Below are 67,236 nucleotides of genomic sequence, written 5' to 3' on the forward strand. Positions count from 1 at the left end.
ACCTTCAAGTGAGGAGGATCCCGGAGAGATACATATTGAAGGGATATACTCGTGATGCAAAAGAAGAAGTTACATGGGATAGACACGACGGTGTGTGAATCGGTGTGCAAGCAAGCAAAGAGCAGTGCAGGATGTCGAAGCTGCTGCCTAAGTTGATGAGGCTTGGAAGAGCTGGAAGTAAGTCAGACCATGCCTTTGAGGAAGCAAACAGGCAGCTGGACAAAATTACTCCAGGCATTGAATAGTTCCCGAGAAGTGCAGACGATGAATCATCAGGTCCTGCCCCACCAGCTAGTGGATCGGTTGAGCAATCTGGTAGTGCTGGCACTAATTCACCACCATCTTCAACTCCAATGCATGCTGGGATGTTGCTAATTGAGCCGCCAATGTCACGCACAAAGGGCCGGGGGCCTGGGAAACAAAAAAAATGATGTTCAGGCTCCGCTTAATGGCACCTCACTGAGCACATACACAAGGGTGAACTATGGTGATAGACAATGCAGCATATGTGGAGTACGAGGTACACATTACAGCACAACATGCCCGATGAACCCTGATCGAAGCAAATCAGTAGAGATGCGTGTAGCTAGGAAAAATACCAAAAAGAATGATGGGCCCCCAAGGAAAAGAGGCCAACCAAAGATCGTAAAGGATCTCCATGATGAAAGTGATCTGAGTCAGGATGAACTGAGTGAAGATGAGCTGCTCGTGGCACGGGCTCGCAGCGCTGCAACTGATTGGCGTGTGGGACAAGTAGGCGCAGAAAACAGTGGCCGTCGGTGGAGAGCTAAGCGTGTAAAATATCAGGAGCAACGTGATTGCGTTGGACAAAAAACACAAAAGTAGTGATTTATTCAGTCTATGTGCATGTTATCTTGGACTGTAAAAAAAACATGTTGCAACTATGATCAATAAAAACATTGTTATGTTTCTTAATTACAACTGTCACACACTGCTAGATAGTTTGTGGTGTGCAGTATTGTTATGTGCAGTATGAGATGAGCAGCTGTGATCAAATAAAAAATGGTGCCTTAAAAATGTGTTTTAACCAAAATGCAAATAATGTGTACACCGGATTGCAACAATGCATGTATACCGGTTGCAACATTGATGACAAACCAATATAAAAATGGACGCAAACATTATAGCTACTTTGATTATATATAAAGTGCACTTATAGCTACTCATAGAATTGCGAAGCATGTGTGTACACCGATTGCAAAAAAATGTGTATAAAATACAGATTGCAACATCAGTTCGGGGTGATTACAACATCTGTTCGGGGTGATTGCAAAATATGTATGGATGCCGGTTGCAAAAAAATCAGTGATGACGACCATATCACAGATATTGCGAAGAAAAGATGAATAATATGAGCATAAATGGGAAAGTGGATGAATATCTTGTTAGATATATTTACATATCACGATTTGCGACACTGCTGTGTAACAGTTGCACAGTGGGGGGTGCGCACAGTTGCTACTACATAACAAATAGATACTCAGGTCCAGTTGCATGAAAAAAGAAAAAAAGGATAGAGAGTATCTACAGCGAGAGGTTTTTTTTACAGTTGATACTACGTCATGGCACGCAACACAATTCTGGAGAAAAGCAAAGAAAGTGAGGAGTCATCAATGGGATTCGCTCCAGTCAATCTTCCTCCCGCCAAGCCTGTAGATATCCAGTTCATCTGGCAGGACGGCTTGGTTCAGGGGGTGGAAAATGTTGTAGTGCGTCAGCTCAACCCTGTATATCATCCCCTTGAACTGCAAATACAAAAAAATACAAAAATAAAATGAGAAACACACACATGGCTAGGGGCCGAAAAAAAAAGACAGAAAGAAAGGGCTCACCGGATTGATGTCAATGTTGAGGCACTCGCCGTCCCAATATTCAATGTATTTCCAAAGGAAGAACATGCAATCGCAGGGGCCAGCTTGCTTGGACAGATCGATCATCGGCCTGCTCCAGCGCTCAAAACAAGGGAATTTGTTATTGGTGACCCTCTGGAATGCAGCATTTATGATTGGCATCTTGTTGTAGACCGAACGGTGGCGAGTTTCAGGAGAGGTGTTGCCCCAAACGTAGTCAATTGAGTCCAGAATATCAATACGATTGTGTATGAGATTGATGCAGTACACAAAGTAGTGTTTTCCTGAGCATGCATGCATGAATATCTGTATGGAAAAAAAGAGACTAAGCCCCTAATTGTAAATAACTTACAGAACAGTTGCAAAAGCATAGTGAAAAAGCAACAGCAAAAAAAGTGGTGGCTCACAAATCACATGCAATGTGGGGGGCTGATGTGAATGCGAAAAATAGTTGACCAATTGCAAAGTAAGCTGGCAGCAGTTGCAAGTGAATAATTGGACAATTGCAAAGTAAACTGACAGCAGTTGCAAGTAATAGTTAACCAATTGCAAAGTAAACTGACAGCAGTTGCAAGTGGATAGTTAAACAAAATGCAAAAGTAAACTAACCAGCTTTGCCTTCAATATGTCCTCATAATGCTCAATTTCTGGTTCCAGGCACTGCCACAACGTCTTGAAATCGTCGGTCTCGGTTACTCCATCGTCCATGTAGATGCTCTGAACGGACATTGCCTGACCCTAGGATATATAATTTGAATCACAATGGGCAGAGAGAGAGAAAAAGACCAGTGAGATAAAAAAAGAGGTTAAAACAGCAGGTGAAAAAATATTGTATAATCAGGGGGCTGGGTGGGGGACTCACAAAGAACCCGGTTGTCAAAAACGCCCTGTATCCTACCGAGTCTTCCTTGTGGACAATGTCGTCGTAGCGAAGGCAATGCACAGTAAAGTCAAGTATGGAAGAGTCTCCATCTTTGTCATCAGCAAAATTGATCAGTAGATCATTCCCATCAAAAGAGCAAAAAATGCTGAAGTCAATCAAAACTTTCCTGAAAAACACAAAGCAAAAAAATGTATTAGCAACTGTATGTGCAGGATTGTACTGCTGCTTGCAGGCAAAAAAAGAAAAAAAATGCCAGTTGATTTGTGTTTATGCTTACTCTTTCAACGCTGGATCAGCAGCAATCTTGTTCCGCAATGCAAGTGCATTTGTCAATGGAACATTCGGGCGACACCCTGGCAGATTGAAGGGCTATATGTACTTCTTTGGCCTCTTCTTCAACCTCTGGCCAATGTGCTTATAGATCATCCTCTGGAACTGGTTGAAATCCTGTGAACTTTGTTTCATTTCCTCTTGAGACAGCCGAACAGGTGGGGTCTGGGAGTTAATTTCGTCAATTGGATCCTCTGGGAACCCTAGAGCACCTGCGGCACTGGGGCCTGCCTCTGCATCAACTACACTGATCTTCAACCTTTAAATTTCTTCATCAGCGTGCTAGTGCAACAAGATCAACTTTTTCTCGTGTTCATCGCGCAAAGCTTGGTTATCTTTTGCTAGCTGGGCCTTCGCCCTCTTATTCTTTATAGCCTATTTTGCTCTTTGCTATTTCATCTTCCTGGTTTCCTCCATCTTGTTCTTTTCAGCCTCAGCCTCAGCGATCTTTTTTTGCTGCGTCATCACCTTCCTTGTTTTGAGTTTCGCTAGTGAAGCACACGCTTCTTCTGCTGTATGCTATTGGACTAGTGTGAATGTTTCCTGCAGACTGAATGCCATATATTGAAAAAAAGGAAGAATTAGCTGCATCAAAAATTACAAAAATAAAACTTGTCAGTTGCAGACAACAACAAAAAAGAATAGTGTGTGATGGGGGGGCAAAACTAACTTACGTCTGAAGTGCCGCCACTTGCAGATCTCTGGGCTTTGGATGCATCCTGGGGGGCGCGTTCATCTGCCATCTTGTTATGGGATGACTCCTCCTCATTCTCATTTGTTTTCTCCTATAGACACACAAATTGCAACACTGTAATTCACAAAATTGCAAACACGTCCGCTGTGAATTGCTACAAATGTGAAAAAGAGGCCCAAATTGTGTTACTTCAGATGTGGCCCCAAGTACAGAACTCTGGGAGTTGATTGCATGCTAGGGGGCACTTGAGTCTGCACCCTTGTTCTGGAGTGCCTCCTTTTCAGTGTCATCTCTTTTCTCCTGTACACGTATAGATAAATTGCAAACACTATAAGTCATGAATTGCAAAAAAAAATCCATCATGTGTGAATTGCTGGAAAAGGGTGTGTGAAAAAACACAATGCTACGCTGTAAAAAAACATGGAAACATGCACATTTCATCCTATTTTGAAAGGAAAAAATGTCCAATGTGAAAAAAATAAAAAGCATAATATTTACGGCATGGTCCCTCTTCTCGTCGTTACCGTCTTTGTGGATGCGTGTATCGCTGAGACCATCTCCATCTGGCACTTGGGTTCCGTCACTGGATTCCTGATTTTGATTTTGAAAACACAAATTGCAGCTCATTATGTATAGGAATTGCAAATGTGTGGTAGATAGATTGCAAAAGAAAGCTGTCAGAGTATTACATTTGATTTTGGACTATCATCAAGGAAGTGAGTCCTCAATTGTGGGGGGTTCTGGGGGTGCGTTGAAGAAAACAAGTCACACAAAATGGTGCGTGGGAAGAAAAAAAGAAATAATTATTGCATTAATGCGTACCAGGGCATCCGGGGAGATAAGCAGTGAGTTGTAAAACATGCCACATGTATTATCCACATCATGTATAATGTCTCTGTCTTCGGCATCATCATTTCCGTGGCTGGGCACTGGAGAGCTGTGATAAGAATCCTCTGGCGGTGATTCCGGAACTTCATCTTCTGGATCTACATGTTCCAGCGGGATGTCGTCCAGGGGGCAATCACGTCCATCGCTGGTTTCTGGATCATCATCGTCTGCTGCGCTGTCATCATCTGATTGTGCCCCCGCTGCTTCTGGCTCTTCGCTCCTTGGTCTAGCCCGCCTCCTAGCCTTATTGAAAGAAGCCTTATCGGCATGGGCATCAACAAGTAGCCTCTGCATGGAGGTGAAGGACTCGTGGTGGGCTTTTGCCATAAGCTCATTTGCTCTTGATGTATACTCGACAGCCTTCTGCATGAAATCCTGGGCCTGCCTGGTGCTGTCATCAAATGCCTTCAAGATGCTAAGCGCATCTGACTTCCTGCTTCTTCCAACTACATCAACAATGCTTTGGCCGAAAGAACTGCTGAAACTAGGGTACCGATACATGGGTGGAGGCTCCGCGTTGGTAGAGGCATGACCGCCAGGGGCATCAAATGTGCCAGCCCCCCTGCTGGGAGCAACTGGTGCTGGCCGGGAAGAAGCTGCCAATGGCGCAACAGGAGGGACACCGTAGCATGTGTCAGGCAAGCTCCTCAGCTGCCAAAAATTTTTTTTAAAAAAATAATATAAAAATTAACCAACTGGTAAATAGATGGGTAATAAATTGCAATGATGTATGTACACAAATAACAACTTTGCCTTTAATGCAGTTACAAAAGAAAAGCTGAAAAAAGAACAAAAAAAAGAAGAGGGATGTGTGCCAAGAGGGTGTGAGTCCTTACCATAAGTATACCAAACTCAACAGTCTCACTGGAAACATCTTGCCTGCGATCCATGTTTGCTATAGAATCAATGGTACTCGTGTCGAGAAAGGCACATCGAGGCAGCGAGAACGGGTTTGTATTTAATCCATGCTGCAGGTTGTCAACATATAGCATCTGCAAAAAAAAAAGAAACAAAAAAGTTAGAAAAAAGTATTGGCTATCATTGAAGAAAAGCATGAGAAAAAAATGTGTGCCAGTTGCGAACTAAAAATGTGACAACGGTTGCAACATGATAGCTGCTCTGGTTGCAAACACATGCATTATGGGAGGTTAAAATGAAGCACAAAATATGATAGCAATCTCTGGTTGCAACATGATAGCTACTCTGTTTGCAACATGATAGCTACTCTAATTTCAAACACAGACATTATGAAAGGCTAAATGGGCGCAAAACATTATAGCTACTCAAGTTGTAACATCATATCTACTGTGGTTGCAACATGATAGATACTCTGGCTGCAAGCACAGACAATATAGAAAAAAGATTAAAGTGGGCACGACATGATAGCTACTCTGGTTGCAACATGATAGCTACTCTATTTGCAACATGATAGCTACTCTATTTGCAACATGATAGCTACTCTAATTACAAACACAGACATTATAGAAGGCTAAATGGGCACAAAACATTATAGCTACTCTAGTTGCAACATCATATCTACTGTGGTTGCAACATGATAGATACTCTGATTGCAACGTGATAAATAAATGGACACAGTTACACAAAAAACAGAAAAAAAAGAGAAGAAAAAGTATAGGAGAAACACTAACCATTAGGAAGATTCCACAGCCACTTATTGGTGCCATAATACCTTTCTCCGGGAAATCCTTTCTATACAAACGAGCAGCTTTCCAAAGATGATCAACTACTGCTTTGCACCAGTTCCTATATCCAATGTTCTCCAAATCTTCGGTGTACTTTACATCCTCCAACCTGATGTAGGCGTCAGTGTTGGAGAATAGCAGCGACTAGAATGCGCTCATAAAGAACGCTCTAAGCCCCAAACTTCCTCTGAGCATCTTTTTGTTCAAACCCTCCAAAATGTCTCCAGCACTGAACCCCCGCCTTGGGTTATACACATTACCACAAATTTGCAATCCCAACTCCCTCCGAATAATACGAGCTTCATTTTCCGTCATATGGGGTGGGTCACTTCCAGCATTGGGGATCTAGAACACACACCATGCACTATGCTCGGTGATTGCTACCTCTTTACCACCACCAATCTCTAATTTCATTGTTCTGGGTTCAGCTTCCGCATAAGCCAGCTAAGCAAATGCCTATCAAGTTAGTGAGGCTTGAACTGCAGCAGGCCCCCGAAATTCTTTGCCACAACTTGACCTTTCAGAGTATCGCCGAGAGCTGCGGCAATTTCTTTGAATTTCATGGGGGGAGCATCGAATGGAAACAGGCCACCTCTTCGGCACGTCTTGCCCACCAACAACACCGCGAGGGGCTGCAGCGTCAGCGGGGGCGTGACGGCGAGCCTGTTTGCGATGCCTCTTCCTATTGCTGCCCTCTGCTACAATGCCAGCCTGGACAGGAGAGGATGGCACATAATCTGAGTCGTGTCCATCACTCTCATCACTGCCTCCGTTGGGTGGAGCAGGACTGTTCAGCCTTAATACTTTCCTCCTGTTCTTGAACTTCATCCTATCGTTGCTCTTATCTGTACCACGATCTTCACCATGATTGCCGCTGCACTGATGGTCTGAATCTGCGTCCATTTGTAAACACTGCAACAGAAAAACACAAAAAAAAGCCATGAGAAACCTTTGTATAGACAAAATTGCAACCAGTGCTTAGGTATAAAATGCAGCACATCATTAGCTGAAAATGCAGCACATGTTGATTTCTAAATTCTGATGACACAAAAACCAATCAAAGATATTATTCTTGCGCAAAAAAAAGATATCCCAAAAATAAACAAACACAAACATGTTTGCTGTTCTCTAGACTGGTTAACTAGGCCAAAAATGCAAGTCAAACTGGAAATACTCTACACTTTTTAATACTCTGCTCACAGTGTTGCAACCATTTAATCTCCTATAGACATATAACCAGACATAGGACAGCACAAACTAACCAAGACGAAAAAAAAGCACAAACATTCATAGGCCAGACAAAATTGCAACCAGTACTTAGCTTTAATTGCAACACATAGTTGACTAAAAAAAGGGATGCAAAACTAGCTGATAACACAAAAGCCTTCAGAGAAACGAATTGCAACCATTGCTAACTGCAAAATGCAACACATCATGGACTAAAATTGCAAAAAGGTTTAAAAACACTAGCTGATAATTATTATTGCATGGACGGCATTCCCACCCTCAATGTATCATACTGCATTGTAAAAAAATCTGAAAAAAGTGCATCAAGAGGCAAACCCATCTGCCTAGTTGCAGAGTTGTAACCCCCCCCCCCCCCCCCCCGCCTGCGCCCCGTTGGCTAAATTGCATCGTTAGCTAACAAATTACAAAGGTTGGCGAAGAGCAATTGCAAAAATGTACGACCCCCATCGCATAATCCATCAATAAACCGCAACAAAAAAACTCCCCATGCGCGCGGCATCACTGGGGCCCATCCCCCCTCCCCTCCCTCCCCCTATATGCACCAGTGAAATCCTAGGATGTAGCGTGAAGATGAAATTATGCGAGATTTGTGTGATTTTTTGGTGTGGCGTAGGGAGGCGGGGATGGAATCGGCGATGCTGCACGCGCGGCGGAAATCCCTCGATGGGAGGGGGGATGCGGCGGAAGCGAAAGGAACTGCTGATTCGAATCGAAATAGGAAAAAGTGAAAACGTGGGGATTGTTTAATTGGGTGCGGTTAGAGAGGGAGCGGGGGGGGGGGGGGGTTCTGGTGCGGTTGTGTCAGAGCGCGAGCGGCGCGCGGGGGGTGGTTCCGCGGGGTGGGGTGTGCAGCGGGCGGTTTATCCGGCTCGAGCCAGACAGCACGGTTGGTCTGGGTGCATTCTTTGTGTAGGATGCACCCAAGTGTAATATAGATATACAGTGTATATATATATATATATATATATATAACCTAGGTTTGTTTGCAATCCGACATCCAAATGCCACGGGGGCAACATAACGGCATCATACAAGTGTTAATCATTACAACATAGCAGATTCAACATCCAATGATCATTAGCATTACATGATACTGTTTTAAGTTGGTGTTTGGATCTAGGGACAACTTTTAGTCCAGGCCGCATGGAATATTTGTGCCAATTGCGAGGAATAAACATGAGCTAACTATAAAATTAATTGTGTATGTGGTCACGAGATGAATCCATTAAATCTAATTAATTTATCATTAGCATATATTCATTGTAGCACAATCTGGCCGAATTATGCACTAATTACTGTAGCACAATGTGAACAAATCATGGTTAAAGTTAAACTGAAAGCGCAACATAATCTGTAGTTAAAGTCTAATGGGTGTGATATGTGGTCTAGTTTTTCAGTCTGGGAAAGTTTGATGCCAGTGATAGCGTGTCGTATGCACGCGTGCGGCCTTTCTGTTTTTAGTTTTTACGGACCCGCGTAAATTTCGTACTAGACGAGGTGCCCAGTGTCCACGCCGGCGCTGAGCAGTGACAGTGAGCACGGCTGTGCACGGGGCACACCTAAAGAGCACGTGATGTGAGGCCAGCGTTTATCGGCCGCGGCCGGGTCGCTCGCCCCCCATCACACGAGGGGATGGAGTGTCCACTGACCAGCCTCTGCTCCGTTGCTGCGTGTCAGCACAGCTAGCTTTTGGGGGGTGGGGGGCAGCACGACGGCCGGCCATGGCCGCCGTGGCAAACACGGCGCTGGTTGCAGCGAGGGCCAACCGCGGCAGCCACCGCAAGGGCGAACAGAGCGTCAGTTGGCACAGGATTTGCCGGTGCGCGGAATGCGTGGGCGGCAGGGAGGCCGCCGCCGCGGCACGGCGTGATCGTGAGGACCCAGGCCGGGGCGCGGCCATCGTCGTCGTCGTCACTGGACGCCGTGACCTACAGCGCGAGCATCTCCACCAACACGCCCCTCCACGAACCCCTCGGGGTAAGCAAGCTAAGCCACCTGCCTACCCACCGCTTGCAATCTGCTTGCCATGGATGTGGATTATTGGGGGCGAAGAGCTGAAGCTACTCCTCATCGTGTGGCGCGTGCGTGCAGGCCTCCTTCGACGAGTACCTCTAGGACCGCGCGCGCGTGTTGCGCGCCATGTTCCCCGACGAGAGCAGGAGCGAGCGGCTCGGCGATGTGTGTAACAGTAACACCGACCACCCCACCCCTTCCCCCGCTCCGTCAATTTTCCTCGTCAGTCCGCTCGCCGAATCGATTGATTTTGAGCGAAAATTCTGTAGGGGGAGTGGCGGATCCAGATGCTGCCGCTGCAGTTCCTCCTCCTCACCGTGCGCCCCCGTCGTCGTCATGCAGCTGCGGCACCGTGCCGGCGGGCTCGAGCTCCGAATCGTCCGTAAAGCTTGACCCAGCTTAAGCTTACCAGTTCTTGGTGTATCTAACCTACCGGCATTCCAGCAACTGCGAGTGGTGATCCAAAAGCGCTTGTTTGTTTTGCAGACCGAGTGGGAGCTGAGGGGGCTGGACAGCGGCTACGCGCCCTTGAGCTTCGACCTCGGTGTGAGCGGGTCGCTGTACGCGGACCGGAGCCGCGGCCGCGCCGCCGCCGGGTGCCGGATGAAGGGCCACCTCGAGATCACCATCACCGTCGTCCTGCCGCCGCCCCTGCGCCTCGTGCCGGAGAGCGTCCTGCGTGGCGTCGCCGAATCGGTAAGATGATGATTGGATAGGCGTGTGTCGTCTGCACATTCTACTGGTCAGGATTCAAAGCTACGGCTTCTGAAAACGTAGGTTCTGTCGAGGCTGGCGGAGAAGATGAAGCGCGACGTGGACGTCGGCCTCATCGCCAACTTCCGGAGGTTCCGCCGGGAGAAGGCGGCAGCGTCCGGGGCCTGGCCAACGCTAGACGCGACGGCACCAGCTAGAGACGAAGCCTCTGAAAGCTAGAGAATCGCTGACGATATGTGTGTGCACCGTCCCTTGTACATGGAGAGCCATCTGTGCGCAGCATCAATACATGATTGATTCATTTACATCCGGGTTTCTTTCTACCATGAACGAATCTGAGATCAAAATACTCCTACATGGAAACTTTTTTTTTTTTGAAGTTAAAAAATATACATGTAAACATGAAGGGGTCCAGTCCATAGACGATCCATCTGTGCAGCATCTTATCTTATGTAATGTAACCTCCCAACACATCCAACGCGATCCTGACATGTACACCCACACAAGATCTACCGACGAACAAAACATGTAACTGTAAAAACGCTCTAGCAGGCAGCGGCCCTCGCTGCCCCCATGTACATGTGCTGCTCTGCTCTGCTGCTGGTCAAAGGAAGAAGAAGAGCGGCAGCGCCAGCAGCAGGGCACAGAGCGCCCACCGCGCGCGGGACAGGAGGCTCTCCGCGCCATCGAAAGGGACCAGGCCGCTCGAGGGGCTCCCGAAGGACGATCCGTTGCCGAAGCCACCCGTGCCCGGCGTGAACGGGGACAGCCCGCTGGGGGCGCTTGCCGCCGGAGTGCCGCCGGCCGTGGAGCTGCGTGCCAAGAGAAACGTTGCGTGTTAGCTGACGAGCATTTCTGAACTTTGACAGTGAACGGCATGATCCATTCTGTGCTCTGAACTTGCTCACCTTCCTGTGAAGACGCACTGCCCCGAACCTGAAATGGGAATTCAAACATCAGAGCTCGTGAACATTGCTCACCAAGTCACCAGACAAGAATTTGAGTTACTGAATATTGTCAGGTTTTGTACAATTTAACATTTATCTTTTCAGAAATTTCTACAGGCGGCATATCTCCAAGTTTCATGAAACTGAATCTTGGCACTCCCTCAGACTGAATCCCTCAGACTGAAAATAGAGCATGGCTGCTTACTGGGATCCGTGGTGGTGGTGGTGGCGGTGCCGTTGAAGTCGCAGGCGGTGCTGGTTTTGGCGCTACGCTGGTAGTAGTCGTTGTAGGCGTAGGACGCCAGCGCCTGCAGGTTGTTCTGCTTGTAGCACGGCCCGCCTGGCTGGATGGCCGTGCAGTCGGCGTGCCCCGGCCCGCACGCCCAGTTCAGCCCCGCCTGCAGCGCCGCCGGGTCCGCGCCCTGCATCGCCACGCAGAACATGCCGCTCCCCGTGGCCAGGGATCGCCTCTTGCCTTGCTCTGAATCGACGGCGGTTTCAGCATGGCTGCCTGCACGTTGCGGGAGCAGAGGACGTTGGAACACGTACTATAACATCATCAGAGACAATATTGTGTTCTACTCCGCAAACCCACATGCACTTGACATGCACAAGTAAAAAAGCAAAAAAAAAGGTATAAAAGGTACCGGAGCCACACACACAGAGCATCAGTGTTTTTCACTGATATAAGCCTACATCAAAGTGATGGCAAGCGATTCCAGAGTTTCATACATGTAGATATTTTTTCAGCTTAAAACCATTCACAACCACAGCTGGGACCTTGGGAATCTCAATAACGAGAAAAGGAAAGTGAGAAAGAAACAGGAAGGGACTCATGGAGCGAAAGCTACGTCACACGTACCTGACGCGTTCGCGAGAAGGAAGACCAGAAGAAGCAGGCACCCGTGCAATCTTTTGTCCCACATTTTACTATTCCAGTGTCCAACCGACAGTATTATCCACGACCACCTGCTACGATGACAATGTGGGTGCAGTCATCAGATAGGCTAATCGAGGCGAAGAGAAGACATCGGTTGAGATGAGTATTGTGGAGAAAGCTACGGGCTACGGCAAGTAATTCAGCAAACAAATTGCTCAAGGAACCATAACAAACAGAGTTTGAGCATGGTCAGGTTGGAAAAAAAATATTATTCGCACAAAATACTACTTTTTTGCAGTGATATGCAGGAGAGATGTGTATTCAATAATTTGCTCCTCTTAAAACGTGATTTTGTATTTTTGGATTGCAGTGCACAATGTGACAATTGGGGGGAGCACACTGCGTTTCATTGTTGGTTTTGTTTGCGATCATGAAATTCTACTTTAATCCTCAAGAAAAAAAATCTACTACACCCCTGCAACCTTATGGATCGAACTGCATAATATACCCACCACGATGGCATGAACGCATGACGCAACAGAAGCTGAACAAAAGACGACTCTTCACTCTTGGTGCTGAAGCGCGAGGGTCACGGTCAGACGCGAATTTTCTATTCCTACTCCTGAGTCCTGGCTCACAATCAAATGACACTATTTTGTCTGGGATGAACTCATACCACTAGTTTTTCTTTCTGTGCCGCTTAATCTTGACAACGGTTGGTAAAGCTGAAACATCTAGCTACATGGAAAGCATATCCTTCGCTGCAAAGTCCCCATTCTATGTTTTTTAGGGGGAATTCTCTGCGAATCCTGAACTAGTAATTTCATCGATGAAGAGAAACACGAATCATGCATCTAATAATACTCAGCAAGTTCGATCAAATGGCGACGATCCAACAATACTAGTTTTGCAACCTTGTAGCATGAAAAATAAAGGTGAATTTGTTGCAGAGATAACAGAGGTGATGGAAGAGCTCCAAATTTTGCCAGTCGCAGACTGAATACGACCAAGAGTGGAAGAGGGGGGCACGGGAAGATCGTGTTCAGTGAAGCTTGCGAATTTCTCTGAAGAATTCAGCAGAAGAAAACTAAGGGCTTGACGAGAAATAACGGGGGCGATACCAAGAGCAGAGATTCCTAATCGAAGATTGATAGACGGTCGAAGAGGGGACACTGACCGGATTCAACAGGAGCAAAGAAAATCCATGAAGCCGGCAGGAGCATCAGAATTACCAACACGATTATACGAAGGAGAAGAGGGAATTCAGAGGGATCGTACCTTTGAACCGGAGCTACCAGACGATGCCAAGAGCGAGCTACCAGACGATGCCAAGAGCCAGGAGAAACAGAACAGAGCTGCGCCGATTGCTTCTTGTAGATGGAAGCCCGGAACCTTCTAACCTAACCTCCAGAGCGTGCAGGACTTGAGAAGAGTCCAGGAAGAAAAGCTGAATATGTGACCTCCCCTCCCTTTTATTGGCACTAAAAGCTTCTATATCTGACGACGATTAATAAGGCATTTATACGTTTTCTTTCGGCCACAAATTAGGCAGTTATAGTTGCTAAACTGACAGAATCAGAGTTAAATAGTGCCGGTGGGGGAAGACAGCAAGGAAGGCAGGGCACCAGATGAAGGGATTTCTGGTGTGGGGGTGAGTGGGTTGAGCAGGCAGAAGGGGGAAGCGAGGAAGAGAAGTAGAGAACGCAAGACCTGTGACCACTGAACACTGATCACATCTCGTTTGGTTGTTGTGACCAGTGACCACAGAGAGGCTTAGTGGATTATGTGCATGCTAATTAAACCTTTTTTTATGATACGCTAAATAGCTAATGATCAATCAACATGGTCTTGTATGCACTTGCGCTTTTCCATTTATTTTTATTTCTTTTCACACAAGGAGGAATCAACTCTCTGCTCGGGAACAGGAAGAAATGAAATTTAAGAGTTTAATTTGATAAGGAATCATAAACATCGGTCCACAAAAGAAGATTAGTAGTATACATGTTCTGAAGTTTCCCAACGGTTCTGTCCACTCCAGATAATCGTGCACACGCTTGCATAGCGAGTGAGTGATCAAGCGCATTCGCCTTTTCTTCTTCTACCTTTTTTCATTCATGTTGCTTGCATATTCAACTTTTGAAATTCAAGAAAGGAGAACTAGATTCAACAGAATGTTCAACCTTTTCGTTTTACAATATTCTCCATGCCTCTTGTACCTTATCTTTTGCTGTACATGCTTATAGGGTATCCATGTGGAGGGAAGATAATGGCGTAGGTGGTTGGTGCTACCACATCAGACACGGAAATGGAGTCACCATCAAGTGCGGCTCCATGTAGTCAATCGTGGAAAACACTATGGCCACACCGGCCAGTCTAGGGTTTCCATCACCATCACTATGGATAGCTAAATGGATTCTTATTCTGCCAGGGTTTATACATCTAACAAATGACTTAAAGTTGCGAGCCTGGTGCGCTCCTTCTTCATTCTTCTGAACAAAACAGAGAGACATGCCAAAAAGAAGTTGATGCTGTATTTCATATACCAAAGCACAATCTTGAGGATAGAATGTGAGCACAAATTCTAGCTATGCTGAGACCTGAGAGGAACATGTCAGTAGCTAGGTGGTCCTGAGTTAAAGAGTCTTTGGACTAGCTCAAATGCTTCTCTTTCTTCAACTGATGTTTTCAAACATGTGTACCTGGATAATTCTTGCTGATTCCCAATCTAGAGACGGGAGGCTAGGGGTGTCAATAGGTGACCCTTAGAGACACCTTTAACTCTCTTTAGTTCAAAATCTTGTACTAGTTTTTCAAAATGATGTTGGAGGTGTGACCAAGGGTCACCCGTTGTCACCCTACGGGAGGCACCGCGCTCGGCCTCTCGGTCTCCGATCCGGTGGTGTGGGTGGGCTGGATGTTGCTGGGCCTAGTGTGCGATCCAAGAAGGGCGTTCTTCTTAGTTGGGCTGCCACCAACAACCCTCAGAGCCCACAGGGCCGCCGCATCCGCCGCGTCCAGCGCCATTCTGATACACGCGTGTCCCGATCCAACGGCTGTACGGCGCCGTCCGCGTGATAAAGCGCCGGCGCCTTCTCGCGTTGGCTCCCGAAGTTTCCAGTCACGAGCCGACTAATCGAAGCGCTCCTCCTCCTCCCCCTCGAGCTTCCGACTGATCCGTCCTCGTTTGCGGTAAGCGTGCGCGTCTTCCTTTCCTTTTTAGCAGTTCGCCTCGCAGATTAGTTTTCCTAATTTTTGAAGACGTACAGACTAGTTGTGAACTTTGACGAGTAGCTGGTTTGGGGAATGGATCGTTGGCGGCGATCTCTGAACCCTAATTTTCGAACTAGTTGGATGTTGATTGGCCAGACAAGTCATTGTTTTCCGTAGATTATGATCTAGATGAGCGCGGTTGGTAGATGATTGGCGTCGATTCTACTGCGTAAATTGTTGAGTCGTGAACGATTTGTTAGTTTTTCAGTCTGTTCGTGAATTTGTCGTTAGTTTGCGGGATTTGTTGTTCTTCAGGATTCGTATCCTTGATGAAGCTAATTGTATTATGTGGTTACTATCTGGCATCGTGGTGTTAATCTGCTGAGATGTACCCATTATGTATTTATGTGACTTGTAAAGTGTATCTGGGATTCTAGACCCGGTTGGTTGAGGATGCAGTTATGTTTTGTTATTTCACTGTTAATCGCCTAGGATTCTACTATTTGGTTCCATACGAATCCTAGTGATGAGATATTTGAGATGTAGGAAGCCCGCAAGCTGTGCTTCTCTTAAAAGTTGGGTACCTAGTGGTTGAACTGTTCCTTTATTTTTAGTTGCCCTTTTGAAAGTCTTTCTTTGTGCATCCACAACTCTATTATGTTTTAGGAAGTTACTGATGTCTAATATGATGAATCACTAGGAGTACTGCATTGATTTAACTATAGTGTTTCTTCTCATGTTACGTTCTAGATCAATATGAGAAGGGGTTACAGTTACAGTCCTTCACCACCAAGGGGTTACAGGAGAAGGGCTCGCAGCCCAAGCCCCCGTGATCATTACGGTGGCCGTGGTAGAGATCTCCCAACCAGTCTTTTGGTCAGGAATCTCCGTCGGGACTGCAGGTAAAGATCTGTCCAACTTTCACTTTCTCCTGCAGCAACAGATACACAGCCTGTTAGTGTGCTGTATAACAAGGTTTGCTGTAGATGTATGCCTGAAAAAAATGTATATTAGTCAAGTCAGGGTTGACTGAAAAAGAATGTATTATTTCTATCCATTTATTTTCTCTATGCCTTTTCAGTCCTTGTTCGTGGTTATGGTTCTGCGTGTTAAATGCCATCATACTGTAGTGTCTCCAAATAGACTTCATCATACTGTACTGTCCTCATAGGGACTTCCTTCTTCCTGTGCCTTATCACCTCTGACAAGCAGTCCTTTGAGTGCAGGCCAGAAGACCTTCGTCGCCCATTCGGACAGTTTGGGCGACTTAAAGATATATATCTACCAAGAGATTATTACACTGGGTAAGAATCTACTTGTAAAAAAGTAGCACTCACTTGTGTGGCGTTGCACAAATTATGCTTTCACTTCAACTGGGTGGCATTGGACAAATTGTTGCATCCTTAAGACAATATGTATTTATGCCATTCTGGTATCGACATTGAAACACACTTTTGAAAATCATTACTTTTTCCGCCTCTCAAGTCTTGAGATAATGTGGTAATAATTTTTTGAAGACACAAGTCTAAAAGATTACTGTTGGAGAGAAGGAAGAAGTAGAGAATTTGAAGATTACTGTTGAAGAAAAGGAAGAAATAGAGAATTTTTCAATTAAGTGATCTGCAACTTAAGAGTATACAGTACTGTTCAAGAGAAGGGAAGAATTAGAGTTGCAAGTTAAGAGATATTCAAGTCATGAAGAGTTTCAAGTTTGTAACTGAACTCTCATGGGTGCAAGGTCAGCAGCAACCTATGCACTTTTACCTGTTTTAACTTATTTTTCTTATTTCTATAAGCAACCATGTGATTATCCATATAGTTTTACCTCTTTGATACCTGTTGTGCTCTGTAAGTACTTGTACTAACCTCTTATCCTTGAAAAATGATCTTATTCTTTTAATTCTCATATAGAATTTTCTTGGACCTGCTACAGGGAGCCTAGAGGATTTGGTTTTATCCAGTATTATGATCCAGAAGATGCTGCTGATGCAAAGTACTACATGGATGGGCAGCTGGTTCTTGGCAGGCAAATAACTGTTGTATTTGCAGAGGAGAATAGGAAGAAGCCTCAAGAGATGAGAGCTAGGGACAGAGTCAGGTTTGTTGGTTCTTCCCAGTACCTTGCTGCTGAATGGCACATTATTTCTCTATTCATTGTTCGCTGCACATTGCAGAGGTCGTTCTTATGATCGGAGGTACTCTCGCTCTAGGTCCCCTCTTTATTCTAGGGGTCGTTCTCCTTCCCGCAGCTACTCAAGGTGTGTGTTGCCCCCTTGTATCTTGGTCATACAATACAGACTTACCCACTTCTCGTTGACACAATTCAAATTTGCTTGGTTGATAGGTCTCTTTCACCGCCAAATCCCAAACACAGGCTTAGAGAGCGGTCCTACTCCCGCTCACCTGTTGACAGCAGATCAAGAAGCGGGAGCCCCTACGAGGAGGAATACCGCAGATCCTCACGAAGAGAGAGGTCTCTCTCTGCTACCGGATGAAGTAGTGTTGATGTGGAGCTAGCGCTATGAATCAGCGCACGGTACTGGTACTTGCCTCGTCTGTCTTTCTGAACAATATGGTGTGTGGTGTATCATTCCCAGTAGTATCGTCAGAGTACACTTTACCTGGAGGATTTAGAATGCAGGTTACTGATTCGGAGTACGGAGCTGCTGTGTTCTGATCACTAGTAGTTCCGAAGTGAACGCACACTGTCGTGTGATTGCTTCGGGTAAAACAGGAAGGTTTAATTATTGTATGAATAAAGTTGGTTGGATTGTGAATGGCTCAGTGTGATGCGTTGGGGGTGCCGGACTTGTGGCAACGTCTCGTTTGTTTGTAAGCCGTTTGTGCCTGTACACCAGGATCGGCAGGCATGGCTTTCGGGCGCGATGTTGTTGCAAGCTGCGACAGATGCAGAGTACTGTTAGGCATGACAACCATGTGAGATGATAACATTAGCAACTGCGCGTAGATCAGCTGTCACTGTAATCTCCCGCTGTCTGGGCACGCACGCTCTCGTTTTGAGGGAGTTGCGCGCGTGCTGCTTGCGTGAACTCGCCGGCAGGCCGCGCTAGCTAACTGAGCTGTATCGCACGGGGACGCGGTGCTGGGTTGGGCTCCAGGTCCAGCAGCTCCTCCAGCTCCAGCCTCTGCTGCTGCGACCGAACCTAGCAGAAAACTCGCGCGCACAGCGATTCACCACGCGCCCGTCTTGCTTGACCGCGATCACCCGGCGAAGCAAAAGCGCGCGTGGCGTGGTGGTGGTGTGTGTGAACGAGCACCACATGGCGGACAGCGCGCGCGGGCTAGCTGTTTCCATCCTGAGCCAGGTGCGCGAACCCCAAGTGCGGATTGCGTTCGTGCGTGCGGCCACGAGGACCGTGATGACCCCGTTTGGCTGGGGTACGAGACGGACGCCACGGATGTCGAGTCCGGGGCACGGCGTGCCGCGCGCCGTACCGTTCCGGCCGGCACGCGGATTCGTGGACCTCCTCGCGGGCGTCGCGCGTTCACCTGGCAATGCAACTTGTTGGACTTTCGGTAGCAACGCAACGACAAGTTTGGCAAATGGCAACCGGAAAATTAAACCACCCGTTCCAGACCCCCAAAGTCTTCGCCCGCGGCATGGAACTAGCTAGGCGATTTATTTATTATTACAACTTTGATTTTGACCTCTGATAACGCCTGCCCGATTAAACTAAGAACCGCGCCAGCTCAGTGCAGGGCACCAGATTAGTCACCCAAGTCGTAGGGTCTCTCCTTCACTTCGCACCCGCGTGGCATCATCCTGCCGGAAGTAGACTCTCCATTGTTGGCCTTTTCATGACAGCTTGCTGGTCTTTTACTCGTCCTAGTTAAGTAAAGCATGGACGACCATGCGGTTCCTACTGAACCTTTCTTTTTTCCATGTTTACAAACCACCACAAGACGCGTGTTGACCTCGTTCAATTCGTTTTAGGTGCTGCCGGATAAGGATGAGAACGATGCTGATAAGGTCAATTCGTTCTAGGTGCGGCATTGCCATCTGCTCCTGCTGCATCCACCATCCCCCTGATTACGCAAGATGATACTACCCCAGCTAGCTAGCTAGCTACATGCCCCGTCGCTGTCCCACGGTCGCTTCATGCGATCCCATTCAATTCATTTGTGGCTCGGGGGACCCCCTCCTCTCTTGACCCGCGGCGGAATGCGGTAGTTCCATGTCACATTGCACGGCGATCGAGCGCGTCGATCAGGAGATCCGCGGCGGTGCCCCTGCTCGTCGGTGACGCCGACGTCGTCCCGGCCCGGATCGGAGGAGGACGTACGCCGGCGCACCAAACTAATCGATCGGTCGCCCGGTTTGATAAAGACGACGGCGCGCACAACCCTCGGTTTCGTCGCTGATCTTTGCGTCCATTTCTGACGACGGATCGGATATTCGGATCCACTGGAGCGGAAGCGCGCCACGTCGCGGGGGTATCCACCGTCGATTCGTTCGGTGGCCACTTGGGGCCCGCGCGCGCCCCCATTTGGGTCAGGTGTAGCGCAAATCCAGTGGGCCTCGTCAACAATTTTATTTGAAACAAATTCGATCAAGAAAACTGCCAAAAATTAAACAAGCGTACCGGCGGGTACCAAGTATATATATCAAGGACCAGGCCGGCCGTAAGTTAGACCCACCGTAAAACACTGATTATAGTTTTCTATTTTTACAATCTTTTCACTTCGAAAAAATACCGTAGTTTCAATACCGAGTGTCCAAATCAAAATCCGATAACACAGTTGCACTCGTTTCAACAAGAGCTTCGAAACAAGATCCTACACCACTATGTTTTGAAAATATATTTTTCGTTTGAAAAAAATGCTTTTTAGTGTATTCTACTTTGCTTATGAATTTTGCAAAAGTTGCCCATCATTTTATAAAATATTGCTTGACTCGTCTCCGCCTAGTTAAGTGGATATTGATGTTGATGTTTAGAAGATAATTAAATGGTGTGATTAGAGGATGATGGCAAACAATTGTGTTGGAGATAGGTGGATGTGTTATTGCATGATCCGTGATAGGTAACTTTAGCAAGTCAATTGAGCAATTTTACCAATTTGTGTTGGCATTTTTCTAATCTATGTAAGCAATTTATGTGTATTTAAAAAAAATTTGTTGGAACATATGCAAGGAACGTCTTGTTTTGAAGGTCTTTTCAAAGGAAATACAGCTGTGCAATTAAAATTTGAATTTGACGGATGTTTCGAAAACTACAGCTTTTTAAGAGAGAGCGATAGAAATAAAAATACTTCTCCATGAACCGCTCCCTATAGATGCATGTGGCCGCGTAATCAAGTTAAAATACGGCCGGCCAGTAAGAAGGCTTTACCATATATTAATTCTTCAAATAAAACCCGGCTGGTTTTGAAATGGTCAAGAAGATCGATGCGTCGTCGTCACAGATTCCGTACTTGTTCTGGAACATGTGGAGGCCGGGGGGTGGCGTGTACGGTGGCAGCAAGGGCCAGCGAGTCCTGGAATATACTAGTACGGGAGTAGACAGGGCGATGTAGGGCGCGCGATTTGTATGGATATCTTACTACACGAGCCACTGTTACCGAATCAGGGCTGATCAAACGGAAGAAGCAGCGTATGTGAAAGTGCACATGTCAGTGGTCGCCGAAAGATCACGCATGCACACCGCCTCTCTCTGATGGATCAACGTCGTCGTCGACGCACAGAGTGTGATTAGTTTACGACTAAAATAGGCTCTACTTAATGCGGCCAACAGCTGGACCTGTTGTTGGCCAAGCTGGAGCCTGACAGACGTACGTTTGCCCACAAGCCTTTTTTAAGCCAATCATGCTACATGCAATCGCGTCAGGACTCCCATCAGCTAGCCCAATTCTCATGAGTGGGTACTGTTTGTTTTATGGTCCAAAAGAGAAGAGTTCATTTGACTCCTCAATCCAATCCGCATCGATCTCTCTCTTCTTACCTGCTCGTAGAGATGGGATTTCTTCGCTTTTCTTTTCTGTATGTACCAAGTCAAAGGTTTGGAGGCGAACTTTTAACCAAACAGCGCATTAGTATAGCATAGTTTGTGGGAGGCGATGCCCGGATCCGCAGCAGCTTCAAGATCTTGGAACAGTGGATTGGAGGTGGGGAGATTTTGGCCGCTGCCGCCATGGGCCCCTTCCTAGCTGTCCGCTGCGGAAAGGTGGCAGCTGGAGCGTGCTTGATCTAGATCACTTCAAATAATTGGGGCCCCGCCCATTAAGACATTAACTAGCTAGTTGCTCGTGGATTAGGTTTGGACTGTTTTGCTAGACCCTTTTTTCTGTTTCACTAATAAGCTTGGAGAAAAGGCAGGTTTTGTCTAGTTATGCATTAGATCTCGTCCATATATGTGGGATACACGACGAAATCCATAGGGGGTACAATACGAAAGGGGAAGAAAAATAATGCATGCATCCATGAAGCTTAGACAAACTAGAGACGATGAAATTGCAAAGAACGAATGGTCTACTATACCATGCATGGATGATGAAACCAATATATACTACTGTACACACGATGCATTTGAGCTGTTGATTGGCGTGCTTTTGTCAGGAGAGGCACATGGTACGTACTGCAGGAGACTGGGAGTACGGTGGGTGGTACGTGCAGGTACCACGGTATGGCAAGGACTGTCCCCTCTGAAATGGAGCCAGCAACAGCTCGGATCTGCATCTCATGTTCTGTCATCTCCGCGCGGGCACGCGTCTCCGGCCGGCTGCGAGGCCTCTGACGGACACTGCTGGCTGTGGCACTGGCGCGTCAAGGCTTCCGAGATAACCACCTTGCATCCACACGTGAACAGTCGCTGCTCGCGTTTGTACGTCAGGAAGCTAGACCGCTATGCCAATCTGTTTAGTTTAAATTAGGCATGCCCTTCGAGCGCTGCCAAACTTGTATTAGAGCGCGTTTATTGATTTTGTTTAAGCCCCCCCTGCGCGTGGCGTGGCGGTGCCTCTGCCAACGAGGAGCACCCGATCGATCCGCTGTGTGATCAGAAGCGATCGAAGGGACAACACCCCGGGCGCTCGTGTTGTGGACCAAAGCTAAGATCCCGCCCGTGTCCGTGTCGTCGTCCGTCCAGCGCCTGCACGCTCTCTCGGTCTCGTCGGCGCAGCGACCTGTACTGTACAACGCATGGCTGATGAACCGGGGACCACAGGGCCAGCACAAAGCCTCTTTTGGATGTGTTTAGATCCGTAAAATGGTGGTAAAAAGAGTTACATCGGACACTGTAGCACACTATAGTATTTTTCGTTTGTTTGTGGTAATTGTTGTCCTATCATGACCTAACTAAGCTCAAAAGATTCGTCTCGTCGTGTATATCAAAACTATACAATTATTTTTTCATTTACCTACATTTAATGCTCCATGCATAAGACAAAAATTTTGATGTGATATGTGAATAGTGAAGTTTGGAGAGAGAAATTTTGGAACTACACAGTCTTTCTATCTTCTCTTGGCAGCCGGGATTGTGATGTTACAGTATAGTATAGTAAAGTAGTATTTGGTTGTAAAGTGTAGCAAGACGCACCGGCCCTGGCATAGATTACTCACCGCGCGCTTACAAAAAGGAAAGAACATAAATAATAATAAGTTAAAATAATATAGCCATGCGCAAATATAGTGAGCATGACGGGCCGGGAAAGCGCATGCTATTATTATTTGCTCAGCAAATAGCGCAACTACTCCAGATACTAATATGTTTTAATTTAGCTTTGCGCTTCTCCTTTATTTTCTTTTATTTGGATAATATGCATCTAATTAATTTATATATGCTCATTTAGAAGAAAAAGAGTACTAGCTAGAAAGAAAGGACAGTATGTGTGCTTCTCCTTGATTTATTTAGAAAGAGATAAAAAGAAGAAGGAAAATGCAATTGACGGAAGCTTCCTGCCTGAATATTTTCCGGGCGGAACCGAAAGATCCAGCTGTACAGTTGGCGGTACCGTTACTGTCCCCGTCCCGCGGTGCAGCCCCACATCACATCATATCACGCATGATCCATGAGCATCCCTAAACAACTCGATCCCAGCTCGATCGCGCCCTACAGATGATCAGATAATTAACCCTGCCCTAATCATGGCGCCATCGTCAACTCTCTCCAAGCATGCATGTGTTAGCATTCTAGGATCAACACTGTGCACGGATCGAGCGGGATTTCTTTCTCTTTTCTATGATTCTGAGTATAAGAGATCCCAGATCTACGGAAACACATAGAGAGAAAGAGAGTAGAGAAACCTTCGGCGCCACCAGAGGAGCTTGAGCCGGCCATCCCTTGTTCGCTGATGGAGATCCGCTCAAAGGCGGCGACGAGTGATGCAATGAGGTCGATGCAGGGGCGACGGTGTCGACTGCAGCGGCGGCGGAACTTCCCACTGCTCCAGCGCCCCCTAGTAGATCGGCTTAGGGTTTCTGTGGGTGAGGGTGTAGGCGGCACGGCGAACCTTGTGCTACGTGCCCCGGCCCCTCACCCCCTTTTATTTTGGCGCTGTGCAGCGGGGGCCCACCAACCATTAAGGGTTGGGCGCCCCCGATCAGGGCGCGGATTAAGGCCCTAATAGACCGTTGGGTCTATTAAGAAGGAGATCAATCCAATATTCTCCCCCTTGATCTCACTTTGTACTTTAACTTTATACTTTAACATGAAACTTTTTCCTTTAGTTGTTCCATCACAGATTGATAAATAGAGCATGCTTTATCGTCACGGTCCAAGACCGATAGACTCAACAGCTACCATATACATAACTGTTTTGAAACAAATTCTTTATGTTTTGGGCCCTTTTGTTTTCCAGAAATCACATGCTTTCCCTTAAACCCATGCCGGCTATTTGTTCCATGAACACATTGGGTGGTAAGCCTTTAGTTAGCGGATCCGCAAGCATTTTCTTTGTACTTATATGCTCGAGTGTAATAGAGTGATTCTGGATTTTCTCCTTCACAACATAAAACTTTATGTCAATGTGTTTGGCAGCACCACTTGACTTATTGTTGTGAGCATAAAACACTGCTGGTTCATTGTCGCAGTACATTCTGAGTGGTCTTTGAATGCTGTCTACCACTCTTAAACCGGATATAAATTTCTTTAACCATTCAACCTGCCCCGAGGCCTCATAACATGCCACAAATTCAGCGTACATCGTTGATGATGCAGTGACACTTTGTTTGGAACTTTTCCACGATATAGCTCCCCCTGCGAGTGTGAACACATAACCGGACGTGGACTTTCGATCATCGATGTCCCCCCGCAAAATCCGCATCTGAGTACCCTTCTATCTCTAGGGAATCGGATTTTCTGTATGTTAGCATGAGGCCTTTTGTGCCTTGCACATAACGTAATGCTTTCTTTACCATAATCCAGTGTGCCTGTCCTGGATTACTCTGATATCTGCCAAGTATCCCGGTAACAAAAGCTAAGTCAGGGCGTGTACAAACTTGAGCATACTGTATGCTTACTACAGCTGAAGCATATGGAACCGCTTTCATTTGATCGATCTCATACTGGTTCCTGGGACATTGAAATTTTCCAAATCTATCGCCCTTGACTATTGGAGCAGGTGAAGGCTTGCACATATGCATACTGTATTTCTTTAGAACTTTTTCTAAGTATGCCTTTTGTGACAGTCCCAATACCCCCTTTGTTCTATCTCGGTGAATTTCAATTCCCAAAACAAATGAAGCTTCACCAAGATCTTTCATATCAAAGTTTGAGGACAAGAATTTCTTTGTCTCCAGTAGCAGACCAACATCACTACTAGCAAGTAGAATGTCATCCACATATAGGATCAGAAAAATAAATTTTCCACTTCTAAACTTTGCATAAATGCAATTGTCCTCCTCATTTTCTTTAAACCCAAATTTTCTTATGGTTTCATCAAACTTTAAATACCACTGCCTAGAGGCTTGCTTTAATCCATAAATGGATTTCTTTAAGCGACACCCCATATGTTCTTTTTCTTTCATGACAAAACCTTTTGGTTGTGCCATATAAACATTTTCATACAAATCCCCGTTAAGGAATGCCGTCTTTACATCCATCTGATGTAACTCTAAATCATAATGTGCCACCAATGCCATTATAATTCTGAAGGAATCTTTACACGAAACCGGAGAAAAGGTTTCGTTATAGTCTATCCGTTCTCTTTGCGTGAAGCCTTTTGCCATGAGTCGTGCTTTGAACCTTTCTACATTCCCTTTGGAGTCATGTTTTATCTTGTAAACCCATTTACAGCCTACTGTTTTGGCTCCTTTAGGAATTTCCTCTAAGTCCCAAACACCATTGGAACTCATTGATTTCATCTCATCCTTCATAGCTTCCAGCCATTTAGATGAGTGAATACTTCTCATGGCTTCTTCATATGAAGTGGGATCACCCTCCATATGAACCTCTTCTGTATTATAAACTTCATAGTCGCTAGAAATAGCCGACCTTTTTTCTCTTTGTGACCTTCTAAGGACCACTGCTTGTGGCACATTTTGTGCCTCAACTTCTGGCATATTTTCCATAGGGGGCTGTAGCTCCTCCTCCTCATGTCCAATCGCGGGTTCGGGCGGTTCCTGGATGACAGGTTCCAAACCTTCGCTCACTGTTGGTATGGTTGGAGTTGCGACAGGTGTTGACACCGTAATAACTGGAATAGTTGGCGCAGTAACAACCGAAGAAGGTACTGGTGTCACTATTTCAGGAACTTTTGGTGCAGCATCAACAGGTAGTGAGAAAAATGGCTCTTGAATCATAGGAGTAGGCACATACACCCGCTTCTCCTCAAGGTCAATTTCTCTAGGTACCATGCTCCCCCTGATCATTTCACTTTCTAGAAAGACAGCATGTCTCGTTTCTACAAACTTTGTATGTCTGTCTGGGCAGTAGAAACGAAAACCTTTCGACTTTTCAGGATAGCCTATAAAATGGCAGCTTACAGTTTTGGGATCCAGTTTTCCAATATTTGGATTAAACACTTTAGCCTCAGCTGGGCTCCCCCAGACCCGTAGGTGAGTCAGTGAGGGTTCTCTTCCTGTTCATAGCTCATACGGCGTTTTGGGCACCGATTTGCTTGGCACTCTGTTGAGAATATGGATGGCGGTTTTCAACGCCTCCATCCACAGACTCAATGGCAATGAGGAATGACTCATCATACTGCGCACCATATCCATTAGTGTACGGTTGCGCCTTTCAGCTACTCCATTTTGCTGAGGCTCCCCCGGTGTAGAGTATTGGGCAACTATTCCATTTTCCTGTAAAAACCTTGCAAAAGGTCCATGAACTTGTCCATAAGGGGTATGTCGACCGTAGTACTCCCCTCCACGGTCTGATCTTACTATTTTAATTCTTTTGTCAAGCTGATTTTCAACCTCAGCTTTGAATATTTTAAATTTATCCAATGCTTCAGATTTTTCTTTGATTGGATAAATGTAACCATAGCGGGAGTAATCGTCTGTGAATGTTATGAACGAATCATAGCCATCCACACTTTTCACAGGAAACGGTCCACATATATCAGTGTGAATTATTTCTAACGTTCCTGCACTTCGTTTGGCACCCTTTTTAATTTGCTTTACAAATTTTCCTTTAATGCATTCAACGCATTGTTCAAAATCAGAGAACTCTAGCTGTGGAAGAATTTCACTTTTCACTAATCTTTCAATTCTCCCCTAGAAATATGGCCTAAACAACAGTGCCATAATTTCGATGAAGTATCTTGAGTTCTCTTTCTTTTCTTTGTTTCTTTCTCTGACAAGGATTCATTCACATTCATATTACATACAGAATGCACTTTACCACGCATAGATAATAAATAAAGATCATTGTAAAGGACAGCATCACCAATACAATTATTATAAAACCACAGTTCACATTTGCCATTCGCAAAATGACAACCAAAACCATCTGTGTCTAAGCGTAATACACTGATCAAGTTTCTTTGAAGCGAAGGAACAAATAAAACATCCTTTAATACAAGCATGAAACCATTAACTAGCTCGAGGGAGACATCGCCAACAGCTTCCACATCTGCTTGTACTCCGTTTGCGACTTTAATTTGTCTTTCGCTTCTTAGCATAGTCCTTGTCGAATGGAATCCCTGTAAAGAATTTGCAACATGCACAGTTGCACCAGAATCAATCCACCAAGTAGATTTAGAAAACTTTAAATACAGGGATTCATTAACAAATGAAATTACATTCTCACCATTCTTTGCCATTACCATCTTTAAATAAGTGGGACAATCTGCTTTGCGATGCCCCTTGTCAAAACAGTGGAAGCACTCATCTTGAGCTGGAGTACGCTGTTGCTGACGCTGTTGCTGATACTTCTGTGGCATAGGGGCTTTGTCTTTAGCTTTAGAGGAAGAAGCAGCTTGGAAAGGCCTTTTCTTGTTATTATGCACAAAATTGACAGACCCACCATTCTGTTTCTTGAGTCTATCTTCCTCTTGTGCACACATTGCAATTGCCTTTTCCATGTTCCACTTCTCTGGCTATGAGTTATAGTTTACAACGAACGTTGCAAACTCTTTTGGCAGAGAGGCAAACACCAAGTGCACCATAAACTCTTCTTTGAGATCCAAGTCCATTGGTTTGAGCTTGGAGTTCAAAGCACACATCCCCATGATATGATCTCTTATCGTACCGGCATTGCCATAGTACCTTTTTGTGACCAACTGCTCTATTATCTGTGTGGCATAAGTCTTTGAAGAACCAGTAAACTGATTCTTTATCTTTGCAAGGTATTCTGCAGCTGAATCACACTCTCCAATTGAACCCAAAATGTTAGGATCAATTGTGTTCTTTATAACTGCCACACATTTCTTGTTGGCGTTATTCCACTTTGTCTTTTCGAGATCATAAGCCATCTTTAAGGGAGCATAGTCCCTTTGCTTTTTCTGCCACTCAGCATCAGTGTCAGAATCTCCTCTCACTGGAGCCGGTGGCTCAGTGGGCTTTGGAGTGGTGATTATCTCATCCACTTCTCCACAGAAGAAAGCAAGATCAACCTTCTTGATCCATTCGCCATAGTTGTCTCCTTTTAAAGTCGGGATGTGACTGATGAATCCCATCAAGTTCATCCCCGCTGAAAATTTCAAAAAATAGTGAGAACATAATAACAATAATTGCATGTAAAATTCCAACGTTGGTCAAAATAGAACATACAACTGTTTATGCAATTAAAAGACCGACCTCGATCTACACGTGTGTAGGCAACTGATACCATTGTTAGCATTCTAGGATCAACACTGTGCACGGATCGAGCGGGATTTCTTTCTCTTTTCTATGATTCTGAGTATAAGAGATCCCAGATCTACGGAAACACATAGAGAGAAAGAGAGTAGAGAAACCTTCGGCGCCACCAGAGGAGCTTGAGCCAGCCATCCCTTGTTCGTTGATGGAGATCCGCTCAAAGGCGGCGACGAGTGACGCAGTGAGGTCGATGCAGGGGCGACGGTGTCGACGGAGTCGACTGCAGCGGCGGCGGAACTTCCCACTGCTCCAGCGCCCCCTAGTAGATCGGCTTAGGGTTTCTGTGGGTGAGGGTGTAGGCGGCGCGGCGAACCTTGTGCTACGTGCCCCGGCCCCTCACCCCCTTTTATTTTGGCGCTGTGCAGCGGGGGCCCACCAACCATTAAGGGTTGGGCGCCCCCGATCAGGGCGCGGATTAAGGCCCTAGGGTCTATTAGGAAGGAGATCAATCCAATAGCATGCATCCATTATCGGCGGCCTAGCCATCTCTCGTGACGATGCTAGCTGCTGCGGCATTCTTGATATTAGCTTGCTGAAACAAAGCTCTAGCCAATCCACTCATCACTTTCAGCTTGCAGGTCCCTTGTTGATAATAGCATCACGTACGAACGTACACTTGCTGTGATTAATTATTATTTGCAACGATCGACGCTGCCCTCCGTTCCGTTCATCATTTTTCTGGGGGTTGCATGCGCTAGTTTATTTATTTATTTATTCCGGCTGGTTGTACTCTTGTTTGCTGACGGAACGGAACGGAATCTTCAGCGTGCGGCGGATTGATCTGCATCTGCTCGTTGCGCGCGTCTCTCTCTTGGCGACGGCGGCGTCTGGTGCCGTGCGTGCCGCCGTGTGGCTCCGGCCATGAAAGGCTGCGTGCATGCGGGGGTGTCCCCTGGTTCCGGTGTCCGGGCGGTTGCGTGGCGCCGCGAGCGCCCAGCAGCTCTGCTGCGTGGCCGGGGGACACGAATACACGATGACGATGGCGCGGCGGCAGGTTATATTCCTGGCTGCATACTATGCGTGAGCCTGGGCTGGCCTCTCCAATTCTCCGTCCCTATATGCCACTGTAAAATATAATTCATTCTTTATATGTCATTAAAAATTAGAATATCTCTTCACTACCACTATTTTAAAATTTTCATCCCTTCTATGCCGTTGCTGTCAAAAACTCAGTGATGACAATGGCATATAGGTGATGAAAAAATTAAAAACGATGGCACATAGGGGATGAAAAATGTCCACCCGTTAGTATTTTTTGACGGCAATAGCATAGAGGGGATGGAAAATTTAAAACAATAGTATCAAAGAGATGTGCTAATTTTTAATGGCACACAGGGGATGAGTAATATTTTCAGTGGCATACAAGGAATTTTCTCTTAATTATTTGGTCAGTCCGTTAGCGCGTGGCCTCTGCGAGTCTGCGTTTCATCTTTTCACTTTCTGATCTGATTGCCTTTTCAACGTACTGCTACTCTGCTAGTCTTTGCACCGACGTACTAGTACAGGACTTGTTAATTGGAGCCACACGAGTGCCATGAAGGGTGCGTGGATGGATGGGTCGGATTCAATGGAACGACGATCGAGATCGACCGATCTACCCCAACTAAGGAGTATTGAATTGTGACACGGCCTGCACTGATGACCCACCTGGCGACCACGGCCATCAATGACCAATCCCCTGCTCACCCTGTTGCACCGCCGCCGGCGACGAAGACAGTGAACGATAGTAGTCGAGCAGTATGTACTCGTAGCAACAAATTGAAGTAGTAGTCGGTTCTCCACGATCGACCATGCATGTCAGACACCGTAACACAATCATGACCGTTCTGAAACTCGTGCAATGCATGACAGCCTAACAGCGCGCCCAGTGAGTGTTCGCCCGCTAGTTCTTCGATTCAGTTCACTTTTCAGCAGCACCGTCTAACTTATTAGCTTTTCATCAGCCCACCTGGCTGTACGTACGTATAGCCAAGCGATCGAGTTCCTTCACCGACCTGTGGAAAAAGGAGCTCGCCGGCAGCGCGCGGGTTTTCTAGCCGGGCGGCAAAAGAGCCGGGCCGGTCGAGAGCGCGGCGGCGGGCACGGCGCCGACCAATGATTTCCTGGGCAAGGGCAAGCAAACGCGCGGTCGCGGTCGCGCCTCGACACGGCAGTCGGCAAGGATGGGCAAAAGGCAGTAGGAAGAGGGAGCCGGAGCCGGAGCCGGCGGCACATTCCTGTCAGCGAGTCAAATTCAGCGGGTCGCCTCGCCGAGGGGAACTCAACTGGGGAAGCAGGGAAGGGAAGCCGTAGGCATCAGAGCGGCCAGTGCGTGACGTCTCCCTCTCCCGGCCGGCCAGACTGGCGGGCTGACCCGGATGGCCACCCCAAATCATGCGTTCGATTCCAACGTACACATCTGCGAGCGTCACATGATTCTCTAGCTCCCCTCGCTCCCACGAAACTGTGTACTCGGTCGCCCCAGGTCAGGGACGGATTACTACTGCCCATATTTCGATTTGTTAGTACGAAGCCTTAGCTTGATGAATAATTATTCTATTGATGAGTGTTTGACGAGAAGAAATATTTTGGTGAACAATAGTAATAAGCTTCGTCTCACTTCATCAAAGGCTATACGTACACTACTCACCGTCAAAGTGTTTCGCGGCTGTCTGCTGTTGGAGCATGAAAGTTGTGACTCGCATATATAGGAATCCGTATTCAACTCTGTTTATGTGACATGAATATGTTTGAAATTCCAGTGTTTCATCCATGTAGGAAATTAGTGGGGTTTCCAATAGTTATTGTTCACTATTTTGGTTCCCAGTACTCTTCACGAATCCAAAAATTTTCACGAACTAAATAAAATTTTGTTGTTCACTGCTGCACGTGCCACGGTAGTGCATCGAAAATTTTGTTGTTCACTGCTGCACGTGCCACGGTAGTGCATCGGATACATGTACCCGACCGCGTCATGGTCTTCCTGAATCCATGCACGCTTCTCACTGACCGGGACAAGAACAAGACAGGTCAGGATCATCCCCTCTTCGCCGCACCGCACGGCACCTCTGTAAATCCAAGTGACATTATCCCCCAACCCCAACAACAGTAGAACACCAACACGTGGAGCCGCGCAACCATACCGTACCCGCGCTTTTCCGCATCCCGCGCTTTTCCGCATCCCAGGGCCACCTCACTGTGACGGAACCGTCAAATTAAAACTCTAATTAAACATAATAGCCGTCATTTGAACACATCGGACGCATTAGCTTAACGACTTAATTTGGCAATCCTTTCTCAACCCACGGCCCGATCGAAACAACACCGATAGTCCCCCGCGAAGGAGGGCGCAGATGGTACAAGCACAACATAATACTTGAAAATATAAACACCAAAGGAGTTCGAAATATTAGGTTTTACAACCCGAGTTCAAATATACACATAATTTACAAAAGTTGCATAATTTACAAATTTTTCACCCGATGTACTGAAATTCAAAAAGACTAGATCCTACAACTACACTAGCCTTCAAAAGCCCTGACTAACCATGACCGGTCAGACCAGCCTGCGCAAAACAGGGAAATTGAACACTCTGCCCTCGAGTGTACAACCCGACGATTCCCTAACCTAAGGGTCTCGCTCCTCGACCTGCCACCCCTCTGCATCCCGGCGGATGAACTTGACACAACAGGGGCAGAAGTCGACGTCCGGGTGTCCTGTAATAATAAATATGGCAACAAACCCTGAGTATTTTAATACTCAGCCAGACTTACCCGACCAGTGGGTATAACATAGCCCACCTACCTAGACATGCACGGCATTTGGCTGGTGGTTATTTTGCAGAAATAGCATCTAGAGGTATATCCTTACTTTCAATGTTTTAGCCGCATATTTTATATAGCTAGACTCTCGCTAATGTTTGCCTATCTACACACACCTGTGAAGCATCCAATAAGATTCAAGATTTGTATCCATTTTTATATCTCTAATGTCATAACTCATTTGCTACGAGGTGACAAAGAGATCAAGGCCCTCATATCCGCGAGACACGGCGAATCGATCCAATTTAACCTTGCAAGGTGGACCTAACCAACACGGCACGCAAAAGCCCCGTCGGACCCCACGCACCAACCTTTCCCCTCACCGCCTCGAACTACAGAACTGCCCCACCTACATATAGTCAGTCGAGCTCAACGTGAGACCACCGAAAGTAAACATATGCATCCCATTTCTCCGCGACTACTCGACTCGCCCTAAGGGGTGGTGATGAAGTTCTGTACTTTCGAAGCAAAGCAGTACTCGGCTTACCGGTTTCGACTACCTCCTACTCCCGGTATGCGGTTAGTACAATTCAATCCCCGATCAGCACTGCCACAACGACCGGTCCTTAATCGACACGGACGGGGCTAAGACACCCAGGAACCCTGTCCTGCTGCCAAACCTAATACCATCATCCCCGCCCGGTCTCACATCTCCATATCCATTTCAATCCATTTCTCAAATACTGAAGTACAAAGATAATAATGTATCTCGCGAGTAACCAGAAATTACTCGACTTCTAAAGTTCCCTGTGTCTCGCGAGTGACACGAAATCACCCGACTTCTACCGGACTTATTTAGCCTAGCACCGCTATCGATTTAGACATACTAGTAAAAACTCAGGGAAACCTAGGGATCATGCAGCTAAGGTTCCATTCAATTCCTAATACATAATGCACAAGTAGTAGATAACAACATATACATAATGAATCATAATTTAAAATAATAGGACATGCACCGGGGCTTGCCTTGCGTCTGCTGCTCAGTACTGTGGTGAGATGGGCCTTGGGCCGACCCCTCGCGAATCTCCTCCTGCGGGGCTTGCCAATGCGGCTCCTGTGGCTCCGCAACCACCTCGTACAGACTCCCTCGGTGGCAGCGTCTATACGTATGCAATGATATAAGAATGCATGCATAAATAATTGAAACTTTGAAATAAACTTTAACCGACCACAATTACTGCTAACCGAACAACCCGACGTTCAAAATCCTGCAAAAACCCGGAATATCCGGATTAATAGCCGGAGCATCCGGATTCCCATATCCGGAGTCTCCGGGCCTAAACCCGGAGTCTCCGGGGCTACATTTCCGGAATATCCGGGAGAATACCCGGAGTATCCGGGTTAATCCGGAGTTTCCGGTCTAATATCCGGAGTATATACTCCGGAAGTTCCGAGTCTCAATCCGGAAGTTCCGGTTTTGTCTGGCTCCAGATTTCAAAAACTGGGCTTCGATCTATTTCCGACTCGATTCGTAACGAAACATCTTAAGTCACTAATTAGGTAATTAAATACCAAGTTTAACACTCGGGTGTTACGTCCCCGGGGGGGCTATATATGGCCATGGCCTCGAGCTGCCACCTTGGGTAGTTAGCTCTGACTTGAATGATCCTCACTGTACTCTGATCTCGAGGCCCAAGAGTCAACCGCGAGACCAAGAATTCGCAATCACCCGGCTGCTGCGGCGAGGAGAAAAAGGGCGGGTCCGTGATGGGGATGCTCTTCTCCTGCCCCGTGGAGGAGGAGGACGTGCCGGCGGAGGCGGCCGGCATTCCGGCGCCGGGCGGCGCCAATGCCGGGGAGCCGGCGGCGCTCAAGGCGTCGCTGGGCTCCGGGAAGCTCCGCTTCGAGGGCTCGCTCAGCTTCAAGCGGGAGCCGCAGAGCCCCAGCGCGCTCCTGCAGGTGGAGACGACCAAGGTCTCCATCGCGTCGCCGCGCGCCGCCGTGGTGGCGCCCGTGCCCATGCCCATGCCCAGGGAGCTCGCGCGGACCAGGTTCGCCGACGCCGCGGCGCCGGAGAGCCCCAAGCACGAGTCGGCGGCCGTCACGGTGCAGAAGGTCTACAAGAGCTTCCGCACCCGCCGCCGGCTCGCCGACTGCGCGGTGCTCGTCGAGCAGAGCTGGTGCGTACCGCCCACCTAACCTACCTGCGCAGACTTCTCCTGTATCCCGAATCCGCAGCGGCATTGCGCGTTCCTGCTGCTGAAACGCCGTCTCGATGCGATCCTTGCAGGTGGGAGCTGCTGGATTTTGCGCTGCTCAAGCGGAGCTCCGTCTCCTTCTTCGACATCGAGAGGCAGGAGTCCGCGGTGTCCAAGTGGGCGAGGGCAAGAACCAGAGCTGCCAAGGTTTGCATCATCTCACACCTGCCAAACTGTCACTTCTAATCAGCTCCAAATCATTTGATGTGAGGTTAGTTGGCGAGAACTGTACTGATGGCATTTGTAAATTCCACCGAATTCAGGTTGGCAAAGGGTTGTCCAAGGACGACAAAGCCCAGAAACTCGCGTTGCAGCACTGGCTCGAAGCTGTGAGTACTAGCAATTTCGGTGGAGATGTTCTCCAATTTTTGTGTAGGTTAGTTGCCATGTGAAGCATGTGCTCATGACAAATGCTGAAACTTTGACGAACAGATTGACCCGCGCCACCGGTACGGTCATAACCTGCACTATTACTATGACTGCTGGCTGCAGTCCGAAAGCAAGGAGCCATTCTTCTACTGGTTAGTGTCACTGTCTGACCACGGCATTTGTATCTTCTGAATATTTCATAAGTTGTTGAAATTGACTTTTTTGGTTACCTTATTCAGGCTGGACGTTGGAGAAGGCAGGGACATTAATCTTGATCGGTGCTCGCGCTCCAAGCTTCTGAGCCAGTGCATCAAGTACCTTGGACCGGTAAGCCTCCGAAAACAATCTGAACTCTGAAGAGAGCATATGGACTCTGGAGACGGCCGGCTGTTTTTCTTATTTCAGAAAAAAAATAAACCTAGCTTTATTTGTGCAGAAAGAAAGAGAGGACTATGAGGTTGTGATTGAGGACGGCAAGTTCATGTTCAAGAACAGCAGGCAAATCCTCAACACCTCCAGTGGATCACGGGACGCCAAGTGGATCTTTGTTCTAAGCACATCCAAGAATTTGTATGTTGGACAGGTAATATGCAGCTACCATCATACTACCAGCACAATGCAGTAGTCTTTCGTGCGCTGTTCATCATGTAACATTTGTCCTTGAATCAATACTGCAGAAGAAAAAGGGCACGTTTCAGCACTCCAGCTTCCTCGCCGGAGGGGCTACATCTGCTGCTGGCCGACTAGTTGTAGAAGACGGAGTTCTGAAGGTACTTATCTGTTTAATATACATAGCATTCAGTGGTGCTGAACTGCTGATGCTATCATTAATTTCTTCGCGCAATCCAGAATTTCGTCAGATAACAAACACCCTGACACAGTCTGACGATTTTTTACAGGCCATTTGGCCTCACAGTGGTCACTACCGCCCGACTGAAGAGAACTTCCAGGAATTCCAGAGCTTCCTCAAGGACAAAAGTGTCGATCTCACTGACGTCAAGGTGAGCATTGTATAACCACTATCCTAAAAAAGTGGTCCTTCACAAAATGTTTCAGCATTTGCATATTCTGAACCTTCTCGATGTCTATGCTGCAGATGAGCCCAGATGAAGACGATGAGGAATTCTGGAGCAGGCTCAAAAGCATCCCCTCTGACTGCCGCGCCGCCGCTGACAGACCTGAAGGAGATGAAACGGTCGCAGCTCAAGATACCAGCCCTTGCCAGGCGCCTTTACTCACCACTGAAGCCGCCACACCTGAAGAAGTCTCTGTCTCAGAGCATGAAGAAACCAGGACGCATCCGAAACCCATTGCAACTGTCACGAGACAAGATTCATCAGAGGACCCAGTCGAAAACGCCGAGACCTCGACGACCAGTGATAGTGCCTCGTCTGAAGATCCTCATGAGGAGAACCACGACGACAACGCGGCCGTGCCGAGGGAGAAGATCCTGCAGAGGATCAGCTCGAAGAAGGAGACCAAGTCGTACCAGCTGGGGAAGCAGGTGTCCTTCAAGTGGACCACGGGCGCCGGGCCCCGGATCGTGTGCGTCCGGGACTACCCCTCGGAGCTCCAGCTCCGGGCGCTGGAGCAGATGCACCTGTCGCCGAGGAGCGGCGGCGCCGGCGCCGTCAGGGCGTCGTCGTCCCGGTTCGCCTCGGAGCAACGGTCCAGCAGCCCGATGGCGAGAGGGCGCTGCGAGCAACTGCCGCTGGGCAGCGGCGGCGGCAGGGCGGCGTCGTCCCGGTTCGCCTCGCCGCAGCGGTCCAGCAGCCCGATGGCGAGGGGGCGGTGCGAGCCGCCGACGCCGAGGGAGGCGTTCCGGACGCACCTGATGGCGAGAGGATGATCAGAATCGGATCAGCCACTCGGTTTTCGATGGAGGGAATTTTTCTTGAGTATTTTGGGTGGAACTGTGCATACAAGACAGAATAAAATGGGGAGTAAAAACTGCTTCCCGTGTAGTCGTGTAGATCCTGTAGAGTGATACACATACGTGATCAAATTCATTAATTCTTTGTAACTCTGATGAAAAAATGCAATGGGAAATACAAATTCGTTACTATATATTATCGCAAGCTAAAATGCATAATTAGTGCTCCATCTGCCAAATTCTGAAACATTGACTGAAACCTTGATTACACGCTCAGCTTTGTTACTCTCTGGGATATAGTACAAATATTTAACTTTAATATTGTTGGGGCTCTCTCAAAAAGAGAAAGCTCCCTCCAAAAATAAGCGTATGCTGCTAGTTGTGGCGCGCACACGGTATTCTTTAGTAAAAGGCGAAAGAATAGTTCGCTTTGCGCTCACCACGCAGCTGCGTGCCTTCTCAATTCCGCCCCCAGCTCTCATATGCAGCCGGCGCTCAGGCTCCTCCCCGCTTCACCTGGCGAGGTGGTACTAAACCGCAGCAAGCCACAGCCAGGCACTCAGGCAGCCAGCAAGTTGCACAAGCTATCCCCGCGCGCCTCACCAGAAAAAGCCCACCTAGCCCAGTATTTCTCAGTTGAAGCTCGCCAGCCCAGGGGGCGCGACGGGACGAGGACAGACCAATCTCCGTCGGTCTCCGCGGCTCAGCCAGTTCCAGCCCGTACGAGCCTGATGGCATGCGAAGCAGTATACTATGATTGGTTATATAGCAACGTGTAAAAACTAGGCCGCTACCAACACGAAATTGGTCGATAGAGAAGATGCAAAATTGGTAGTACAAACTGCCATACATAGCACATGCATTTTTCAACTTTGCTGGGCTCGAGTTTTTTTTTTCTGTCAACCAGATGATCAATGGCACTGGGCAGTAAGTAATGGTGAACTCAATCCATGGCACTGCGCAAACACGCCACGAATTCAGTAGTACATGTGCCTTCCTCACGTTAATCTAGCAAGATTTTACATGCACCGACATAATAATTTCCCCATTGACAAAAAAGTGAAGAGCCGACTAGACGAGCTCATCATTGGAATAAGCCACCACCGACTCCTCGAGGTTACTACTCACTACACTAAGCAAGCCACAACTGCCATTCCCGCAGATGGCATACGGCATACCATCACTGTAGACAGTTCCACGGGATTCATCCTTCGTGTTTCCGCTTTCGCGCCAGATCCCTTTTCTTCTGTTCTTTTCGGGCCTGTACTTTCTCTCCATGGCCCTCATCATCCATCTTCATTCTTGCTAGACGCTGTGCTTTGAATACCTGTATGATTGCATAGTTCAAAATAACTCAGTGCTCATAGAACACAGATGCCACAATAGGCTGCGAAATTGAACTCGATCAGCTGTGGTGGGGGAGTACTATCTCAGGAAGTATGTACCTTTGTGATATTTTTAGTAACTTCTTTGTCACTGCACTCATAGGCCTCCAACTGCTTCCCCACAATATCTTCTATCTCATGTAAAAGGCATATATCCTTCTGCAGACACAAACAGATAAGCATGCAAGTTTTACCAAGTTGGGCGATTGTCACAGAGCAGAAACAAAAACTGAAGCATGTTCCAAGAACCTTGAATGTGCTGCTTTATTTAATTTTCTAAATTGTCCACTTCAAGTACAGGCATACTGCACTTGCGGTTGCGGCAGAACTAATTGATTGGTAGCCTATGACTTTATATATAATTCAATTTTGGCAACTAGCACTATTTATTCTATTGGAATTGTTCAACTAAAATTCTTGAAAAACTTACCTACCGGATGACATTTGATCAAAGTATTATTCATATTAATTTGTGATAAGCTAGATACGCTAACCATCACCAGAAATTAGGCTAGAGTTTCTTTAACATAATAGGACAATTGATAATTTCATTGGGTAAAAGCATCATTCAGAGAATTCAGCGAACCTGTGTAACAAAGCTTATAGCAAACCCTCCCCTCGAAGCTCTTGCAGTTCGTCCAACCCTATGGATGTAATCGCGTGGATTCCTACAGAGAGTAAAAGCAAGAACATAAAAACGTCAGCATTCAAATGGAATGTTGCCAAATAATTTTAAATATTGCACGTAAAGTTAGTATAAAACACACCATGGAATGTCATAATTGATGACAAGATCAACTGTTTGGATATCCAATCCACGGCTGCCCACATCAGTAGCAAGCAATACGGGAACCTGACCGGATTTAAAACGGTTAAGTGCTAAGAGTCTTTGCGCTTGAGATTTGTGGGAGTGCAAAGAAACAGCAGGATGGCCAAGTTCTTCCAGCAGCAGATCCAAAAAGTAGCAAGTACTACAAAAGAATGGAAGCAATTCAGGTAAAATCAGGCATCAAACTTCGAATGGGTAATATAATACATTTTTGGGAGGAAAGAAGCAAATATTCCACTTCAAATCATTTACCTAGAACATAATACAATTTAAGCTATAGCCTATAGGTACACCTTGTCACTGATATCGGATACGATAGATAACGCACAAGTCCCCTTGGAGGGTGATATATAGAGAGTATGGGCCTTAACACCCCCCGTCAAACTCAAGGTGGAAATGGAGGATCTGAAGCATTGAGTTTGATTAAATGAAACTGATGTTGTGCCCTGGTTTGTGCTTTTGTGAAGAAGTCAGCAAGTTGTGCTTCCGAGGGCACATATTGAAGATCAATTGTCTTGTGACGACAATGATACCGAGTGAAGGATACATCAACACCAATGTGTTTTGTAAGTTCACGCTTCACTGGATCATGACAAATTTGTATAGCTCCACTGTTGTCACAGAGAAGAGGCGTAGGAGTGTCACAAGAGACACCTAGATCAGCCAAGAGCCATCGAAGCCAAATAATCTCAGCAGTAGTAGTGGCAAGCGCACGAAGTTCGGCTTCAGTACTAGATCTGGATATAGCAGCCTGCTTTTTGGATTTCCAAGCAATAGGAGATGATCCAAGGAGGATACATTAACCTGTAATGGAGCGACGATCTGTGGGATCACTTGCCCAAGTAGCGTCAGAGTAAGCATGTAGCTGAAGTGGGCTATTGGAATCATAAAGTAAACGTCTTGATCTTGTCCCTCTTAAGTATCTCATCACACGAAGTAAATGACCATAATGAACACAGGTAGGTGCAGATACAAACTTTACCCAGGAGGTGGATGCATATAGACTTCTTCATGCAGATCACCATGAAGAAAAGCATTTTTGACATCCATCTGAGAGATAGTCCAAGAAGATGAGGCTGCAACAGCAATTAAAGTACGAACAGTAGTCATATGTGCCACTGGTGCAAAAGTCTCATCATAGTCAATACCCTGAGTCTGCTGAAAACCTCTGGCCACAAGACGAGCTTTATATCGCTCAATAGACCCATCAGATTTGGTTTTAACCTTGAAAACCCATTTGCATGTGATAGGTACAGCGCCAGAGGGTAAAGGAACAATATCCCATGTACCTGTGCGATCGAGGGCAGCCAATTCCTCAGTCATAGCAAGCTGCCACTCAGGTATACCAGAAGCCTCTTTATAAGAGGATGGTTCAGCAATAACTGCACCAGCACGTGGAAACCCATAACGATCTGGAGGTACAATGGTGCCACGGTCACAAAGACGATATCCCTGATTACAAACATCATGAGATTCATCAGTGTTAGTACAAGCATCAGCAACAGGATCATCATCAGGACTAGCCGTGGGAGTAGAACGAGGACGACGAGTGTAAGTCTGGGTGATAGGTGGTTTAGAAGAGTAAGAGGAAGATGACGTGGAAGTGGAAGGTGGTGCAATGGGAATGAGGACATCAGGTGTGGATACAGTAGATGATGGTGGCATGGATGAAGGATCAGAAATGGGAGGAAAACACATGAACGAGGTGGACTCTGTGGAAAAGGATGAAGAGTGAGTGGACGAGTTGTAAAAGAAGGGTCGGTTTTCATTAAAGCTCACGTCTCGTGAAATACGAATGCGACGAGAAGACGGATCATAACACCGATAGCCTTTATGTTCAAGGCTATATCCAAGAAAAACACACTCAACAGATTGAGCAGTCAATTTAGTCCGCTCACGGGGTGCTAACAAAACATAACACATACAGCCAAAAACTCGAAGATGATCATATCGTGGAGGAGTCCCGAAAAGAACTTCACCAGGTGGTTTGCCAGAGAGTTTGGATGATGGTTGTCTATTGATGAGATAAACCGCAGTAGAAACAGCTTCACCCCAAAAGTGCGAAGGTACAAAAGAAGATATCAAAAGGGTGCGTGCAGTTTCTATGATATGACGGTGTTTGCGTTCAGCCACACCGTTTTGTGCATGAGCACCAGGACAAGAAAGTTGAGCAAGAGTACCCTCTGAGGTTAGGAACTGGCGAAAGCTATCAGATAAATATTCACCACCAGAATCAGAACGAAAAGTTTTAATAGGGGCAGAAAACTGGGTGTGAACCATGCGAGCAAAGGATTTATAAATAGAGAGCAACTCAGAGCGGCGTTTCATGAAGTAAAGCCAAGTATAACGAGAATTATCATCAATAAAAATGACATAATATTTATGACCACCTTTTGAAGCAAAAGGTGCAAGACCCCAAACATCAGAATGGACCAAGTCAAAAGGTCTAACAGAGTGAGAATCACTAGTAAAATATGGAAGTTGTATTTGTTTTCCAAGATGACAACCCTTACAATGAAGACCAGACTCAACAGAAGTAGGACCTGAGCAACCTAACTTTACTAGAGTAGACAAACGGGATCCACACAAATGGCCAAGACGATGATGCCATTGGGCAAAGGACGCAGCAAAAGCAGACGCAGCGGAAAGCACTCGAGCTGGAGATGCAGTGGATGAAGGTAGGCGCAAGGTGTCTAAGATGTCGAGGCGAGGAGCAGCTCTACGGCGACGGCCAGTCCCAATCACTTCCCCTGTGCGTAGATCCTGTACAAAGCAAGATGAGTCATCAAATCCAACAAAGCAATTGTGGTCTGTAATTTGTCCTACTGAAAGGAGGTCCATAGATAGTTCAGGGACAAAGAAAATATTAGGGACAGTAAAATGAGGATCACAAAGAGAACCCTTATGAGTGATGTAACATAAAGTACCATCAGCAGTCTGCACAGAAGCACCCTCTGTGACAGGCGTAGTAGAAGTCAACTGCGACTGATCAGATGTCACATGAAAGGAGGCTCCTGAATCAAGAACCCAAGATGACGATGAAGTACCAGCAGATGAAGTGGCAGCAACAGCAACTGAACCTCTAGGAGATGGTCCTGCACCACGACCACGAGTAGCACGACGAGCACGGAAATCAGCCAACTTCTCCGGGAACTTAGCAAAGCAATTCTCAGAGCGATGAGTGGTCTTGTTGCAATGCACACAGGGCTGAGAAGAGGAACTCCTAGGCTTCTGAGCAGCAGCCAACACACTGTGAGAGCTCACACCAGTAGTATAAGACATAGATTTAAGACGAGTCTCTTCAGCAAGTAACTCAGACAATGCCTTAGTCATGGTGAGAGTGTCAGAACTGTGAAGCAATCGTGCACGAAGAGAATCAAATTCAGCTCTAACTCCCATAACAAATCTGTAGGTGAACTTCTCAATGAATTGATGAGCTGGACATGGAGTAGTTGTACAAGCAGGTACCATAGAGAGCAATGTACTCATCAGACGATCAAAAGCTGAATAATACTCATCAATAGACATATCATTTTGCTCGATGACATGAGTTTGTTGCATAAGAGTATGCAAAAGAGCACCACTGTCCTGAACAAAGCGATTCTTCAAATGAGACCAGATCTCCTTGGCAGTATTGAATTTGGACAAACTCATAATCATGGACTGTTTAGTGCTGTTGACCATGGCAGCCATCACCTTGCCATCATTAATCTGCCATGTTTTGAGATCAGCAGCATTGCGCCGATCATCGGCGAGAACTGGTGCATCATCAGTCAAATGGAAGAGTAATCCATGACCCCTAAGTGCAGTCTGCACACAAAAGGCCCACTCGGGATAGTTCTGACCATCAAGCACAATACTAACAACAATAGAATTGACTGCCATGAGGAATAATGAAACTCAGCACAATCAACAGATGCAGATCCTACAACAGCAACAGCTTTCAACTGAGCAACTTCAGCTAAATTTCCTGCAGCAAGTATAACAGCTGAACCAGCAAATGGTTCTCTGGCAGCAACAACAGATGTATCTTGATGCACCACCAAAAGAGACAGAGTAGTAGCAGAACAACGAGCCACAACAGAGCACCAGCAAGCAGCAAGTGCAGGAGCAAGCAGCAGAGCCGCACGGCACAGCAGTGGAGCACAGAGTAGCAGCAGAACAGAGCAGCCCAGGCAAACGGCTGGAAAGAGACCCAGAAGAGCTGTACGGGCCACAACGGGCGGAAGACGAGACGAGCGCGCGGACGGCCCGGGTGGAGGCGCACGGCGGACGGCGCAGGATCGACGGCTAGGATGGAGCAGTGGCGTAGCGACGGGGATAGAGCGGCGGCCAGGTGAGGACAGCGCCGGGGATGGAGCGGCGGTCGGGTGAGGACAGCGCCGGCAATGGAGCGGCGGCTGGGACGGCGCGGACGACTCGGATCCGCCGGGGACGGGGCGGACCGGCAGCCGGGAATGAAGCAGCGGCGCGGCCGTGACAGAGCGGCGACCGGGCGAGGATGGGGCGGCGGCGGACGGCGCGCCGTTGGTGGAGACCTAACCCTAACCTTGCTCTGTTACCATGTCACTGATATCGGATACGATAGATAACGCACAAGTCCCCTTGGAGGGTGATATATAGAGAGTATGGGCCTAATGGGCCTTAACACACCTCAGTGGAAAAATGGAGCAGAAGCTCTGTTTAAGTACATTTTTTTAAGAACTATATAATAAACTAAAAGCAGCGTCGACCGCACATATCTGGCTTGCAGCACTTAATACTGCCAAAAAGGAGATGCACACGACCAGGAGGATTTCTTACTCTACACAATTTATCAATGGCAAGTTATTGCGTGGGGGAGCACAGTCTCTGGAAATTCTTGTTTAGGACTGTAGCGTAGCATACCTGCATCTTGAAACGAATACAATGGCTGAGCGGATAGGGTCTCCCATCTTATGGATAGGGTCTTCCTTGTCCTTAATTTTTGATAGGAGATATGTAAGATGAAGCTCTTTTCCATCATCAGGAACATGAATGTATTGCTGCTTTAAGGTCTCTACTGTCTTGAATCCTTCATATGCTTCAAAAAAGTATGACTTGTTGCCGGAAAGTTCAAGCAAAGATCGCAGATTATCTGACATTGTTGCTGAAAACAAAAAGGTTTGTCGCTTCTTTGGTAAACAGCCAAATATCACCCGGAGTTCCTCTTCGAAATTAACATCTAGCACTCTATCCGCCTCATCCAACACAAGAAACTGTGATACAAAAGGCAATCAGTAAACTGGAACTGGTAGCTAAAGGTAATGGAACATTTCTTAAGATGCAGTTATGTACATAAATACAGATCACCCAGACACTCAAACTCAGCCATAAACCATGTAACCTCAAGAAAAAAGGTTCAACAAGCATCCATATAATGTAGCATTGAAATTGTGCTTCCTATCATAAAGAACAGTATGCATAATTTGCATCAAGCATGGAATGTCCATCAATAACATAGTTACTCTATGATAGTATGAATGAACAACATTGGACCTTTAGAAACACAACAGAAGGTTATTGTTCACCAAGAACATCCAAAAGTACCCAAAACAGTGTGCCTTGGAGTGTAAATCAATTTATGGTAACACTGATTTTCCTCTCTGAGAAGATTCAGTGAAAAATCAATACAATATACATTAATTAATTATAATATATGGAACAATGCATTCCCTGCATATACAAGCAGATAAAAATTTGTGGTCATTATGTAGCAACAGAGCATGCCTGCAGTATTTTCTTGTTTGGAAACATAAATTATCTAGGAACAGAAGTGTAAGTTCCACATGGATTATCACATAAGTTTCAATGGCAACACACTCATGATCCATCGAGAGCAGTCAAAATAAAACATAAGTTTTGAGCAAAGAGAACAGTAAAATTGAAGTATGGGTATTAGATAGAGCACACAAAGGCTTATGCAACCAACACTAATGTATGTTTTGACGCTGAAAAGGAAGTCGTCGTCGTGTGCCAACCATGGTGCGGGCGAATACTTTGGCGAGGTCAGGGTCGTCTTTGACGAGCGTGGCGATGCGGCCTGGGGTAGCGACGACGATATGGGGGCGGCGCGCGAGCCCCTTGGCCTGCGCGAGCGACTCGAACCCACCGATGGCCGCGAGGCACCTGACCCCCAGCGGCGCCCCGAGCGCGCGGAACTGCTCGGCGAGCTGCGCCGCGAGCTCGCGCGTGGGGGCCAGCGCGAGCGCGGCGACGCCGTAGGGGTCCTCCCCGAGGCGGTGCAGGATGGGCAGCGCGAACGCGGCCGTCTTGCCGCTCCCGGTCTCGGCGATGCCCAGCACGTCCTCCCCCGCCAGCGCGCGCGGGATGCACCGGCGCTGCACGGCCGTCGGGCGCTTCATGCCCAGGGCGCTGCACGTGTCGACGAGCCACTGCGACAGGCCGAGGTCCGCGAACGTGGCGGCCGCCGCGCCGGCCGCGGCTTCGGCGTCGTCGGCCTGGCCTGTCTCCGTCACGATGGAGGGAGCAGGGTGGGCGTCGGCGTGGTCGGTCTCGACGGCGGCGGGGTCAGGGCTGCGGGGCTCCGGCTGAGTCCGGACCTCTGGCTCGGGCTTCAGCTTGGGTTTGGGCTTGGCCCTCCCGGAGAAGAGGCGGAACGGTCGTGCCTCGCCTTCGACCTCCATGGTGTGGTGTGGCGCTCGGTGCTAAACCAGGAGCACTATCGGACGCGCCACCAAGTCGCTGAGAAGGAGAAGGGGAGAAGCGGCGAGCGGTTAGGGGAGGGAGAGCGCCGCCGGCGTCGGGAAGGCGGGGCGGACGGATGGGTAGGTTTAGGCCGGCGGCGCGGTGAGGCAGGAGAGGTAGCCGAGGCAGGATTTGGGCCGTCGTGGGTCGAGATGGGCTGAATTGAATTTCGGAGCCCCTTCGGGCGATGGCATGGCTCGAGATCGTTCGTTGCCCTGTACAAAGTGCAGAGCTGACCAAGGGTTACACAACTGACAGCATGCCACCAACATGCTACCCAACGGTAGTGCAAAAGAGCACTCGAGACAAAGCACAATAACAGTAATGAGAAAGCACTCGTTAGGCCTGTTTGGGACCGCGAGCACCAAGAGGGCGAAGCTTATGCGATATCGCTTACGCGAATTTTTCACCGCACAGTTCAAAACTTCCGCGTTTTGCGTTGCAGGCGTTCGGCAAACGCGAGTCCGACACAAGCCATTCGGCAGGTTATGGCCAATTACATGCTGAGCTTGAACCTAGGCGTGAGAAGTGATAATTAAATATCTGGATATGAATTTTCTGCTTTCACAAAGATCTGCTCAGGAAGGACTTCACATATTCTGCCTGAATTTCAATCTCCACTTTATTTTACCTCATCTTCTGCTGTAGAAATCACACCTAAATCACTGATATCGCTCAGGTTGTATATATCAACACTAGAAACAAGCAAAAAATGTGGTTGAAATTCAACCACGTTAACAATTTAATAACCATAGTTATTATTCAACTTACATTTTAAGGATCATGTAAATAGGTCAGGCAGCAAACCAAAATAAAATATCATCTTGTAAGTTTACTGCCTAGGGTTTAACCATTCTACAGAAGCAACTACCCAGACATCTACCATGTCAAAAACTCAACACGTAGTTGCACTGAGGCTGCTCCAAGTGATGATAACTGATAACACACTGAAAATGACAACTGACCTAATTTGTGCACCATCATTGTGAAGGACTTGTGCTACCTACCTCCTCTCTTGACAGTTAAGTTTGGACTGGCGGCCTAAAAAATACTCGATGGATGGCATTTGATTGATAGCTTTCCTTTGAACTAACTGTAAAATCTGATTTTGATGATTTGCTCTTATATATTAGCTGCCACCCAAGAAAGAGCTGTACCCAAAATTCACTTTGGATTTTTGCTTCCGTCTCTTTGCTCCATGCCCACACGCTACATAAACATGAATAGCTTAGCCCTGGTCAACTACTAATGCAGTAATGCCATATGAGTATATGACCATGATAGAAGACTGCTTGTATGTCGTTGATTACACAGGTTCATCATTGCTTCTTGAGCTGTACAGGTGCAGTCATAAAAATAGCATGTCATAATTTCACAATTGAAGGGCACAATAGATCTCTAATGTAAAATGTACCGCATATGTTTACCGACAAATTCATTTCCTATTTAAAATATCTTGGCAAGTTGCATATGAGAACAGGTACGCGATGAAGGTATAGTCCTCAGCTAATCTACGGAGAGCAGGGATGTTGCAAATGGCTCACTAGTACTTTTGAACTTTGAACACTGGAAGAGCAATATATAAACTACACAAAAAATAGAATGGAGGGCACACAACTCAGATGAACGTGTAACCAATTAAAAATTCCATGACAGGAATTACATTAAGATGGTATGCCAAAAGACAAACCCTGGATGAAGTTCCTCCAAATTTTAATGTGCCAGCCATTGGAAGAGTATATGAACACCACCAATAGATTACCAAAACAGTAACTCATGTGTCATAAGTTGCATGTGTTGATTCCATCTTTGCAATCCCTCGTCAAGTTGTTGAACGTCTCAACTTGTGTTTTTGATCGGTAAAATACCTCGGTGTCTACAATCACCCTCATGTACTCATCGAACGGCACTTGCTTACCCCCACTAAGCGCTGTCGTCTCATTGTACCATTCACTTGTGTTTGACCAGAGCTGCTTGTAATCATCAAGCAAATGCACATGGAAGTGTGACCTCAGCTTGTCGAAGTAGTTATAGAATGGCTCATTAGTTGCAATGTAGAGATTTCTCATTGGCTTAATAAGCTTGGTCACCTTATTCACAATCGCATCAGGTGATGTGTCGGCATCCAAGTTTGGGTACATTTGCTTGTTCTGCGCCTTCCACCCTCGGACCACATGCAGACCATCATAATCCCAATCCATCCTGCCCGCAATCTCTGTTACGATGTTCATCAACCTCTTGGACTTCCAAATGGCATACCATGGCCTTTGGATGACCTTGGCAGCTCTCCCTTCGCAGACCCTGTACCAGTAATTCTCAGGCTCCTGCCCAACAAACTGCCTCCAAATGATATTGCTCTTTTCCCTCTTAAGCTGCATTGGTGTCACCTTGTACAACGGCACCTTGCGCACTGTGATCCGGCCTGGACCCTTTTTCTTATCCCAGCGTTTCCAGTCCTTCAAAAAGTCCCCTTCCTCCACCACTGACACACTCTCCTTCAAATGCTCAAAATCAAAATAATACCTGAAATCTTTGCCATCCACATCCTTCCCATCCACCGTGTGCGCCCCAGATAAACACATATTCAGATCCATCACGAACGTCCGGTTCAGGAATTTGGCTTCTCCAAGCCCGCACAAGAAACTCCAAATGAACTGGTTCATGCTCTTGCAGTGGTCACCGCCTCTCATGTAGTACAAGTACTTTCCCTTCTTGAACTCTGCTTCTGATCCGACCACCGGGATTGTGTCGTTGATCTCTGGATCCACTGGTGGCGCCACGACCTTGGGGTTCTTCGGCCCCTTCCGATATGTCCGGCGAGCTGCATTCGTCCCCGAACGGAACTTGCCGACTTTGACGATTTCAAGAGCGCACCCATCGCCCGAGGTGAGGCTGAAGCGGCGGAAGTCCCTGTACCGGCGCCACGACTTCTCCCGGCGGTTCCGGAACCGCCACGCGACGTCGCACTGCCCGGGCTTGGGGCCGGGCACCGGCGCCTCGTAGCTGAGGAAGACGATGGACTTGCGGAAGAAGGCCTTGGCGTTGAACGCCTTGACCGCGGCGAGCACGCGAGGGTCGGAGCAGTTGAGCGGCGCGTCCGGGTCGCAGGTCCCGTTGGCCGCGGCGGCGGCGGAGGCCGCGGCAACGGCCGCGGCCGCGTCGTCCTGGTTGGTGTCGGCGCGCGCCCGCGGGGGGACGGTGGAGGAGGAGTTGAAGTCCTCGCCGGTGGGGAGGAGCGAGTCGTCGGGGACGAGGAAGGTGGAGTTGGGGAGGACGCGGGAGAGCGAGGTGGTGATGGCGGCGGAGGACTGGAGCCAGGGGTCCGGCGGCTGGTAGGTGACGGCGACGACGGTGACGACGAGGACGGCGAGCACGAAGAGGGAGAAGCAGACGTTGCTGGCCGCCTTGATGAGCGACTGCGTGACGGGGACGTCGGCGACGCCGGGGGAGGAGCCTTGGGCGCGGCGGCGGAAGAGGGGCGAGTCCTCGCCGCCGTCGGGGGCGTCGTCCTGGTCGGAGGAGGACATCCTGGATCTGGGAGCGGCGCTGAGATTTGGAGGTGGGTGACTGCCTGACTGTGACTGGGTGAGTGTGAGACAGACAGGGAGAGAGGGTGGTGGTGGTGAGCTGGCACGGGCACGCGGCGATGCCTCTGGTTGGATGTGTCGGCGCCGCGCCGGAGTATTTTTAGAGCAAGGGCAATAGATTTCGCCCGCCCCTGGCTGAGATGCCGGCGGAATGATGGTGGCCCCCGCTGCTAGATCAGTGCTCAACCAATAGCAGGACACCCCTCGCGTCTCCGCCCGCCGCAGCCGGCGTTTTGCGAGTCGCCCGGTCTAGTCTCTCTCCTATGCCACGTCGACTCCCCGCCACCTCTCAGCCGGCCACAATACTTGCTCTTAGGGGAAGGAAGATCGCGCACGCACGGAACAATTCCCGTGTGCTCCGTCCGAAAACGAATTCGGAAGGGCGAGTCACTGCTGACTAGTACTCGTAGGTCAGCGTGCGTACCTGCCCTAAGTGATGCCAGAAAATATAGTCCCCGTTTGGTTTCGTGGCACGCTAGTGAATAGTGACACTTTGACCGATTATTACGGTGTCAAACAAAGTCAATTTATAAAACCAACTCCAGTACCCCGCGCTAGTGACCTTAAAGAATCTAATAAGGCCTTTGACCGCACGATTAGAAGATGTTTACGGTAGCATCACTGTAGCTAATCATCGATTAATTACCGTCATTACATTCGTCGCGAAAAGTTACACCCATCCCTAAAAAGTTTTTGCAAATAGACTTCATTCAGTCCTTCATGCGGGAAAGATTCTCTTCTAGTGCTAGGATTCTAGCGCGCATCCAAACAAGGCCATACTGGGTCTTGTTTAGTTGCCGGTGTAAAAAATTTGAAATGAATTTTTTTTACATTTAAAGTATTAAATATATATTAATCGTGAAACTAATTACAGAACTCGTCTGTAAACTACGAGATAAATCTAATGAGCCTAATTAATCCATCATTAGAGTATGATTATTGTAGCAATTACTGTAGTAATTTAGTGTTTAATCATTGTCTAATTAGACTCATTAGATTCGTCTCGAAATTTACAAGCAAACTATGTAATTAGTTTTTTGTTTCGTCTAAATTTACTACTTCATGCATGTGAAGTATGTAACATTCTCATTAGATGTGATAGATTTGGAATTTTAAATTTTGCAACGCCTGGACCTATCTGGGACGAGGCGATGAGTCTCCGCAAAAGGGACTCGTCCCACTGACATGCCGTTCCCGGTGCTGTGTGGCTCACACGAGTGAGTTCTGGACGAGAGCTTGTCAGTGAGAGCCGAGTCATGGGACACGAGAGATACAGGAGCAACTACACTGATCAAGGAACTTTCAAATTTTTAGAGGAAACTTCGAATTTTCGGTACTAGTCCGTATTTTGAAAAGATTTTCTTTGTCTTTCTTTAATTCAAATTATATCCGAAAATTGCTAACTCGGAATAGAACAAAATTCCAACTTGACATTCATGACTTTGAGATTAAGAATAGAAAAAAAATTATGGTCACTCTAAGAGCATCTTCAAACAGTCTTTCTAAATTTCACTATCTAAATTATCATTTGGAGAGTCATCTGTATAAAACAATTTTTTATACATGTTCACTTTCCAATAGTTTTTCTTTATCCGATTTAAACTCTAGAGAACTATTTTCGCTATCTATTTTTGACTAGCGAGAAATCTAAAATAGATTATAATTATATTTGAATAATTATTTAGAGAAGCTCTTAAAAGATATTTTTCTATTGAAATCTATATTTCTAATAATTGGGATGGAAATAGAAAGTCTCTTGAAGTTACTCTAATTTCAGAGTTTACGGAGGTTCCAGCTTAATTCAACAACTGTATCTGTACCTCAGCATTTTGTCACTCGCACAGATTATCATTAGTGAATTGAGGCCCAGATCGGGTACAAAAAGGGGCAAAATCTCAAGGGCATACCGGCCCAGAAGACAGGAATGGAGCCCACCCAAATAGATCATGAGCTTTGAGCTGGCTCAAAAATATCCCATTTACCCTTTCTGCTACGAAGAACAGAGAGAGCGAACTGAAAGGCGAAAGCACTCGAGCCGCCATTGGCGACGCCACTCTAGAGCAGAGCGTGCCCGGGGAAGAGGGGGAGATGAGCGGGCTGGAGCAGGAGCTGGGCCTGAGCCTGGGCGTCCTCATCGACGTCGTCGACGAGCAGTGGATGCGCGACACCCTCCCCGCCGAGGGTGCGTCCCCTCCCTTCCCCTTCCTTGCGCCGGTGACCTAATCGGGTTACTCCCCAGCGGATCCGACTCCTCACCCTGTATGGCTTTGCAGACATCCCCGTGCCGCTGGCCATGGCCGTGAAGACCGAGGACGCCGAGGACCCCGCGCCCGCCAGTACGCTCACGTTCTCGCTGCCTTTCACTTTCCGACTTGCTCAGTCCTCACTCTTTCGATTCGTTCCGATTCCGGTCTGGTTAAGGCGATAGCTAAGATGCAACCTACAGAAACCAAATAATGTGATGGGGATAGGCTATAGGTGCGGTATCTAACTGCAGGTCATAAACTTCTGTCGGCAAAACCCCAAAACTTGAAACTAAGAAATCTGTAGGGCAACACAATGCACAAAGTCCCAGCATTCCATATGGACATACATGATAGGTTACCGATATATAAAAGGGTAAATTGGATCTATGCCATTACAATTTTTCAAGTTCACTGATATACCATTACAATTCGTTTTTTTCTAACTGTGCCATCACAATTTTACAACACTTTGAAACGCACCACTACTTACCCCTTCGCTTTGTTTCTTAAAATTTATAGACCAAAATACCCCTGTCTTCTTCCTCCTCTCATCCCCTCTCCTTCGTGCCTTAACTCTCCATGGCGCGGGCAGATCCGCCGCAACCCCCATCGACCAGGGCCCCTCCATCCCGCGCCGCTCCTGGCACCGACCCTCGTCGGAGCTGCGCATCGAGGACGGAGGGCGCCGCGCCGTCGTTGTCGGTGAACACCAGGGCCTCCACCGTGCCGATGGGAGCACGCAGCCGTAGCGCCTCGCCATTCTCGGTGCTCCACGCTGACGCCGATGCCGCGCCGTCAGTAGCTCCGCCTGAACGGTCGATGGGGCCTCAGCTACGGGCAGCTGCTGCTCGCCCCACCCTGCCTCTTCTTGTTGGAACTCGTCGTGGGTGCCGCTGTGCTGGCGGCGTCAGTGTCGCCACCACCGAAGCCCACCGGCTTCACTGGCAGCGCTGCCCTCTCGATTAGCTCATGCACATCAAATCTCTCCACAAAATGTCCCCTTCTGCAGAAGCATCGATCGGACGGCAATGAAATTAATTAATCTTAGAAGCAAATTAGCATGCATCGATGTAATTAATTACCTATCTCTGCATCTGGTTCTGGAGGAGGAAGATGACATCGCGCACCATGGAAGAAAAGAGAGGGGTCTTTGCGCCGCAGTGTCAGCTGCCTTCCATTCGACTCCCGAGAGTACTTCGAGCTCGTCCGCGGCAAGGCCAGGCCTTGCGGCGGCGCGGGATGGAGGGACACCGGCCCATGGCTGGCGGGGCGGATCTGCTCGGGCCACGGAGAGGAGGAGCTACGCGCAGTGCTGGCACGGGAGGTGGAGGCCGCCCGCGTCGCCGTCGCCAAGGGCGCCGCGCCCGTGCCCAACCGGATCAGGGACAGCAGGTCGTTCCCGTTCTACCGCTTCGTCCGCGAGGAGCTCGGCTGCGTGTTCACCGGCGAGAAGCTCAAGTCCCCCGGCGAGGAGTGCAACAAGGTCTTCATCGGCATCAGCGAGGGCAAGCTCGTTGACCCATGCTCGAGTGCCTCAAGGAGTGGGACGGCAAGCCCCTGCCCATCCAGGTGCCGCCATCTATCCGTGCACCGGTGGGGCATTGCAGGAGGAGGAGAAGAGAGGGGATGAGAGGAGGAAGAAGACGAGGGTATTTTGGTCTATAAATTTTAAGAAATACAGCGAAGGGGTAAGTAGTGGCGCGTTTCGAAGTATTGTAAAATTGCGATGGCACGGTTTGAAATAGACGAATTGTAATGATATATCAGTGAACTTAGAAAATTGTAATGGCACAGATCCAATTAACCCTATATAAAATTGCCCATAGGAGTTGAGTTTGTAGGATACTTTTGGTCAGTAAGGCTGTCTGCACTGGGGTACTGGAAGCGGTACTCCACCGCCGTGCAGTACCAATTTACAGAGAAAGAAGCTGCAGCGGGGGGCGCTACATCGCTCTGCATCGTTGCGGGCGAGACTCCGTTCGTTGAATCGAGCGCAGGTAGCGCTCGTCCGCAACGCACCGACGTGGTGCGGGCCCCGCACCTCGCGTCATTCCTTCCAACCACCCGAGCAGGGAGAGAGAGAGAGCAGGACGGAGAGAAACAGAGAGGCGGCGCGGCGGAGCTCGAGGTCGCCGGCCCACCCGGTCGCACGCCGGCGGCACGAGCTTGAGCAGGCCCGCCATGCCGCGCGCCATGGCTTCTGAGCTCGAGCAGGCCTGCCTTGCCGTGCGCGCAGCCGTCTCGCGGGCCCCCTGCCCCGCCGCGCCTGCTGTCGCGCTCGCCGTCTCGCGGAGGGAGGCTAGGCTGCGGCCGCCGGGAGGAGGGGCGGGGAGGGAGCAGACGCCGCGCGAGCGGAGGGAGCTAGGACCGCCGGCCGCCGCGGCCCGCCCCTGCTCGCCAGAGCTCGAGCTCGAGCAGGCGAGCCTCGCCGTCTCCCCTGCGGCGCCAGCCACCACGGGGCGGCGAGCGCGGAGTGGCTCGCCGCCGTCCGTTCCCGCGCCGGCGCAGCAGCCAGCAGAGGAGGGGGAAGGGGGCGGCCGGCGCGCGCAGGGGAGGGGGAAGGAAGACGGTCGGCGCACCCACGAGCAGAGGGAGCCGCGGCCGGCACGGCGGGATCGAGCTCCGCCACCGCGGTCTGCGTGCAGGGGCTGGGCCGGGAAGGGAGCTCGCACGCCGCCGCGGGGATGCCAGGGATGGGGGAGGAGCCCAGCGGCCAGCGCGCAGGGCCGGGCCGGAGAAGAGGGGCGTCGGGAGGAGGGGCCGGTAGGGGAGAGGCCGCGGCGGCGCAGAGCTGAGGCCGGAGGAGGGGCCGCGCCGCGAGCTCGCCGCCGCCGTGCCTCGCGCCCACCACCGTCGAGGGAGGGGGGGGCGCCATGCCGCAGGAGGGGGCGTCGTGCCGTGCCGTCCCGCCCGCCCTGCCCGGGCCGCCCCCCCTCCATCGTCACGCGCGGGCCGCACCAGCCGAAGCCGCCGTGCCATGGCCACGATGGACGAGCAGTGGAGGGAGGGAGGAGGGGCACTGCCGCGCGGGCGTCCGCGGCGAGCCGCGGCCAGCCCCGGTCCCGCATGGGCGTCCGCGAGGGAGAGGAGGGAGGGGGGCGTCGGCGTCGGGAAGGAAGGCCGGAGGAGGGGGCGCCGCCGTCGGGGAGGAAGGCCGGAGGAGGGGGCGCCGCCGTCGCTTGGGGAGAGAGAAGGGAGGAGAGAGGGGGGAGGGTGACGGGGTAGGTGGAGTGTGAGGGATAAAAAAAATTAAATAGTGAATGACAGGTGGGCTCCGCGTGCTGGTAGTTGGTATAGAGTAGGAGATAGAGAATGAACGGGTGCAGCGATACTGAATATAGAGAGAAGAATCTTGATGACCAGACAAGAATATTCCTTTTAGAGAGTGAATTTGGAGTAGCACGAGTGCGGACAGCCTAAGAGGCTCTTAGGCCGCTTTGATTCACTGTTTCCATCTGTCTTATACAAAAAAATCATATATGCAAATGAGAAGCTAGCACTTGAGAGCGTGGAATGTGGATGTTATAGACTTACAGTTTATGCACTATCAAGAACTGCAATGTAGTCAAGTGTTGGTTTTGATACCGGTTGGAGTTTATGATTTGAATGAACATCTTGATCCACATGACTAGTTTCAATAATAATAAAGAAGCTGGGGGCATGCCTCTGTTTTGAGAAGAGAAGGCATTTTCAAATTTTATTTTAAATCACTTTTACTCTCCTTGATAAAATTCTTTGTGCAATCTACCTATTTCATTTTTGTTAGTATAGTATGATCATTATCTAGAGTTGATCCTGAATTTTCTGATATGATGCTCTAAATACCTAACAGATCAGGAAAGCCAACCAGCACAAGGGGATGTATGGCGTGATTTTGCCTTGGAAAATCTCTGATCTTCCATGCTCTACAGGGTAAGAATTGTTGCTACCTTGTCTTCAGCTCGAAAAGATGCATGATTACACTCATTTTGGGTACACCCTAAAATGTCACTAGACAAATCACGTGCTTCTACATGGATTGATTATCAGTTGTGGGTGTTGCATTTTCTATGGGTGTTTTAGATCTGAAGTTGACTTGTCCACAAGATACTTTCTGTTTTGCTAGACCAAAAATATAATTGATTTAGATGAACTGAAGGCTATGATTAGCAAAATATATAAATACTTTTTTTTTGAAACTCGATAGTCAAGAGGTCCATATGTGACACAGAAATTCATGCTCGTCTGTAGTAATATCTTTGACCAAAGATTCAGTTGTTTAGTGTTTTCTGCTAGTTTAATGGACATCCAATGTCATTGGGAATGAGCACAATGCAAGCCAACTTGAATACGCTTACAGAGTAGCACGGATTAAAAATGCAACAATAATAGCAAATCCAGTCAATTTTGAATTCAGCAGCTGTTCATAAATGCATTGGAGTAGGGTAAGCTCTCTGAAAAAACGTTGTGGAGAGTGGAGACAAGTGCACATAAATCACTGTCCATGTCACATTTGAACTGTTGTGCTAATTCATTCACTGCTTGAATTGCAGTGCCTCTAGACATGAAGATTCTTCGCTAAGGGTCTAGAGCTGTGTGGTACATCATGGTTTCAGCGCTGCGCAAATGTTTGTCTAAACTTAATTCATTATCTGGTTTATGCAGTTCCTCCAGATATGGGCATTGAACTTTGTGTTGGCCTATTATAAAACCTTATGGTGATGATGACAGCAATTTAGTTATGCGAGTGATCCAGATCTTAGCTGCATGTTGGCACCGAACCTACTTCTGAGTTTCTTTCATAAACTTTTGGAGTTCATGTTTGACTGCTAGTGTTCTCAACCTAGCATGAAGAATGTTTCGGTACTTGTATTCCAACTTGTCGTTGTTAAATTCTTGTTTCTACTTGGATAGATCCTGTGCAGCCACATGCTTAATTTGTACTGCTTTTGCCACATGTTGCACTGCTAGTTGTAACTTGTACGGCTAGCGCGTCCATTCTTTACACACTTCACAGATATGCTCTACCCTGGTCGCTGACTCAGCAGCTGGTTAGCAACTCCATAGTATTCTCCTCATGAATAAATTTCATTGTATCTACGGCGCAACTTGCGTCCTACCAAATGTCATGCATGTTCTTAGGTTTAACACTCGAGCTGTCAAAGCTGCATCGTATTCGTATACCATTACTAAAAGCCTAAGCAATCATCCAGGCCGGCCGTTTCCCAATCATTGGCCATGATTTGCATTGGCCTCTAGTGACCTTTTCTTATGCCTCGCTAATGATAGCACATGACGGCCTAAGGGCAATCCCAATGGGTAGTTTCATTTTGTTGTTTCCAAGAGCGCCACATCAACCAAACACAAATGAAACTATAGATGAAACTCACCCCCACAATGTATTGTTTCATGTTTGCTATTTTATAGGCTCTCATCCTATTTAATTCTAAGACTCATTAAGTGTTGATAACCGTGCATACATGGTTTCATCTAGATGAAACTCATTTCATCTCTATCCTCATTAAATCAGTGCCACATCATCTAAAATGGTGACATGGCACCCTATTTAATGTGCATGAAACTCTTATGAAACCCCCACTCTATTTAATGTGCATGAAACTCTTATGAAACCCCCACTGGGAATGGCTTAACGATAAAACCTACCATACGCCTTCACCTTAATCATGTTGTATGCGCTCTCGCTGATTTGTGAGAACCTCCCTACAGTTTCTTGCAGTTGATCTTGTTTTTTCTGGAAGTACGTCCGGCGACGATGCCAGTGCCAGGCTCTCTCGTTTTAGCAAATAAGGCAGTGGGTTTCTTTGTGCTACGGCAACGCAAAAAGACTGAGGATTACGTGTAAACGAACTGTCAAGTGATGGTGTAATGATCGCTTCAATCATCGTGTGGTATGCCAGAATATGCTTTTGTGGCACGCCACAGGCCAAATGCCGCTGCTGTGAATGAAACTGATCGAACACAAATACGGACCAAGAAGATGATCTTGCTGGTGAAAGTGCATTATTCGCTACAGGCCACACAGTTTTCAATCAATCAATCTCATCTACTCACTCACAATAACAGTAACAATCTTTGAAAGATTTGCATCCTCTTCAGATCATGTATAATTTTTTTGAGAAAAAAAAACACCGAAAACATGTACTAACTCGCACTCAAACCATATGGTCCCGATGTAGCGTATCATTGATTGGAGCTCGTATTGGCGATCATGACAATTGGTCCTGGTCCCATCAGATATCATACACGCTCTACTCTACCAAAAGAGAAAAAAAAACTTTAGTATAGTCATGCATATGCATGCATCAAATGCCCAAACTGAGCCAGAGAAACGAATTGGCACTAGCTTAACACTAATGCACCATACGTATGTGCGTATCAACAGCTAACTACTCATTTAAAAAATAACAACGGAGACAGATCATGGAGGGAGAGTGAGGTGCACCACAACTACGCATGCGTACACCACCAGTTTCTTATACAATTCCGGCGACGGAAAAGCATGTGTCCAAGGCAATCAGGCCGTGCAGGCGCCGCCCCGGTCGCTGCCCCGCCCATTTCTATGCTCCCCAACCCCAACTGGGCGCGCGCGCTCGGGACACGATTCGTTCCATGTGCCGCGCCCTCCCAATAATTCGCCCCCCGTTTCCACGGCTATATATGGGCACGTACGCTCCACATCCTCCTCCCCACAGCTGGATCACCGAGATCGAGTCCTCACTCAGCTTGCATTGGTGATTGGTCAGTCGCCCGCCCGATCCACGCGTAACTTGCTAGCTCACCGCATGGGTCTGGAGATGATCATGGCGAGGGACGGGCAGCTGCCGCGCTCGGCGTGCCGGTACCAGCGCCTGCGCGGCGGGCTCGGTGGCGAAGACGACGACGGCGAGGGGGACGGCGCGGCCATGGCGAGGCGGCCGCGGCCGCTGCGGCTGCGGAGGAGGAGCTGCAAGGCGGCCGGGATGAGGTGGAGGGCGGCGACGGTGGCCAGCGGCGGGAAGGCGCTGCGGCTGCGGCTGCGGCTGATGCGGCTGGTGCTCCTGCTCCCGGCGCGGCGGCTGGCCGCGCTGGTCGCGGAGCTTGTGCGGCGCCTGGCGGCGGCGAGCGCGGCGGCCGACTGCCCCGCCATCGTGTTCTCCTCGCAGTGGGGGCTCCCCGTGCTGTCGCACTCCGCGAGCACCAGCAGCAGGAGCTCCAGGCTGCGGGCGTTCTACCTCGAGAGGAGCCTCTCCGCCGGCTCCGGCGCCGCCGGATCCCCGTGCTGATGATCAAGAGCACAAGCCGGCCGTTTCCGACGCCGGCCAGGCCACGTCGACGAATGCTGTGGCTGGTCGCGAGCACCAGTGCGAAGCCTCGGATACCAACCACTTCCCCATTGTAGTAATCATGGAATGGAAGGCTTCTCTCAGTACGCCATGCACATGGCTAGCTAGCTTGCAAGACTGTACTGTACTCTCCAAGTACTTTGGATACGTTTAACTAAGCCAACTTGCGATCCAGTTCTGAACTCTCCAGGACTTCACAGTACGTCCTGGCTCTTAATTTCATTGACATGAGCAGTTGACGTACGATCGCTTAGTAAACTTTGACGGTCAACTCAATGCATCGACGTACATGATCTGACAAAGTTGATGGTTTTACACACGGATCAACATGAACAGATTCACAAGCTATTGTCGTTTCAGCAATCAATATACGGCCATACCAAACGGACGCCCGGCCCATTTCATGTTCTCAGTTGGAGGTGGTAGGCACACGGCATGCCTGACTGGTAAGTGATAACAGAAGACAGAAAGAATCCTTTAGGGGCTAAGGCCATCACACAATATACACGCCTGAAGAAAGCAACAATCGCACGTCTGAACAGCAATACTTAACAAATAACAATAGCATCAGCATCAGCACATTACAGAAGTAGCAGCTATATACAGAGTTACATAACACAGCAGCAGGCCGTCCCATAAGTATTCGCTGTTAACATTTCCCTCCTACCAATCTAGTGTGGTATATGTACATGATTAGAACTCTAAAGCAACCGGGCCTGAGGTGTACTGCATTTATTATTATACAACATCAATTGGCACAGAACGTGCAGTTGAACAACCTTGAAGGTTATCTCTGAACTCAGTCGAGGCAGTATGGACGCCAACAAGTTCGGAGCAGATGCCTGAACGTTCCATGTTATCCAGAGCTCTCCTTGCATAGATTGTAAATCCAATCGCGAAGACAACGGCGACAATAACAGAGACAATGTTGTACACTATCTCAACTGTTGTCATTCGATGCTTGTGATAATTCAGCTCTGCCAATGTGCGTATCAGCCGCCCACTGCAAAAGTAGCAAAAAATTCGGCAATTTGGACTTTCTGAGTAATTATAAGAGCAGTTGCTAACTTTTAAACGACTTTGACTGTGCTGATTCTGATTGAACTGCACAGCCCATGCCCAACTACTGAACTAGACTAGCATCAGTTCTAGCAACCTGACAGCAGCAAGAAAAATAAATTCAAGTCATTAGTAAGTTATCATGAACTGTTGATCTGAATCTAACCTGTAGATGTTGATGAACACATCAGGAATCATCCCAACAACCGAGCCACAAATGTAAGGGTTGAACTTCATCTCAGTGACAGTTACAGCATAGTTAAGCAGTGCATATGGGAATGGTGAGATTCTGAGCAATGTAACCACACGGAATTGTTGGAACCAACTCCCTTCACCAGCCAGTTTAATCAGAGCAATCTGCCGTGGCCATCTCTTTTCTAACCAGAGCTGTATGTTGACAAACAATTGAGGGCAGAAGGGTGGCAAATTATGAAACACTAAAAAAATAAAGAAAAACGTTGTCATAATCAAACAAAGCTTAGAAACATTACATTTAGGCGGTCACGAAACAATAAGCCAATCCAATAAGGTATCGACATGCCGATGGTGATCCCAGCCATGATGATCAAGAAGCCGAAGCCATAGCCGAAAATTATTCCTGTTAGCCACATTGCTGGACCAGAAGGCAGGAACACAACGGGGAAGAGTGCTAGAGAAGCAATTATCACGACCGCTAACACGGGGCGTCGGAAAGATTTTGCTTCCCATTGAATAATCGGCATGATCACCTACAATATCAGGCGCAGATAAAATGTAACACGAAGCATTACCATGACAATGATGTGGAAAGTTTAAGTGCCATCTGCTGCATAATTTTGAGATTCTTAAGAAAAACTTGAACTAACTACATAACTTGTGTGATTAACCATCATATGATCGATAAATCCAAAGTGAAGCTTGTTTGGATTTTGGGGATTAGGCACAATCCCTTCGTATTGAGATTTGATAGAGAAGATGGAACAAATTCTCTGCATATCAGAATGGATTGAGAGCAATTCCTGCATCAATAAATAGGCCCCACACCCTTAATAGGAGATCGAAGCATCACCTTCTCGGAGAGAAAGGGGAGGCCCCATTTGATGAACGCGTAGCCCAGCAGCACCAGGAGCAGCAATCCAACCACAAGCCTCACCCACGGGACGGACGACCTCGACCCCGACCAAGGCCGCGGCTGCACAGGTACGGGCGCAGGCACATACGCTGCGCTCACACCCGCTGGGGTCGGAGTCCGACCCATCGCCGGCGGTGGCGGCTCCGGCATCGGCATCGGCCCGACCAGCCGCGCGTGCTCGTCTCCCGCCGCGCTCCGCCCGGGCCCTCCACCTCCGGCTCCTCCGCGGCTCGTCGAACCTGTAGCCGGCGAGCTGAACCAATCACCAGACGCACGCATAATGCCCCCCGATCAGACCGTCGCTACGTCACCGAGGGCAGGGGACTCGAGAAGAAGGGAATAGCGGAGCCCCCACGCGTACTGACGTGCTTGCCTGCTCATCGCGCTCGCCCGCCGGGGACGCCGCCGCGGTTGCTTCAGCGCCGGGAGCAGCTGGTGGGACTTCCGTCATGGCGAGGGAAAGGGGAAGAGGAGACTGGAGAGATCAAATTTTTTATTTATTTTTTCGAAAACAAGCTCGGCCTCGTGCTCCTGCAACGGCGACGTTTGCGGCAGGAAGAAGCGAAGGGAAGGGATGGGCCGAATCGGGCTCACAAGATCTGCAAGTAGAACGGGCTGGCCCATAAAACCCCCATGACCCAACAACTATCAGACAGCCAAGTACTTGGGCCTCCAAGGCCTAGTCTACCACTTGCGTCTCTCGGTTCCTCTGTCCCGAAAAGGAAAAGGGTAATTTTGCTCCGGACATCCTTCAATCTTGATTTTAGCTTGAAGACATCGCTAAAATTCATCTTCGCTGATGGACACTTTTTAACCATAACTATTTGCTAATGGACACCGGAATCAATAAAATATCAATTTTTTATAAGCGGGAGAGCGAAATATAGTAAATGGACAAAAATGCTCATCAATCCAATGTTGCTCCTGCTCCCACGAGCTCCTGGTGGCTGCGGTGGTCTTGGAGCGCGCGCACCGCCATTGCGGTTCGCTTCCAATTCCTGGGTCGGTGGCCGTTCCCCGCCGCCATGGCCCGATGCCACCCCGCGCCGAAGCTGCCGCCGCCGGAGAGCCGGTCGTGCTCGGGCGTGGAGGGGTGCTGCCGCGGCGCGCTCTAGGACCGCACGCGGGCCTTGGCCAACTCCGTCGCCGCGATGTAGTTGGGCATCGCCCCCGCGTGGTGCTGCTGGGAGTGTAGGCCCAGCGTGTCGCTACCGCCGCCCGCTCCGCGGTCCACGCGCAGGCTCGCGGACTGGACCTGGATTGGGGCGGGTCTTCCCTGGCGACGGCGTCACTGGCGAGTGCCCGTGGCCGTGGTGCGCGCGGTTCATCGGCGAGGACGACGGCGCTTGCGCCGTGGCGTCGAGTAGGAGAAGGGTCGCGCCGTGTCGATCTCCAGCGTCTTCATGGGCTCGTGGTGGTCCATGGACGCGCGACAGAGCGCCGCCGCCGCCGCCGCCGCTGTGCCGTGGATGCTGCTCCGATTCGTGTCGAAGGACACGGAGTCCTGGGAGAAGCGCATCCGCTGGTCCCGAACGCGCACCACTACGCCGCCTTCACCTCCAAGGACGATCCGGAGATTCGTGCGCCGCCAGCGGAGGCCGGCGTAGTGCCCCTGCTCGCCGCACAGCTCTCCACGGCCGTGCTCCTCAACATCTCCATCTCCGCGCGGGAGCAGCTGGTGTCTGCGCCGGGCCTTCTCGACGCCCTCACCGCCGCGCTCCGCACCGGCGCCGTGCACCGCACCGGCGCCGTGCACCACGCCATCGCCACCGTGCACAGCCTCCTCTGCGCTGAGGCTCACTGCACCACCATCGGCGCAAGGCGGCCGCGCTCGTCGCGCGCCACCAGCTCCTGCGTAGGTGGCCGGGTGCGCCGAGAGCCTCAAGGCCTTTTAGGAGGGTGTTCGGGTTCCAGATTCGAGACGGCGAGGGCCTGGGAGAGCGGGGCCGCCACGCTACTCAACCTCGTCGTGGCCGGGGGCGAGCTGGCGGTGGCCTAGGTGCTCGCAGTCGGCGGCACCGAGGAGACTGTGCGGGAGCCGGCGGAGGACAGCGCGGCCAGTCCCGAGGCGGAGGCGCTGCTAAGGGCGCGAGAGGGCTCCGCGAGGAGGCGCGAGCACCGGCTCGCCGATTTTCTCAACGGGCTGGTCCAGTCGACCCGTACATCGCGTCGCCGTCGACGCACGGCTAGTCAAAGGCTGCCGCCGCCGCTGGCCAGTAGTACCAGTCTACCACCACCCTCACCACCTCCGGCGCCGGCGCCGCTGACATCGACGGCAGGGAGCTCGACCTCACGCGCTCAGTCTGGTGGCAAACTAAAAAATGAATATTTTAATTTTCTCAATGTCTGGTGGCAAATGGATTCAAAAGAGTAGTGTCCAGCAACAAATTCAGTTTTAAAGCATATCCGTTCACAAATATAAAATTACCCAAAGAAAACGGAGGGAAGCCAACGACTAGGGTTGAAAATGGGACGGGAAAATCCCGTCCCGACCGGCTCCGCTTACCGTTTAAACCGACCGTAAACCATTTTCGCGAAAAAATGGGAAAACAAAACGGGAAAACGGGCGGGAGCGGGAACGGGAACGGGAACGGTTGGGGTGTTTTCCCGACCGTTTTCACGGTTCCCGTTTTCAGCCGGGAAAATTCCCGCGGGAATTTCCGTATTTGTCGCAGTCGGCTGTGTTACCTGTGTTGGAAACGTGAATTGTTGTTTGCATGTGTTCCAACGTGAATTGTGAATTCGTGATTCACTTTACCTGTGTTTCTTAGTTATACGAGTCTTGTTTTCATGTTATTTATGCATAGTTGTAATTATTTTATCGAGTTAAATGTTTGAAGTGGTTGTATGTATTTTCCCGTTTTGAGTTATCGATTCCCGATCGTAATCGGCATGCTCCCGACCGATTGATTCCGTTCCCGATATCCCGTAATACCGATTTCGTTTTACCGTTCGATTTTCCCGTTCCCGTTTCCGTTCCCGATAAAAAATATAATTACGGGAACGGTCGAGGAATTTTCCCGACCGTTTTCATCCCTACCAACGACGCGACGTGCCGCTGGCTGGCGACTGCGACGGGTCAGCTCAGCTTCAGCCTCAGCGGCGCAGAAGCAGCGGCGGCGGCAGGAGGAGGCAGCGGCACGGAGGCGACGCGTGGGCGATTGCGTGTCGCACACTCCTCCTGCCTGCAGAGGCAGAGGCAGAGGAGAGAGGAGAGCGGTGCAGCGAGGCACTGTGGCTGGTTGTCTCCGTGCAGTGGTGGTAGCTGCTGCAGGCTCCGTGCAGTGCATCGCACTGTGCTGTCTGCCCGCGCAGCGTCCATGTGCTGATGTGCAGCAGCAGCTAGTACCCCCCAGCCCACTGGGGCCCCGTTTGGATCGTTTGTGCTATAAACAGCAGCGCGGGGATCTTTCATGCATGTATGGAGGTTTAAACCAAGTCTATTTGTAAAACTTTTCACAGATGGGTGCAATTTTGTGTGACGAATCTAATGAGCCAAAAAAATCTGCGATTGGCTACAGTGATGTTACAGTAATCATCCTCTAATCGTACGGTGAAATAACTCATTAGATTTGCCTTGCGAAATAGTGCGGGAGTTGTGGAATTAATTTTATAAACTAACTTCATTTAATACTAGTAATTATTGGTCAAAATTCTCTAGCACAATTTGTTCTACCGAACCAAACAGGACCCGGGAGGAGGAGAGGAGCGGAAGTTTTCTGTGGACACGATGGTTCATCGAGATTCATTGCCTCGCGCATGCTGTAAAGGAAACAGTGCGACAGGTAATTAAATAATTTCTCTTTCATATTCTTCGTCACTCCAATTCCGACGGAAAATATTAGAGCCGTTTAGTTACCAAAAATTTTCACCTCCCCTTTAAACACATGTATGAAGCACTAAATGTAACTAATTACATATTTTGAATGTACACGACGAGACGAATCTTTTGAGCCTAATTAATGCATGATTAGCCATAAGTGCTACAGTACCACATGTGCTAATGATGTGGTCAAAGGCCTCAAAAGATTCGTCTCGCGATTTCCAAGTGAGTTCTGAAATTAGTTTTTTAATTAGTGTCCGAAAAACCCTCCCGACATCTGGTTAAACATGTAATTTAACATCTAAAAATTTTCGTTTTTGGAACTAAACAGCCCAGTCGTGTTATGGATCGTTCTCTTTATAGCTCAACTAGACTTTTTAATTTTTTAGCTCAAATTTAAATAAAATTAGAGGGTAACTCTCTCAGAGCCAGTTTTATATTATCTTTGTCAAATTTGACGATCTTTTACCATTCCTAACCATGCCCACACTTACATGATTATCTCTGTGGCTCTGTCAAAGACGAAACAGAGGTTAGAAGACGAAATCATTTATTTGTTTTATAGAATCAACAAAGGTTACAGATCCGTTTGTGTTGATACGATGCGTTTCTTCCTCTTAAAGCCTAGATAACCTTCAGCTTTGGTATACCAACGGCTGCATTTTCCTAGGATCTTGACTCCTTGAGCGATGGCACTACAAAATAAAAAAAGGGAAAGAAAAGGGCAAGAGAATAAAACAAGGAAGACGGCATGGGAAGCAAGGAATTGAAGGCGGGCCTGCCATGGACCATCCGTGCTGCCGTAAAGTTTGCATCCATCCACCTCAAGAGCAAACAACAAAGAAGCCACAGGTGCTTTGCTTCCCTCCCCTCCCGACTCAAGTCCCCTTCACTGCTTCCACCCGCTGCCAACAGCAACAACAAACCCCTCCCTCCATGGGTGTGTTTAGATGTGTAAAAAGAGTGTAAAAAGTGGATGCGAAAAGTCACATCAGTCACTGTAGCGCACTGTAGCATGTTTCGTTTGTTTGTGGCAAATATTGTCCTATCATGACCTAACTAGGATCAAAAGATTCGTCTCGCAACGTACATCAAAACTATGTAATTAGTTTTTTATTTAACTACATTTAGTACTCCATACATGAGTCATTTGCTATATTTAATGTTTTGATGTGACGGAGATGTGATGGAAAGTTTGGAGTTTGGGGGGAAATTTTTTGGAACTAAACACAGCGATGCTCCATGCCTCCATCATCACGTCACATCACATGCCTCTGTGCTGCTGCTGCTCCTCCTATCCTATCCCACAGGCCACAGCACTAGCCACTGGTATTCTCAACAGCAGGCACGCGTAAGCTAACCTCCCTACGAGTAGTACGAGCTCCCTAAACCACAGCGGCGCTGTAATCTTGTTGCCGGGTTGTTGGTTGTACACGCTACAGGTCGGCGATGCCCCCACGACCTCGCAGTTACTACTATGCTGCAATGCATAGGATTGGCCTTGGCGTGTGGTGGTGGTAGTGGTACACAACACAACACAACACCGGTTGGTTTTGGTCTGCTCGTACGTACCGGGCGGGCGGGGAAGCCGGGAACAGAAGAGACCACGCTTCACTTGCTTGTCACCGTCAGCGTCGCCATCGATCGCCCGGCAGCCGCTGGCGCACAGGACTGCAGGTGCTTTCAATTCCTCGCGCCCCCACCGGTCCAAGATGCAGCGAACCGCCCTACAGTACACTGATAGCTTGCTTCGGGGTCGGGGCACTGTTCTTTTTTCTTTTTTGCAAAGTAAAAAAATAAATCTGCTACGGCCTGCTACTTCTACTACTACTTCGTAGTAAAAAAAATTGTTAAAAGACTTGCAAGTTACACTCCCAGCTTGGGTAAAAACTCTCATCAGTTCCGCGGAGTCAACAAGGGGGGTAAAGAGCATTGAGATACAAGCCCTAAAATTTACGAACCTGCACATTTTATAGTCACCATGAGACAGCAGTTTACCTCGTGACGAGGAGGTAAACGAGCTCCCAAAATTTATAAAGAGACGGTCCGCGCTAGCCGCTGCGCCCTGGCGCTTCCGGCAAGCAGACCACGCGGTACGTGAGTTCCATTCCACCACACAGGGGCGGAACACACGGGCAGCGGCAGCAGCAGCGGGGGCGACCGGCCGGGGATCTAGATCTCTCACCTCCCCTCCACCTCCACCTCCACCAGCAGTAGCACACGCGCCCAGCTTCCCTCCCTCCTCTCCCCGGTCTCCCCGAGTCCAAACCTA

General features: G+C 48.5%; 9 protein-coding genes, 1 non-coding gene and 1 pseudogene across 16 annotated transcripts in view; 6 read left to right on the forward strand and 5 right to left on the reverse strand.

Annotated features, from left to right (window-relative positions):
* The first annotated feature begins 9,615 nt into the window (after nucleotides 1–9,615).
* LOC120694592 lies at nucleotides 9,616–10,649 on the forward strand (annotated as a pseudogene).
* A 44-nt stretch (nucleotides 10,650–10,693) lies between these two features.
* Nucleotides 10,694–13,935, reverse strand: LOC120694591 (glucan endo-1,3-beta-glucosidase 4-like). Of its 3 annotated transcripts, none has more exons than XM_039977770.1 (5): nucleotides 13,450–13,931; nucleotides 12,154–12,260; nucleotides 11,497–11,802; nucleotides 11,253–11,280; nucleotides 10,694–11,156 (listed from the first exon to the last, which is right to left on the reverse strand). In XM_039977770.1, exons 2-5 carry the CDS (start codon nucleotides 12,215–12,217, stop codon nucleotides 10,949–10,951), a joined length of 606 nt encoding a protein of 201 aa, XP_039833704.1. In that variant the 5' UTR covers nucleotides 12,218–12,260; nucleotides 13,450–13,931; the 3' UTR covers nucleotides 10,694–10,948. The 3 variants fall into 3 exon arrangements, with proteins under 3 accessions (XP_039833704.1, XP_039833705.1, XP_039833706.1); XM_039977771.1 differs by having other exon boundaries at nucleotides 10,709–11,156; nucleotides 12,154–12,263; nucleotides 13,450–13,935; XM_039977772.1 differs by lacking the exons at nucleotides 12,154–12,260; nucleotides 13,450–13,931 and adding an exon at nucleotides 11,939–12,136 and having other exon boundaries at nucleotides 10,709–11,156.
* A 1,276-nt stretch (nucleotides 13,936–15,211) lies between these two features.
* Nucleotides 15,212–18,165, forward strand: LOC120694594 (serine/arginine-rich SC35-like splicing factor SCL33). 2 transcript variants are annotated; one of them, XM_039977774.1, is made up of 7 exons: nucleotides 15,284–15,360; nucleotides 16,132–16,283; nucleotides 16,608–16,685; nucleotides 16,899–17,119; nucleotides 17,315–17,479; nucleotides 17,556–17,639; nucleotides 17,726–18,165. In XM_039977774.1, the coding sequence occupies exons 4-7, from the start codon at nucleotides 17,109–17,111 to the stop codon at nucleotides 17,874–17,876; spliced, it is 411 nt and encodes a 136-aa protein (XP_039833708.1). In that variant the 5' UTR covers nucleotides 15,284–15,360; nucleotides 16,132–16,283; nucleotides 16,608–16,685; nucleotides 16,899–17,108; the 3' UTR covers nucleotides 17,877–18,165. The 2 variants fall into 2 exon arrangements, with proteins under 2 accessions (XP_039833707.1, XP_039833708.1); XM_039977773.1 differs by lacking the exon at nucleotides 16,899–17,119 and having other exon boundaries at nucleotides 15,212–15,360.
* A 15,955-nt stretch (nucleotides 18,166–34,120) lies between these two features.
* Nucleotides 34,121–37,070, forward strand: LOC120694595 (IQ domain-containing protein IQM2-like). 2 transcript variants are annotated; one of them, XM_039977776.1, is made up of 9 exons: nucleotides 34,121–34,556; nucleotides 34,667–34,781; nucleotides 34,898–34,963; nucleotides 35,067–35,155; nucleotides 35,243–35,330; nucleotides 35,440–35,586; nucleotides 35,681–35,773; nucleotides 35,903–36,004; nucleotides 36,100–37,070. In XM_039977776.1, exons 1-9 carry the CDS (start codon nucleotides 34,144–34,146, stop codon nucleotides 36,850–36,852), a joined length of 1,866 nt encoding a protein of 621 aa, XP_039833710.1. In that variant the 5' UTR covers nucleotides 34,121–34,143; the 3' UTR covers nucleotides 36,853–37,070. The 2 variants fall into 2 exon arrangements, with proteins under 2 accessions (XP_039833710.1, XP_039833709.1); XM_039977775.1 differs by having other exon boundaries at nucleotides 35,681–36,004.
* A 135-nt stretch (nucleotides 37,071–37,205) lies between these two features.
* Nucleotides 37,206–37,325, reverse strand: LOC120696366. The gene has a single exon (XR_005684142.1). It is a non-coding gene; the product is annotated as a U5 spliceosomal RNA (small nuclear RNA).
* Nucleotides 37,326–37,787: 462 nt separating this feature from the next.
* On the reverse strand, nucleotides 37,788–45,970 carry LOC120694597 (DEAD-box ATP-dependent RNA helicase 36-like). The gene is made up of 6 exons (XM_039977779.1): nucleotides 45,090–45,970; nucleotides 43,978–44,327; nucleotides 39,029–39,232; nucleotides 38,848–38,929; nucleotides 38,322–38,420; nucleotides 37,788–38,203 (listed from the first exon to the last, which is right to left on the reverse strand). Exons 1-6 carry the CDS (start codon nucleotides 45,753–45,755, stop codon nucleotides 38,081–38,083), a joined length of 1,524 nt encoding a protein of 507 aa, XP_039833713.1. The 5' UTR covers nucleotides 45,756–45,970; the 3' UTR covers nucleotides 37,788–38,080.
* A 1,268-nt stretch (nucleotides 45,971–47,238) lies between these two features.
* Nucleotides 47,239–49,486, reverse strand: LOC120694596. Its single transcript, XM_039977778.1, has one exon. The coding sequence runs from the start codon at nucleotides 49,341–49,343 to the stop codon at nucleotides 47,598–47,600; it is 1,746 nt and encodes a 581-aa protein (XP_039833712.1). The 5' UTR covers nucleotides 49,344–49,486; the 3' UTR covers nucleotides 47,239–47,597.
* Nucleotides 49,487–51,344: 1,858 nt separating this feature from the next.
* LOC120694598 (anaphase-promoting complex subunit 13) lies at nucleotides 51,345–56,583 on the forward strand. The gene is made up of 4 exons (XM_039977780.1): nucleotides 51,345–51,585; nucleotides 51,677–51,739; nucleotides 55,482–55,561; nucleotides 56,182–56,583. The coding sequence occupies exons 1-3, from the start codon at nucleotides 51,492–51,494 to the stop codon at nucleotides 55,541–55,543; spliced, it is 219 nt and encodes a 72-aa protein (XP_039833714.1). The 5' UTR covers nucleotides 51,345–51,491; the 3' UTR covers nucleotides 55,544–55,561; nucleotides 56,182–56,583.
* Nucleotides 56,584–59,499: 2,916 nt separating this feature from the next.
* Nucleotides 59,500–61,660, reverse strand: LOC120694599 (TVP38/TMEM64 family membrane protein slr0305-like). 2 transcript variants are annotated; one of them, XM_039977781.1, is made up of 5 exons: nucleotides 61,507–61,660; nucleotides 61,079–61,394; nucleotides 60,522–60,758; nucleotides 60,197–60,417; nucleotides 59,500–59,974 (listed from the first exon to the last, which is right to left on the reverse strand). In XM_039977781.1, the coding sequence occupies exons 1-5, from the start codon at nucleotides 61,590–61,592 to the stop codon at nucleotides 59,710–59,712; spliced, it is 1,125 nt and encodes a 374-aa protein (XP_039833715.1). In that variant the 5' UTR covers nucleotides 61,593–61,660; the 3' UTR covers nucleotides 59,500–59,709. The 2 variants fall into 2 exon arrangements, with proteins under 2 accessions (XP_039833715.1, XP_039833716.1); XM_039977782.1 differs by having other exon boundaries at nucleotides 61,079–61,380; nucleotides 61,507–61,656.
* A 506-nt stretch (nucleotides 61,661–62,166) lies between these two features.
* On the forward strand, nucleotides 62,167–63,140 carry LOC120695591. The gene is made up of 2 exons (XM_039978798.1): nucleotides 62,167–62,224; nucleotides 62,578–63,140. Exons 1-2 carry the CDS (start codon nucleotides 62,167–62,169, stop codon nucleotides 63,138–63,140), a joined length of 621 nt encoding a protein of 206 aa, XP_039834732.1.
* Nucleotides 63,141–67,023: 3,883 nt separating this feature from the next.
* The window catches only part of LOC120694602 (ras-related protein RABA5a-like), a 3,352-nt gene continuing 3,139 nt past the window's right edge, over nucleotides 67,024–67,236 (forward strand). Inside the window, exon 1 of one of the 2 annotated variants that reach the window (XM_039977786.1) lies at nucleotides 67,024–67,236. This exon is cut by the window's right edge and continues 209 nt beyond it. The gene's annotated coding sequence lies outside the window, so the exon portion shown is untranslated. The other variant, XM_039977785.1, reaches the window with a different exon arrangement.

This window comes from Panicum virgatum, chromosome 2K, assembly GCF_016808335.1.
Source record: "Panicum virgatum strain AP13 chromosome 2K, P.virgatum_v5, whole genome shotgun sequence".
Lineage (NCBI taxonomy): Eukaryota > Viridiplantae > Streptophyta > Magnoliopsida > Poales > Poaceae > Panicum > Panicum virgatum.

Excerpts from the sequence above, each read along its gene's own strand:
- LOC120694591 (XM_039977770.1), bottom strand. The coding sequence starts at position 12,217 with ATGTGGGACAAAAGATTGCACGGGTGCCTGCTTCTTCTGGTCTTCCTT. Across the intron at positions 11,803-12,153 it reads CCTTCTCGCGAACGCGTCAG|GCAGCCATGCTGAAACCGCC; the intron begins GTACGTGTGACG and ends CGCAACGTGCAG. Across the intron at positions 11,281-11,496 it reads CACCACCACCACGGATCCCA|GTTCGGGGCAGTGCGTCTTC; the intron begins GTAAGCAGCCAT and ends TTCCCATTTCAG.
- LOC120694594 (XM_039977773.1), top strand. The coding sequence starts at position 16,138 with ATGAGAAGGGGTTACAGTTACAGTCCTTCACCACCAAGGGGTTACAGG. Across the intron at positions 16,284-16,607 it reads AATCTCCGTCGGGACTGCAG|GCCAGAAGACCTTCGTCGCC; the intron begins GTAAAGATCTGT and ends CTTTGAGTGCAG. Across the intron at positions 17,640-17,725 it reads CCTTCCCGCAGCTACTCAAG|GTCTCTTTCACCGCCAAATC; the intron begins GTGTGTGTTGCC and ends CTTGGTTGATAG.
- LOC120694595 (XM_039977775.1), top strand. The coding sequence starts at position 34,144 with ATGGGGATGCTCTTCTCCTGCCCCGTGGAGGAGGAGGACGTGCCGGCG. Across the intron at positions 35,587-35,680 it reads AGAATTTGTATGTTGGACAG|AAGAAAAAGGGCACGTTTCA; the intron begins GTAATATGCAGC and ends TCAATACTGCAG. Across the intron at positions 36,005-36,099 it reads TCGATCTCACTGACGTCAAG|ATGAGCCCAGATGAAGACGA; the intron begins GTGAGCATTGTA and ends TCTATGCTGCAG.
- LOC120694597 (XM_039977779.1), bottom strand. The coding sequence starts at position 45,755 with ATGGAGGTCGAAGGCGAGGCACGACCGTTCCGCCTCTTCTCCGGGAGG. Across the intron at positions 44,328-45,089 it reads AAGTATTCGCCCGCACCATG|TTTCTTGTGTTGGATGAGGC; the intron begins GTTGGCACACGA and ends TTTGTATCACAG. Across the intron at positions 38,204-38,321 it reads TTACTAAAAATATCACAAAG|GTATTCAAAGCACAGCGTCT; the intron begins GTACATACTTCC and ends GCAATCATACAG.
- LOC120694596 (XM_039977778.1), bottom strand. The coding sequence starts at position 49,343 with ATGTCCTCCTCCGACCAGGACGACGCCCCCGACGGCGGCGAGGACTCG.
- LOC120694598 (XM_039977780.1), top strand. The coding sequence starts at position 51,492 with ATGAGCGGGCTGGAGCAGGAGCTGGGCCTGAGCCTGGGCGTCCTCATC. Across the intron at positions 51,586-51,676 it reads CGACACCCTCCCCGCCGAGG|ACATCCCCGTGCCGCTGGCC; the intron begins GTGCGTCCCCTC and ends ATGGCTTTGCAG. Across the intron at positions 51,740-55,481 it reads CGAGGACCCCGCGCCCGCCA|ATCAGGAAAGCCAACCAGCA; the intron begins GTACGCTCACGT and ends AATACCTAACAG.
- LOC120694599 (XM_039977781.1), bottom strand. The coding sequence starts at position 61,592 with ATGACGGAAGTCCCACCAGCTGCTCCCGGCGCTGAAGCAACCGCGGCG. Across the intron at positions 61,395-61,506 it reads CGCGATGAGCAGGCAAGCAC|CTCGCCGGCTACAGGTTCGA; the intron begins GTCAGTACGCGT and ends TGATTGGTTCAG. Across the intron at positions 60,759-61,078 it reads TCCCCTTTCTCTCCGAGAAG|GTGATCATGCCGATTATTCA; the intron begins GTGATGCTTCGA and ends CTGATATTGTAG.
- LOC120695591 (XM_039978798.1), top strand. The coding sequence starts at position 62,167 with ATGGCCCGATGCCACCCCGCGCCGAAGCTGCCGCCGCCGGAGAGCCGG. Across the intron at positions 62,225-62,577 it reads GGAGAGCCGGTCGTGCTCGG|AGCGCCGCCGCCGCCGCCGC; the intron begins GCGTGGAGGGGT and ends GACGCGCGACAG.